At 45.2% G+C, this 63731-nt stretch overlaps 6 protein-coding genes across 13 annotated transcripts; 3 read left to right on the top strand and 3 right to left on the bottom strand.

Moving 5' to 3' along the window:
* Positions 1–2501: 2501 nt before the first annotated feature.
* On the top strand, positions 2502–7235 carry LOC306805909 (leucine-rich repeat-containing protein 19). The gene is made up of 4 exons (XM_079314198.1): positions 2502–2903; positions 4706–5213; positions 5859–6005; positions 6448–7235. The coding sequence occupies exons 1-4, from the start codon at positions 2814–2816 to the stop codon at positions 6780–6782; spliced, it is 1080 nt and encodes a 359-aa protein (XP_079170324.1). The 5' UTR covers positions 2502–2813; the 3' UTR covers positions 6783–7235.
* A 2101-nt stretch (positions 7236–9336) lies between these two features.
* On the bottom strand, positions 9337–18481 carry TMEM125 (transmembrane protein 125). Of its 3 annotated transcripts, XM_079313763.1 has the most exons (3): positions 18152–18475; positions 16543–16685; positions 9908–12856 (listed from the first exon to the last, which is right to left on the bottom strand). In XM_079313763.1, exon 3 carries the CDS (start codon positions 12549–12551, stop codon positions 11877–11879), a length of 675 nt encoding a protein of 224 aa, XP_079169889.1. In that variant the 5' UTR covers positions 12552–12856; positions 16543–16685; positions 18152–18475; the 3' UTR covers positions 9908–11876. The 3 variants fall into 3 exon arrangements, with proteins under 3 accessions (XP_079169890.1, XP_079169891.1, XP_079169889.1); XM_079313764.1 differs by lacking the exon at positions 16543–16685 and having other exon boundaries at positions 9337–12856; positions 18152–18481; XM_079313765.1 differs by lacking the exons at positions 16543–16685; positions 18152–18475 and adding an exon at positions 12967–13108 and having other exon boundaries at positions 9337–12856.
* A 2452-nt stretch (positions 18482–20933) lies between these two features.
* Positions 20934–44265, bottom strand: CFAP57 (cilia and flagella associated protein 57). 3 transcript variants are annotated; one of them, XM_079314125.1, is made up of 23 exons: positions 43999–44265; positions 43609–43925; positions 42101–42387; positions 41794–41959; positions 40690–40842; positions 39523–39662; positions 38698–38860; positions 38184–38297; positions 37483–37695; positions 36635–36808; positions 35249–35410; positions 34655–34810; positions 32455–32548; positions 31610–31800; positions 30347–30520; positions 29102–29260; positions 28557–28700; positions 27367–27483; positions 26253–26387; positions 26026–26169; positions 22084–22210; positions 21664–21790; positions 20934–21596 (listed from the first exon to the last, which is right to left on the bottom strand). In XM_079314125.1, the coding sequence occupies exons 1-23, from the start codon at positions 44147–44149 to the stop codon at positions 21572–21574; spliced, it is 3633 nt and encodes a 1210-aa protein (XP_079170251.1). In that variant the 5' UTR covers positions 44150–44265; the 3' UTR covers positions 20934–21571. The 3 variants fall into 3 exon arrangements, with proteins under 3 accessions (XP_079170251.1, XP_079170252.1, XP_079170253.1); XM_079314126.1 differs by having other exon boundaries at positions 21482–21790; positions 42101–42294; XM_079314127.1 differs by having other exon boundaries at positions 21482–21790; positions 42101–42313; positions 43999–44131.
* Positions 44212–49989, top strand: EBNA1BP2 (EBNA1 binding protein 2). Its single transcript, XM_079314135.1, has 9 exons — positions 44212–44346; positions 44421–44504; positions 45481–45638; positions 46999–47122; positions 48170–48259; positions 48460–48535; positions 48798–48888; positions 49201–49381; positions 49711–49989. Exons 1-9 carry the CDS (start codon positions 44254–44256, stop codon positions 49759–49761), a joined length of 948 nt encoding a protein of 315 aa, XP_079170261.1. The 5' UTR covers positions 44212–44253; the 3' UTR covers positions 49762–49989.
* A 239-nt stretch (positions 49990–50228) lies between these two features.
* Positions 50229–53407, bottom strand: CFAP144 (cilia and flagella associated protein 144). Its single transcript, XM_079314136.1, has 4 exons — positions 53236–53407; positions 52492–52551; positions 51472–51575; positions 50229–50468 (listed from the first exon to the last, which is right to left on the bottom strand). Exons 1-4 carry the CDS (start codon positions 53363–53365, stop codon positions 50364–50366), a joined length of 399 nt encoding a protein of 132 aa, XP_079170262.1. The 5' UTR covers positions 53366–53407; the 3' UTR covers positions 50229–50363.
* Positions 53408–53447: 40 nt separating this feature from the next.
* PIF1 (PIF1 5'-to-3' DNA helicase) lies at positions 53448–61641 on the top strand. 4 transcript variants are annotated; one of them, XM_079314129.1, is made up of 12 exons: positions 53448–54026; positions 54098–54209; positions 54285–54410; positions 54506–54659; positions 55208–55322; positions 55398–55504; positions 55914–56053; positions 56684–56790; positions 57602–57689; positions 58224–58369; positions 59290–59481; positions 59760–61641. In XM_079314129.1, exons 1-12 carry the CDS (start codon positions 53544–53546, stop codon positions 59814–59816), a joined length of 1827 nt encoding a protein of 608 aa, XP_079170255.1. In that variant the 5' UTR covers positions 53448–53543; the 3' UTR covers positions 59817–61641. The 4 variants fall into 4 exon arrangements, with proteins under 4 accessions (XP_079170255.1, XP_079170254.1, XP_079170256.1 ...); XM_079314128.1 differs by having other exon boundaries at positions 54098–54410; XM_079314130.1 differs by lacking the exon at positions 59760–61641 and having other exon boundaries at positions 59271–59475.
* Positions 61642–63731: the final 2090 nt, after the last annotated feature.

Genomic DNA, 63731 nt, shown 5'->3' with positions numbered 1-63731 from the left:
CCACCCGGGCTTTGGGGCACGGCCCACCCGGGCTTTGGGGCATGGCCCACCCGGGCTTTGGGGCACGGCCCACCCGGGCTTTGGGGCATAGCCCACCCGGGCTTTGGGGCACGGCCCACCCGGGCTTTGGGGCACGGCCCACCCAGGCTCTGGGCTGTGCCCAGCCCTGACTCATCCTGCAGTATGGGGACACTGCCCAGGTTGAAAGGGGCTGAGCGGGAGCACAGGCAGGGTGCCAACAAGCTGCCCAGCTCACACGGGAGGGTGGCCACTGCCAGGGGAGAAAATCCTCTGTGATGTGGTAAACATGTCTGGGGGGACGTGGAAGCAGGAAAAAGCTCCCGGCTTTCCCTGAGCACTTTCCCACACACTGTGCTGGCATGGGCACAGCATGGCATGGCCTTGCTACAACCCGGCCACCAGCAGGCTCCAGGCTCTTTGCCTGGCAAACAAAAAGCGTTCCCCAGGAAATCACCATAAGCTTCATGCACCAAACCTCACACTGCTTCACAAATCTGACTGTTCCCATGTGAAAGCCAGAGCTGCCAGGGAGTGAGTCTCATGTTTTGATGTGTCCTGAGCCCATGCTGTATCCGGCCAAAAATCTAAAGCACACATGGAGAGGAAAGGGAAATCCATTCATCGCTTCCGACTATTTACAGCGTGCTCTGGGGCCGCGCGGTGCCCATGGCATGCAGAGGGAGGGATGGCAGTGAGCAGGGGCACCCACAGTGCAGCTGCCTGGCCATCCCATGGCAGGAGGGCTGGAGGGCATCTGAAAAGGTGGTACAGCTGCCCTCATTTGCCTGGAAAATGAAGCTGGCTGTAGAGGCCAGGGGGACTCTGTGTGCTTATATGTGCAACTCATTCTGTGCTTCCCTGTCAGCTGTGAGGGACTGCATCACACAGAGCCCAAGTTACAGTGCACTCTGAAATGTCCTCTTTCAGGAGGATCCATTTGAGGATGGGATTATTTACACAGAATTTTTGTGGAATGGGAACCATATGGGGTCATTCTCTGGACCGGGCCATACCCAGGAGATCTCAGGGATCCATTGAGGAATCTGACCCAATGTGATTTGTTCGCCTGTGTTTTTTTCTTGGAGCGCCTGGATAAGAGCTATGCTGTCTGTGCATATTCCTTCAGCTGGTGGTAGGCTATGAAACCTTCCTGGGGAGTTTTGTGGTGATGCCCAGCCAGGACCTTACAGCTCCAGTTTATCTATCTCCAGAGAAGGCACCAGAGAGATAGGCACAGCTGATTATAGCGAAAGGACCTCTCCACACTTGCTCTCCTGCAACATGGAAAGCTCCAGTTGCCCAATCCACAGGACACTGCAAGCACCTGCATGTCTGCTGATTTCATGGACCTCAGCTTTTCTGCTGAATCACAACAGACTAAAAAAAAAAAAGACTGACAAAAATACTACTTTTTGTTAGCAATTGCACATTCTAATGCACAGCACCACATTCCAGGAACCACAATGCACAGATACATTTCCTGATAGGAAATGCAACCGCCCTGCTGATCCACCAATGGACAGGGCTACCTCAGCAACATTTTCTAGCCCTGCTTCTCTGGATGCTTGTTTTATTTTACCTGCTCAGTGGGTCCTAGAGAGACTCTACAAAGCTGGGCTAAGGACTGCTCCCACCAGGCATAGGAACATCCTGGAAGCAGGGTATCCTTGAGCATCCCCAGCCTGCCTGGGCAGCAGAAGCTGCCTGCTGTGTTGGCATCCAGCACATGCCCACAGGATGAAGGACAGGCTGCTGGGACACCCTGAGGAAAGGGTGGGACGTGTGGCTGTGGAGGACCCCTTTGGCAGCTGGGGGAAGAGGGGCCGTCCTGTCCACATTGCAGACAGCTCCAAAGTGCCCTTGCTGTCAATCAGCCTCCTGTTGTTTTAGCGGGCATGGGACCAGGGAATGGGGAGCAGGGAATAGAGCTTGGGGCTCCCTCTTGCTGCAGGTGCAGCCAGCACTTTCCCTGCCTGGCCTGTGGCTCTGCCAGCCTTGCCCACTCACCCACCCCATCACCTGCAAGCACAGGAGCAAACACCCGTGAGATGCTGCTTTGACATGATTTCTCAGACTTTCACTGACCCCACGGCAGGACTGGCAGGGAGAACTACTGTTAAGTGGCAGGTCTGACACTTAATGGGGGTGCTGAAGGTGGTGGGGCTCTCCCATCCTCTGGGACTCTCACGGACAAGTGCTGCTCACTGAGCTGCTGGGCCCAGAGAGCTGCTAGTTTGCTGCATGCTTTAAACACCTTTCTGCTGGAATCCCAGCAAGACTTTTATTTTCCTGTAGGACATTTTCGGGGCTCGCTGTGTGCCCCTGTCCCAGGCACCAGGCTCAGGCTGCTCTCCTCCAGCGCAGGGCAGCTGAACACCTTCGGGTGTCTCAGGGCAGATGCCACAGAGGTGCCCCCTCCTCCCTCCCGCAGCCCCTCCCAGTGTCCTGCTGGCCCCGGGGCAGCCCCACGGCACCCGCAGCGCAGCTGGCCGTCCCGGGCAGCGATCACGGGCGGTCACAGCCACACGGGTGGGAGGCGATGGGGCGCGGCTGTTAATGTGTAACTGGCACCGCCACCTTTCACCAGCCCGGGAGCAGCGGGGCCGGGCGGCAGCGGGCCGGGCGGGAGCCAGGCCGGGTCCCGGGCGCTGCTGGCTGCGGGGCCGGCTCTGGGGACTCGGTGCGGCCTGAGCCCTGCGGCCGCGGCCACACCTCGCCCGGCACGGCCGGCTCTGCCGGTTCCCAGCTTTCCCCGAGACTTGTTTTTCTGGCCGGAAGTTTCCTGGAGCCAAATGGCTCCTACCTGCCTGCTCTGCTGGGTCTGCAGCCTGCTCTGCGTCTGGCCGGTGGTGATGGGACACCCCTGCAGCCTTGACCGCCAGGTAGGGGGGCCGTGAGGGCAGGGCTGGGTGGGCAGGGCCCCGCTGCTGTCCTGCCAGCACAGCTGGGGTGCCCAGGGCAGCAGGGCCTGCAGGCAGCCCCTGCTCTGCATTGCTCAAGAGAAGATGAGCAATGAAAACCCATGGGAGTTAACTGGGAGATGTGCTGTGCCGGTGGCCACCAGCCACAAGGGTGGTTCGCCCATGCCCAAATCCTGGCTGTCCTGCTCCCAGCCTTGGGCTGAGCATGTCATGTTGTCCAGCCTGTTCACCAGAGCACGTCCTGGCAAAGCATTATCTGGTCCATTTCTGACTGCGGGGATCTCTTGGCTGCAGGTGTAACACAGCTGCCAATAAGGAGTGCATGGCAAGCAGCCGTGAGACACATCCCTGAGGAGATCCCAACCCCTCACTCCCTTCCCCAGTGCATTGTGATGCAGTGACTGGAGCCAGGGTGATGGCAAGCATGAGGCCAGGATCCCTGAGCACTGGCAGGGAGCAGGAAACACAACTAACCCTCTGGGACAAGCACTGCAGCCAGCAGTTTGGCTGATCAGGCAGGAGCTGAGAGAATGAAGGAAAGTGGCTGTCATGGGCCTCTGACCTTTCCACTCAGCTCTCAGTTATTCCACCCAAAGGTTTGCAGTGTTTTCCAAAGCCTCCCCGAGTCCAGCTGTGTTTGAGCTGAAAACAGGACCTGTGTGGCCCAATTATAATACAGTCCTCAGCACCCCAGATTTTTAAGGGCATATCTGTTCCTCCAAGTAGGAACAGCAGGGCCTGATAGGAGATTTAGGTGGACAGGAGGATGAAAGGAGAGGTGAAAGAAATGGAAAGCCCAAAAACAGAAACCCAGGACTATGGACCAGAGCAAACTTAAAGCATAGCATCTCTGCTTGCAAGGTCTAAGCACAGCACTTAGCAGGAGCTTGTGCCTGCCCAACCAAACTTAAATTGCTGACCTGCTCTCTGGTAGCTTCAGTTTGGACATTTCACCCCTCCCATTAAAGAGCAGCCCATATGGGGGACTGCTCCCCAAAACTATCTGAGTTGAGGCACCCTGTTTACTCGTAGGAAAAAAAATAAAAATCCATGCATGTGGGTTTACTGATCCCTCCATTCTGTTCTGCTGATCTTATGGGACAGTGAATGGTCCTTGATCTGTTCTGCTTCCTGATACTGACATGGCCAGCCTGCAGTAAGCCGCAGCTACTGACCGTGTATCCTCAGGAATGTGGCATAGATTGGTGCATTGGTGCACTGTCCTGCACTGCCCCAGGGAGCTGCTCCTGGCACGGGGGTGACTGGTACAGGTGCCTATAGCTTTGCAGCCTGGTTAGCTTCCTGCCTGCCCTTGTGACAGGCAAGGCCTGCCTGCTTCCCTGTTCCAGCTGGGAGGATGCCCCAGTGTCACACAAGAGCTCCCTGGGGGCTGGAGGTGGGGATCCAGGGGAGGAAAAGGAAGGCCCTCTGCAAACTGACCCTGTATGACAACTGCCTTGTACGGAAGGGCAGGGGGGTGACAACCTGCTGCCTTTACACTCATCCATTTGGGTTTTCCCTCAACCCTGCATGCTTCTCCTTTATTGTTTCAGTCAGCGGCTCTCAGTTCTTGTCTGTCCTGCTCATCTTTCTCCATGTATCCAGGCCCCCTCCAATCTGGCAGCTCATGTGTTTTTCAACGTGTGTGTGTTTTTGCTTTTTAAAAATCTGCAAGGATGAATAAAACATCTGAACCCTTGGGGAGTCTCTCTCATGACTCCCCTTCGTGGATAGTCCATCTCAGACAGTAGCTCTTTTCCCAGGGATGGGCTGACTGCAGTGGGAAGAGCCTTCAGCATGCTCCAAGTTCCCTTCCAAGAAACATCACCAGTTTGGACCTCTCCTTCAACTCCTTGGTCATGCCCCATCACAGGACTCTCTTGAAGCATTTCCCTTCCCTGCACTCTCTCAACCTCTCCAGCAATGCCAAGCTCACACTGAGCCCAGCAATCTTCTCCAACCTCGGGGCGCTGCGTCTGCTGGACCTGAGCAACTGCGGCATCACCTACATCCACATGGACACTTTCAAAGGCCTGGGAAACTTGCACACACTGCTCCTAAGAAACAACAGCTTGCAAGAGCTTGATGTCCCTTTCATTTTGCCACTGAAGGCTCTTTTCCACCTGGACCTGCGGCACAACGCGCTGGTCTCTGTGGACACCTGGAGCCTGCAGCTGATGGAGTCAGTCCCGCGGGTCCGTCTGGAAGGGAACCGCTGGGTGTGCGACTGCAGCGCGCACCCTCTGCAGCAGTGGCTGCAGCGCAGGCGAGGTGAGTGGAGGGGATGGTGCCAGGGCATGTGTCAGGCAGCCGGGACCCTGAGTGCAGGAGTCTTGCTTGATCCGTTTGCTCTGATCCCTGGGCAAGGTCTGAGATGGCTCTCTGTCCTACCCTGTTGAGGGACAGCCAACCAAAAGGTGATGTGTCTGGTCCTTGCTTGCAGTTACACAGGATACCAAGGATTTCTAAGAATGTCAGCAGGATAATTTGGCCACTCCTCTGGGAAATGGGTTGAATGTACATTTGGGCCTCTAAATCCTTCTGTATGTGTCTTTGTGGAGTGACCACATTTTCAAAGTTGAGGGCTTGGCAGCTCCCTCTCTGGAGCCAAGTCAGGCTCCAATCATCTGAGCTCAGCTCCAAGTAAGAGGAGTGGGGTTTCTGTGGGTATCCATGAATTTGTCTGTATCCAGTTTAAAGGAGCTGCTAATCAGAGTGACACATAGTTCCTTCTCAGGGGACTTTCCCTTTGGTTGTTCCCTACAATATGCTGGGGGTCAGCGAGTTTATAAGACAGAGCCAGGAGCACCTTGCAATGCATCCCGTCAACCCAGCAGCAAGTGGGAATCATCTTCTCTAAACTGGAGAGGGGATGGGCACAGACCCCCATCCCACCTTAGCCCATTTGTCTCCCAGCTGTGCAGGTGACCTGTATGTCGCCCCCGGGGCTGAGGGGCCAGGAGATTGCAGTTCTGGATTCTCAGGACCTGGGCTGCCAGATTAAGCAGCGGTTTGCTCGTGAGCTCAACACAACACAGCAGATCACAGTGACTGAGAACAACAGTAAGTTGTGCAGATTCAGAGGTGTCCATAAGGTCTAGCACCTTCCTGTTCTCTGTCATACTGGATGGGGCTGCAGGTGGAGACCCCCTGCTCTGCCCCACAGTCCCAGAGGCTCAGGCTGCTGGGCCATGCTGGTGCAGTGGTTTGATGGGAGGGTGGCCAACACCTGTCGGTGTTTGCTTGCTTTGTGACAGGAAAGCTAACAGATGCCAGGAAGCCACCTGTTAGAGCACAGACTCCACAGTGATGGGCAGCAGTGCCAGCCAGCTGTCAGGCAGTTCTGCCCCCAGTGCTCACACCACCTTGGTAGCTGGGTCTTGGTGAAGAGCATCTGTATTGCTCCTAATGAAAGTGGTCTAGTGCCGGCTTCACACTGCAGACAGACACAGGGCTGGACAATGGGTTTGCCACAGGCTGACCATGTGCCTTCCCTGTGTCACAGGCACTGCACTTCCTGCTGGGAAGGGAGGAAGGAGCTGGCCATACCTGGTGGGATTCATAGTGACAGCAATTGGCATCTCCATCCTGATCGCACTGGCTGCCAAGTGCAAGCTTGCCCACAAGAACTTTGCCAGCTACCGCCACCGGCCACTGCCCGAAATCAGCTCCATTGGAGGCAGCCCCATGGAGGACACCAGCAGCTGGGACAGGGGCTCCATAGCTGATGCTGCTGACCTGCAAGCTGAGGATGATGATGGCTTCATTGAGGACAACTACATCCAGCCCAGTGAGCAGCTGCCAACTAAAGAGGAGCGGGAGTTGCATCGCTCTGTCTGAGCTTACAGCTTGCAACTCAGCCACCACTGCTGTGGCCTCTTGCTGTCTCCCTAGCTCCACCCCTTTCCCACCTGCCCTTGGCTTTGGGCCATACATATTTGGAGCAGGAGGAAAGGAGCTGAGAGGAGGGGAGACAAGGATGGGCTAGAAATGGTGATGGAGGCTGAAGGTAGCCAATCCTAGAGTGTCCCAGCAAGACACCAGTAGGCTGCACTGTCACAGGGACACCAAAACAGCTGCTGCTTTCCCAGCCTTAACTGAATGCTGAGGATGAGGGAGGTGGTTCCTATCGTGCCCAGGAAGCTGGGTGCAGTGGGAAGAGGAGCCTGCCCTGGTGCTGCCACAGGGTTTTGGGCACTGGCCCCACTGCCCCATGGCACCGGACCCAGCCCTGCTCTGTCCCTCAATACGTTGTCACTCTGAGATGTGATTAAAGCATGATTTAGCCCTGCCTCTGCCTGCACTGGTTTGTTGGGACCCTCCCAGTGGCATGAGAGACCCCCAGCCCCACAGCTGGGGTGCAGTTTTTTTCGCATGTGTTTTCAAGGGCCATAAATACATTCCTCTGACTGTGGCAGTGAGAGACCACATCTGTGGCACAATGAGTGCTCTTGTCCAAACAAATATTTCACCCTCTGTGGTGCAGGCAGCCCTGGTGCATCATCACAGGGTTTCTGTGCATGTCTCTCCTGCCATGGCCCTTCTTTCTTTTCTCTCTTTCCTCTCCAGGAGGATAAGCTAGAAGACACTTTTCCCCTGTCAGCTCTACAGAGCTGAGCAAATTCATCAATGCTGCCAGTTGCAGTGCAAGGAATGTGTGCTGGGGCGAGACGACCCTCTCCCCCAGCACCCATTACAGAGTTCCACGTGTCTCTGTAACTGTGGAATTGTATGAATGTGATAATTTTTACATTCCTGTCATCTTTGTGGTACGATGAACAGCACATGAGACACAGGTAACTGCAAGTTATTTCTGCTGGAGTCACTTTTGCCTTCATAGGTTACGCTGGAGTTAAAAGCAGGGAGCAGCTGTGGCATTCACCTTTGGTAAGTGATTCATAAGGCTGGTACCAACTGGTTGGGAAGATTTCCCAGGGCACAGCCCAGTCATTTCCATCCCTGATAGCTCAGGAGTGTCTTTGTCATGCTCCAGAGCGTGAGGTATCAAGACAGGATGGCATTTCTCAAAGCTCTGCCACACAGCTAATTCCCCCACTTCCTTCAAATCTTCATTTCACTGCTAACTGCATTTCTATTTCTCCACTCATTAAAACATTTAGAGTGTATAAAAAACATAAATAATGCACCTCAAAGAATGTCAGCCAAAGGGGACAAATGGGTCAGGCATTGGATGGGTCATACAGGCCAGAGAGCAAATGTGCTGCTTGAAGCCATAAGCAGGAGGAAAACCTGCTGGCTTCTTTCAGTGGTCAGCCTGCTTTTGCTCTTAAATGCCATATTTCTAAAGTGAGCTTTACTTTTTCAGTTACTGTCTCATTGTTTGCCTTCTGGGCTCATCAGTTACCCATGAAAATACCCTATATGCTGTAATTTTGGGAAATTTCTAATACCTGTTGATTAAGCGATTTAAATCTGAGGGCTGGGAAAAAGCATTTCAGTTATCTTTTGGATGGTATTTTTTTGGCTTTTCATCATGCTTTTCAATCACATGAATTCATGATAGATGCAGTCTTTTCTTTTTAGTTTCAGTGATGTCTTAAAAGAAGTTAAAAATACAAGTGCCCTGGCTTATTTGTCCAGGATCTCTCTCACCAGTCCCTCAGCACTTAGTAGTTGGATGGCTTGTCTACTTTGACCTTGCTAATAGACCTATTTATTTTTTATCCAAGCAGCCATGGCAGGCTTTCTTGTGTTTTTGCATGTGTGTGTGTGCATTTTTCTGCCCCCTCCCTCAGGGAGCTGCAGTACAAGTGGGTAGAAACCTGACAACTCATGTTTGAGGGGAAATACATCAGGCATGCAGAGCTGGGAATACAAGGGGTCAAAGCATGAAAAGGAGGATCCTCTCCAGGGGTCCACCCAAGAAGCTGCAGTGAGGCCTGGCTGAGGCTGGCGGGGAGCAGGAGCAGGTATGCAGGCAGACTGGTTCCAGGCTCGTGTCAGGCAGCAGCTGCTGCCTCGAGGCTCAGCCCTGCCACAGGGTGACAGCTTCTCTGGAAACAGACTAGCCAGCACGTATTCATATTCAGACATATTCAGGAGGCTTTGTGTGCTCCATGTGAGCATCTTTCAGGGGCATGGCCATGTCTCAGGTTCACAGAGCAGTGGTAAGGGGATCTGGATATGTCTGAGTTTTAAGTTGAGAGAGATTAACAGGCATCTGGAGGGGGGAATTGTGTATCAGGAAAGAAGTACATGCAGTTTTGGGGCTGTGGTGGCATTGCCACTCTAGCTGGTGATCCAAAACCACAACTACATGAGGGACTCTGGGCTTTTGTGATTACTGCCCTGGGCTGAGGCCAGCCCTGAAAAGCCCTTACACCTCCTGCTCTGCAAAGAAGCCTGCATTCAAGTATCAGCCTTCAACACAGTCAACTTCTCTAACACTTTATTATGTATTTATTCACATACAACACAGGAACCAAGAAACCAGCCCCTGTGCTGCAGACCAGAGTCAGTGATTGGGCAGCACGGGCTGTCCCTCTGGGCAGCTGGACACCCAACCACCATCTTCAGGCACAGCCTGTTCTCAGCCATTATCTCCTTGAGTTGCTGTCATGGCCCACAGTCAATCAGCCTTTTCTGGCAGAATTCACAGGTGCTCGGGGCACATTTTGAAGGGGCTGTGGAGGGGACAGGATTCACTTGGACATGCAGGCAGCACAGAGCTGTGAGCTGGGCAGAGTCATGCCTCTTCACAGAAATGCCCAGATGTGCAAACCAGCTTGTGTGCAGGCAGCTGTGGCCTGTCAGCACGTGCAGGCTGGTGGAGCTGGCAGTCACTGCTGGACCACTGGTGCTGCAGAGGGGGTGCAGCCTGGCACATGCACTGGCACAGATGTGCAGCAATGTGATGGTGCAAAACCATTCAGCTCTGGCCTGACACAGGGGTCCCTGGTGAACCTGGGGCCAAATAGCCCAGAGGGGAAGAACAACTCCAACTCAACTTTGAAGAGATTTAGCACAGGAGGATCTGAACTCACGACCATATTCTGAGCTCTTGGGCAGATTAAGGGAGGAGATGCAGAGAGAAGAGGAAACATCAGTTTAATAAATATCTATAGATGATATGAAAGCGGCAGAGGAAAATGTAGACATAATAGAGATACAGAGAGAAAAGACCAAACGATGTGCTTGTACACTGGGGAAAACAATCCAAGGCTTCAGGCAAAGGAAAGTCATCAGGAGCAGGGCAAGAGTAGGTGAATACAGAAGTGGTCTCATGAGATCTCACTGCATTGGGGATGGTTGGTCTGGAGCTGTGAAGGGGCAAAGCCCTCACTGACCAGCTGATGGTGAACTCTGACACTGCCTCCAGGTGTAACACGGACAGTGACTTGTGCCAATACCAACAGAATCAGCTACCATCCTCTTCCACATGAATTTGGTACCAGGCACCAAAAAACAATAGCTCTGTCTTGTTCCATTGCAGAGGAAACTTGGCAAATAATGAGCAAAACCAACATCTGCATCAGAGCAACTCAGGTGAAGGAAAGATGGGAACAGACAAGAAGATGAAGAATCACAAAACAATCTGAGCTGGAAGGGGCCCAGAAGGATCATTGAGTCCAGCTCTTAAGGGAATGGCCCACATGGGATTCAAACCTGTGACCTTGGTGTTATTAGTGCCATGCTCTGACCAGCTGACTGAGAGGAAGAGAAGGTCATGCAGGAGCATCTTCAGCAGGAGATTGGGATCTAGGTCTGTGGAAAGGGCAGTGAAAGGGTTAGTGGGCCTATGAGGGAAATGAGGATTTTGACTGGTAAATTAGACTTAAGTCACAGGAAAATATCTTGGGATGAATTGTTAGTCTGCCTCTGTGAGAGACACCTTGGTAATACGACACCTTGTAGAGATAGATACAACACCAAAAAAAGCTCCAGGTAAGGCCCAAGTCACAGTAGAAGAACTTTTCTGCCCTGCAGTAACTGCAGCACCTGCTGCACTTGGGAAACAGAAACAGCATGGAAACAAGCAGAGACTGGGATGAGCTGCAGGGCTCCTGGCAGCAGAGGTGCCTCTGCCTGGGAAACTCCTGTGGGAGGGCACAGCACTCTCCCCTCACACAGCCTTTGCAGAGGGCAACCCCAGCCCCAGGATTTGGGCATCTAATCACCATCCCCCAGCAATTGCACCTTGCTGTTTGTGGATCATGTAGCTGGAGCACCCTGGCATGAGAGCAGAGCCCCAACACTTAGTCCAGCACACATAACCCGTCAGGGCTTTGACACCAACACCCCTTGATCACCCCTTTGATAAACCACAGGGGATGGTGGGCTGCAGAAATGTAACATTGGAACAGATCCTGGCATTGCAAACAAACAGCATTTCATGTGAGGTCCAGCTGTGCTGTGGCTCTGGCACACACAATCCTATGCAAATCCCACACTCACTCCCACAGACACTGGATTTCTTGGGAGTAGCTCCTGCAGCCATACCTCCCACCAGGCTCCCTTGTGCTTGCTGACATGCAAAGTATCTCCTGCCATTCACCAGCTGCTAAAGGCTCCACTTCACTCAAGAGCTGGAGGCTCTGCACAGAGTACAGGTTGGTTTTATACCACCCACAATGACAGCCTCTCCGGCCGGGAGAGCATATGACACAGTTCCAGGAACTGCAGGAACCAAGCAAGTACTGGGGTCCCCAGGGGTACAGGACAGGCTCACCTTCACTCTGTAACATGGGTCACAGCCAGGCAGGCAGCAGCTGCCACAGGAGGCTTTGTGGAGATAAAATGCCAGCCAGGTCAGAGCCTGTCCAGGCACCCCGAGTCTGTGCTGTGCCACCAGCCTGGGGCAAAGCAAACGCCAGTCATCTCCAACAGAAACAAGGCACACTGCAGCTCTCCTTCCTCGGGGAAGGCCATTGCTGACAGGCTGTATCCGCTAAGGCTCACACAGAGGTGTCCTGGTCAGATCAGGTTGGCCATGCTGGAGGTGGGAGGAAGCCGCCTGTTGCCAGCGAGGCGGCCGGAGATGGTGAAGATGCGGATCTCGCCGGTCTCCAGGCTCCCAGGAGCTGCCCGGCGGCAGGAGGTGCACAGCAGGTACAGCAGCAGGCAGAGGAGGATGGCACTGCCAGCAGTCAGGAGGATGACCCCGCTGGTGAACATGCTGGCCAGCGGCCGCGCGGGGCTGAGCTGCGTGGTGGTGGTGGTGGTGGTGGTGGAGAGGATGGTGAGCACCACCCCGCACACCAGCAGCACCAGGGCGCTCAGCAGCAGCACCAGGCAGTCCGAGAAGCCTCCGCTCTTCAGGAGCTCGATCTGATCCCGGCTGCGGATGCAATTCATGTCCTGGATTGCAGAGCTCAACAGCTGCTTCAGCAGCACGAGCAGGGCCAGGAGGCAGAGCGTGGTGCCCACGGCGAGGCGCCACTCTCCGGACCGGCTGCTAGTGCTGTACAGCAGGATGATGCCCCCAATCCCGCAGGCCAGGATCAGCACCACAGCCATCCCATAGCACAGGATGGACTTTTTGGGGTCCTGGAACCACCAGAGCTCCACATGCTCTTCCAAGATATTCCTCTGGATGTGGTCCGCATCCGCAGGGGTGCGGGGGCTGCTCAGCTCTGCCAGCTCTGGCATGGTGGGCAGCTGGGTGAGGAGGGCACAGAGGTGGCACAGATGAATTTGCACCTTACAGCAAATGGAGGGTCAATGCTGCAACAGTGTTGAAGGCAGCTGCATTTCTCCAGCAGTGATGTCTTGGTGTCATTCTCTGGATCCTGATGGAATTTCCTTTTGCAGCGGTGCCATCTGGAGAGCTATGGTCCATGTGCTGGGGTTGAGTCCACCACCAAGGCAGGGCTGTGAAACATGATGGAGCATTCCCAGAGCAGCACCATAGGGGAACAGCCAGGGCTGTCTCCTTCCTTTCTTGTGTCTTTCATCTGCAAAAGTCAAGAAGAGAAGATATCATTAAACAGAGACCCTGCTCCCCCATACCAAATAATCCTGTGCTGAATCCTGGGCCTTGGCTGCTCCAGGCTGGCTTGTAGACCTTACTGTGCTTCCCTGGCAGAAGCCCCGTGTGCTGGAGAACAGATCAGCTGCATGTCTTCCCAGGACACCTCCATGTGCTGTGAGGGAACCTCAGCGTGTGCCCTGCTCAGATTGCTGCCCGAAGGACTCTGCCTGCAGCTGGAGCTGGCAGCAGGGCAGGGACGGAGCAGAGGCAGGTCCCTCCTGGGATAAAGCCCCATTCACAGCTCCAGCTTCACATGCTCCCTCATCAGCATCAGCCTCTTGTCACCAACTGGCTCTGCTGCCCAGAACGGGAGGTGGGGGTCAGGACTAGTGTTTAACCCTTCCATTCCAGTGGCTAGAAGAGTGAGAGCTGCATGTTCTCAGCCCTGTCCCCATCCCTTCATTGCCAGCAGTTTCCCCTCAGAAATTCCCTACAGAAATAGGGTAGTTACATCTCCAGTAATCTTAGCATTTCACTGGAAAGAGCTCTTCGCTGTGGCCTGGCACCCTGAGATTTTGCTGTCCTTGCTGCTGGTCTGTGAAGCACTTTGCCACTGGAGGGGAGCAGAGGAAGGGCAGTACTGGCTCTGAGGTGCTGTGCTTAGCTGGGCTCCCCTGGGGACAGCACTTTGTCTCAGCCCACCATGCATGGTTCCCAGGCTTATGTTCCTGCTATCCTGGCCCTCCTCGATACTTCTTTGGGTACAGCTTTAGACCAACAGTGGGAACCACTTGCATTTCTCTAACATAATGTTCCTCCCTGGCATGTGAGTGCTCCAGCTGATCCCACAGCACCAGAGGGACCCTCTGGAACAGCTAGTACCCCAAACCATGGAGAGATGCTGGAGAGGACAGCACAGGAACATGTCAGGAGTGTCTGAGCCTGAGAGACACAGTGCAAACCCTGGAGACCCAAGGACAGCCTCCTTGGTCACCTCCTAGGCAGGATAATGCACCCTTGACCACCACAGACACACACATGAACTGCTCTGAGTCCTGCAGGAGCCCATGGCAGCAACAGGAGCTGACTCAGGTCCCTTGTGTCAGAGCTGTGTCACTTCCCCTGGGTGGGAGGACAGCCACCCAGCCTGCTAGAAATGGCTCTCAGGAGCCCATCAGCCCGTGTCAAACACGCTCTGTTTGTTCCCTGCTCTGCCCAGCTCTGGGCTCAGGGCTCACTGCACACAGGCAGGGACAATTTATCACCTCAACACATGGCAGCTCTGCGCACACCAGGAATGTTTCCTCCTGTCACCCTCCCTGTCTCTGCTCTCCACAGACTGCATCCCCCTCTGTCAAGGCCTTTGCTGCCAGCAAACCCCTCAAACCCCCTCCATCGGGGCCCAGCCAACACGGGCGGGGGGACAGGGAGCACAATTGTGTGGGGAGCGCTCGAACCAGCCACCGCCTGACCGTGTCAGGCCAAGCTCCTCCTGAGTCACTCCCCGGCTGTGATGGAGCATGAGGTCACTTTGGACGTGGCTCAGGGCCCGCTGCCAGCAGCAGCCCGTGCCTGTGAGCAGGAAGTGTGTGAGCACGGCGGGATTGCAGGCCTGGCAGCCAGCTCTGGGAGTCAGGGGTGCTGGCAGCACACAGGGCTCTCGGCACAGGGGAGACCTGCAGCTCCTGGCTGCTGTCAGAACCACCAGAAAGTATTGTTTAGAGAGAGAAAAGAGCTGTGCTTGAGCGTGTTGGTTTGTGCCTGCTGGGGTGCACTTGGATTTTGCATGAGACAGCAGATGCCTTGTGCTGTGGGGCCCGGGACACAAGTCCCCAGGAAGGTGGGGATGTCATGGGCACTGTTAAAGTGGAGAGAGGTGAGGAGACATTGAGTCTGGAGTTGTTTCTTCAGCCTATGCAAAACAGCTTGGTGCTAAACATTGCTCTCTCCTGCCTTTCCTTCTCCAAGCACAGAGGTGCCTTATCTTCTCCTTACCAGTGAATGGGTGAGCCTAGTAGATAGCAAGTTTGTAGATTAGGTTGAGATTTTGGACTAAGAGAGCATAAAGCTTGGAGAAGTGCAAAGTCTGTGTCCTTCTGCTGCTTGACCCAAGTTACGTGAGTCAAACAGTAAACAAAAATACCACAACAGGATAAACCACAATGAGGGGAAAATGTGGTCAAAAATCAAGGTACAGAACTGCATTCTCATGTTAGTTTTTAAAATTTAACCATTTAAGTTTTTTATTTGCTCAGAAGAAGGACAAGGGAGCAAAATAAAACCATAGGAGCATCTGGCTGAGGAACAAAATTAGGTATCACCTCTACAAGCATGTATTTCCCAGTGTTATATTAACCTCTATTAAATGTTTTGGAGAGTTTCCCAGTGCTGCTTTAACCCCTATTAAACAAATTATTTGGAGAGGCAAAGGCTTCCACTGGCTTCATGTTTCCTTATGCCTGTTTGAAAATGTATTGAGAATATAACCTTTTGCTCTAAAACCATCCACACTTGTTTCTCTACACCATGAGGGTTTGTGCTGCTAATAACAGTATTTTTACTCCTAGAATCACAGAATAATTAAGGAGGGATGGGACCTTGTGAAGTCACCTGCTTAAAGCAGAGTTCACCTAAAGTCAGACTGAGCCCCATTCATTTAGGTGCCAAGGATGGAGGATCTATAGCCCCTCAGGGTTCATTCCAGAGTTAAATCACCCTCACCATTAGTACATTCCTCCTTAAATCTCACTATAGTTTCTCATTCCTCAGGCTGAGTGCATTGCCTCCCACCCGGCTGAGAAAAGTCTCTTTAAGTGTTTAACCAAAGCAGCCCTATCCTGCTTGAAGAGGAGATGGACCTAGTTCTCACAGCAACTTTGCTGATCTGCTTTCTTGGCATTGTGCAGCACATCACTACCCAGATCAGACAGAGAGAAAGGAAGGAGTATAGATGCCTGCTCTGCCATGAGAGAGGACAGCCATCCAAAACTGTTGCCCCTTATTTTGGTGTTCTTTGGGCTACTGGGTCTTGCTGGTCTGGGACAGACCATAACAAGCCAGTTGGCCTATTCAGATTGGTGTATTTGATAGTGTGGATCACAGGTCATTTAACTCTACGTTTAGTCACTACTCAAGCCAGCACCTTCTGTACTCCCATCTCTGTATTCAAGAGAAAAAGGAGGAGAGGACCAGCCCAGCCACAAAATGCTGTAAGGCCAAAGAGCACATTTCAGGAAAAAAGTGACATGCTGTCCTTCCCTAGTGCTGGCCAGCAGCTGTGGAGGGAGAACAGGAAAGAACTGGGAATTCAGGAAAACAAAAATATTCATGTTTTTCCTTTTTCATTGTGCTGGTTGTTTTTTTTCTTTTCCTACCCTGACAACGTTTAACTGGAAATTGAGGGTCATCATCAATGTGCTCCTGGGCACTCCTGGCTGCAGGTGTGGGAGATGAACACCTCGGAATGATACATGCATATACTGGCTGTGAGAAGGGAAGCTTAGTTTAAAATTTACTTACAAACTTTTTGTGCCTGACAGACTGATATCTGACAGGCCACGGACTGTATATTAACTAACACTTCAATTTCAGAGCCACATACAATTCAGCTCTTGAAATATTCCTCATTTCTCTCCTGGAACCCCGGGTACCCCTTGAAACAGTGCTTACCCACAGGGTTCAGGAGGGGAAGTCTGGGGATGAGACAGGCTCCTGCAGTACTTCCTTGTACTTCCAGCCTTGGAAGGGTTTTGTGCAGCTTTTATGTGGACTTTGTGAGCATCATGGGGACTGGGAGGGTCCAACAAGATTTGCTATAAAATAACAATGTGTGAAATGATTTACATGGGCAGTGTGGATCAGAGCCAACAGAGCTTCACAATCTCAAGCAAATCCAAGTGATCTCAGCCCTCTGCTTTCCCAGTCCACCACAACTTATTTGCTTCTTTGCCTGGTCTGTCTATAGCTTGTTTGAGGTGGTCTTGCCCCCACTCTGTGTCTCACAAAAATCTTTAGTCAAGAATAGGCATAAACAGTTCCCCATAATTTCATAAATTTTTTTTTTTTTCAATTTCCAATGCTTTAGGAAGAATTTCTTTACCAAGAGAGTCAGACCTGAATTGTTGTATGTTCTTTCCAACTGGAACAGTACATTCTATTCTGTCTATTGTATTCTAGTTGTCTATTCTAGCCTATTGTATTGTCTATTCTATTGTATTTCAGTGGAAAAGGACCTAAAATTATAATCTAGTCCAACTGCCTGACCAATTCAGGGCTGACCAAATTCAAGAATGTTTTTAGGATATTGCCCAGAAGCCTGTTTAATACTGACAGGCTTGAGGTATCAACTAATTCTCTAGGAAGTGTGTTCCAGTGTTTCACCACCTTTTCAGTAAAGAAATGCTTTCTAAACATTTGACTCCCTATAGGCTCAAAGAGAATGAAGCTCACGTATCTTGTTTTAGGACTGAATTACTGCCAATGCACAGAGCAGAAGCTCTGAGTGTCATGGTGCTCAAGGCCTGTCTGTGCACCTGGGAGTATATGAGAATGTTCCCCCTTTGAGAACTCAGGACTAGGGATAGAGGAACCTGCAAGGAACTGGAGTAATAATTGGCATCTATCTATCTGGCCCAAAATTCAAGCAAGAGATCCACACTCATTTGCCTGCCACACCAACCACAAATTCCCAATGTTCCCCCTTTTCTGGGCTGCTTAAAATCCATACAAACCTGTGCAGTTTGATCTGCACCTCTGGGGAGAGCCCACCCTCTCTGCCCTGACAGATGGACAATGCTTTCCCAGCAGTGAGCATCTGTCCCACCAGTGCTCCTGCCATGAGATTGGGAAGCCCCAGGGAAGCCCTAGGTGATGATGGATTGTCCCTTCCTTTCCCCAAGCCTAGGGGCTCTGGGTTTAAGAATGGTGGAGGCCTCGTAACAGGGTCAGTGCATGGCTGCCTTTTACACAGATCTAGACTGTTTGGGCACACTTCATTGTACAATGTCATGTTGCCCTTCCTCTCTGTATGCTCAACAGGGATCCATTATCCTGACCCCGCAGAGCCTGTCCTGATGCTGCTCTGCCAAGGGTGGCCTGGAATTCACAACAAACTCCCAAGCCTTACGTCCTGAGAGGAAACGATGGCACAAGGAAAAAATGGATGGGAGGCAAGAAGCAGGGTCTCTTAAGATGTAAGTCTGAAGCAGCCTCAAGCCTGCCAGCAGCTGCTGCTGAAGCTCCCTCCTGCACAGCTCCCAGCGAGGAAGGGATCACTCACCTGCGGCAGACGCTGCCCACACGCGACAACCCCGCACACTTCCCTGCTCCAGGCTGGCAGCAGTGGTTTTTCCTGGTTTTCCTTCTACTGGATCCAGCTAACCAGGGAGCCCACGGGGAAAATCTCTTCGCTTCCTCTTGCAAGTGCCTGCCAAGAGCCGGGTGAGGCTCGGCTCCTGGTGCGGCGGCACGGCCAGGTCCGGCTGCAGCCCTCACCTCCCGCCCGGGCAGGTGCATTCCCCAGCTGGGTGGCGTCTGAGCAAACCTGCTGCTGCTCCTGGAGACGCTCCAGAGCCGCGCCGATGTGCAGGTGCTACCCCTCCCTCCCTCCTCGGGCAGGATCTGGCCTCTGGCCACACACCGATCCTGGAAGGTGGCTCATTTCCTCCCAGATGGAGGTGAAGGGGTGCCAGAGCCAGGGAACAGCTCTCAGGCAGCAAGGTGAGAAGAAGCCTGCAGCCAGGCTGGAAGTGCTGGGGGACATTTGACACATTCAGCAAGTATTTGGTATTAAATAAAGTAGATCCTGCTCTACTGTATAGGTTAGGGGCATCTAGTCTTATCAGGGCAGGATCTTTCTCTGGCAGAAGTTCAGGCAAGCACTCAAGTCAGGCAAGATGTCATTGTGGTGCCATCTTCCCACCAAAAGGCAGCTGCAGAACTCCCTCCCTGGAAGACAGCAGCAGTAGAAGAGTTTATACCGTGCTGCAGAAGAGCTGATTTCCTGCTAATCCAGTGGGGAAAAAAAAAGGGTAGCTATTTTGAGAGGCATCAGGAAAAAAAAAATGGGATTCATTTAAGAGCTGAATAATAAAAATAGGAGTAGTAGGAATGTTGAAGTCAGTAGGGGAATGGGATTGCTAGACTGATCGATGTTCCCTCCTTCCTGGCCAGGTTTCATGGCAGCAGAAGGGATCATTACCGTTAGTCTGAGCAGCTGGAAAATCTCCAGGGAAATGCATGAAGAAGAGAACAGGACTGAACAACAGCTCTTGCCTGGCTAATGGAAAGGGAGGCTCAGTAAGTCACATGCTAATTTTTTTATCAGGCTATGAGAAGGGAAGCTTAGGATATGCTAATCAAATAGAAACCAAGTATTTGGTATCTATTTTCAGGTTCCTGAACCTGTCAGGTTCAGAAATTTGTCTGAGAAAAATCTGCTAGGTCTTTGGAGACTTGTGGAATATTATCAGCCCAGAGGATGTTGCCCTACACATAAAAAACCCAAATGATATGTGATAGGTTTTCCTACACAACCACCTTTGAACAATGAGCTTGACACTATCCAGAAAAACCTGGATTTTTAGTTGGCCCAGTTAGCAAAGAAGTCATCTAAGTGGAAACCTTATTCAGATAGCCATATAGCCATTTTAAAAAGGGGGCTGTAGTTTTATTAGAGCATGAAATGCTTACCAGCTCCTTTAGGGAGGTACCAAAAGGAGAAACAGAACAATGCAGGTCAAGAGAGGATGAAAGCAGAAAATGTTTTTGCACCTTGAGAGAATTCAGATGACCATTAGCACACAAAACCATAATACAGTTACAATTTATTTCTAAAACATTTATAGAATGTATGTGTGAGAGTTTGACCTTGGTCTGCTTTTCCCAGTATAGAAGGAGCTTGTACATCTATTTTGCTTCCAGCAGGTCTGCTGAGATTTAGTTGTAACACTCAGCTGTGCCTGATGTTTAATGTTCCCCTATACAAGCAATGTTTTAGCTCCGCTTTAGCCACTAAGATCAAGTTCAATATCCTCTTCAGTCTAGTCTGGCTGAAGAGACTACCTAGGCTTCATCTGACAGGCTGTGTATTGCCTTTAAATTTTCCTAACAGGGTGACATAGGGGCATATCAGTCACCATTCAGAAATAATTTGATATCTATATAGGCATATTAGGAAAAGATTCTTCTTTTTCAGTTTATTCCATTTCTCCAAACCACAACTATTAAAGCAGTGTGTTGTATGATTCTAGCACTCAATTTGTCCTGACAGAGAGAGGGGAAAATTATACCACACAAGAGCCTAGCAAATTAAATGGGTGTGTCCTGAAAATTTTAGAGGGGACTGGTTTCTAAAATATTTACTAATTACATTAATTACATCCTCTTTCTGTGCAGGAAGCATCAAGATGATTATATGGGGAGGGTAGGAGGAAGAAAGGATGTTAAGATAGCCTATTAATAGACCATTAACTTCTTCCTTTTGCTCCTGTGAAACCTATGCTCCATACAGATTAAAGATGCAAAATGGGAAAAAAATAGACTAAAGAAACTTAATTCCACATGCATGGACAAAACACTCAGCTGAAGCCTCTGGAATCATTAAAGCTCATGGCACCATCTATTTTCCCATGGTTTTGCCCTGGAAATGAGTCTAGTATTCCTGATGGTAATGCAGCTTACCTGTTACCCAGCCCTGACACCACCTTCTTCTGTATAATATTATTAGGAGTATATAAAAGCACTCATCACTTTTCCAAAACTCAGGATAGGAAATGAAAGAGTAACATATTGGCTGTTGTAATAACAAATAGTTCCATGCTCAACCAGTAGCTCAATCTTCTGAAATACTCCTCAGTTGGACAGCTTGTCACACACTGACAACAAAAGATGAGAAATTTAGGGTTTTCCCCCCCTCATTATTAAAGAAATTGCTCCCTGCCTTTTTCTGTGTATGAGTACTTTCAGAGTGACTTATTAGGAGAATATAAAAAACTGAACTAACAGAATTGTGAATGTTGAAAAAAAGACAAACAAAAATCAATCTATCAAAGTAATCGGAGTTATGACTTAAGGTTTGAACTTTATTCCAGATTTTGGGAGTTTGAAACTGGGCTGCCTTTTTTGTCCTGCTGAAATTATTGTAGCAGATGAGCCAACACATCTCTAGACAGGAGGCAGAAGCTTTACCAAGGGCTCTAGTTTGGGTGTGCTTGAGTCAAAGGTTGCCCTCACAAGATAATTGATTGTTAATCTGTGACTAGGTACCTACTTGGAATAACAATGACATTGGTTTTATGAGCAGCAATCCTTTGTATGGACATAGGCAATTTAATACTGGAAAATAAAAAGTTGATGTTGAATTTTGCAGCACATTGACACTAAATTATAAATCTAGAAAAGGCTTACAGTTTGACCAGCTCTTCTGAAATATGATACATTCTTTTTCAAGAGAAAGATGACTATCTAGCATGAAGGCACAAAGATTAGTCTTACATTAACACAAATTTATTTTTGTTTCTTTTGGCTCCTAAGTCTCATGAAAATGGCAGATTTCAGGAAAGTAGAAGTGTTCAGAGCACTGATTGTTTCATAAATGCTTCTAAGTGAAAGAGTATAGGATCATATAAGTCTACTCTATGCTGTGGCATTTCTGATCTTGCCAGGAGGATCTAATAACATAAGGCATCCTTGAACCACGTCAGTGTTGCTTTGTCTTGTGGCTTCTTTCCAGATTCGGTTCAGGAAGATTTCTGACCAAAACAGACTGAACCTGGACATTTCAGGACTTGCCCCTTCTCCTGGATTTGGTCTCTCAGGTATTGAATTTCTAGCTGCTGCATTTCTATGATTTTTTCACTTTCCATCTCTGGATTCAACCTCAGGACATCTGGGCCAGACAGAAGTTCACTGGAGGGAGCTGGAAGATAAAATAGAGAGGACATAATACAATAACAAAGGTCCAGCTCATACAGTTCTTTGGCATGAACAAGGGAAAGTGTCTTTCAGGGCTGAAGGAGTAGATCTAAATAGTAAGAATCTGCAAGATTTAGCAGCTTCTACAATTAACATTAAAATGTAACAGGTATCACCAGGCAGACAACCTAGTATGAAACAGACAGTAATAGAATTGTTCACCAAGGACAAAAAGGGCTTCTGCCCTGAGTACTAACAATATGGAAAATTAATATGGAAAAAAAAAGAGCTATTCACCTGTGTCTTGAATTGGCTGTTTGTTCTTGTTCAGCCTCAGTGCTGACTGCAGGCTGTGCACCTGTGTGTTGGCCACCCTCAGTTCTTGCCGTAAGTCATTAATTTCCTTAATCAGACTCACATTTTCCTGCAAAAACAACATGCTTTGTAAGGAAAAGCACAGGTACTATCTGGCTGGGCAATATGTATCTTCATGTCTTTGAGAGAGACACTGGACAGTACAGAACCAGTATCCCAAGCAGAAGGTGCCAGGCAATCAGGAGAGTACACAACATTTCAGGTAAGACCACAGTAGATGTGACACAGAACATGACAGTGTTCAAACCATGTTAGCTCAAGAAACTAATATTTGTTTTGCTGTTCTGACTGCAGCTGCACTCCAAGGTATCATCTTCCTTGCCAATTCCAAAGGGAAGCTCAGGGCCTTCTAAATTGATCCAATTAATTCAGAATTAATGTGAAGAACTCCCATCTCTCCTGCCAGTGTGAATTATTTTGTTTTTCGTTTGTCACTATGTATTTGTTCACTTACATTATCTTTATCTCCTTGAAATTATTCAAAGCCCTCTTCATTAATTATGACAGACATCACTTTTCCACATTCCTTCCAAATTATTAGAAAGTATATAAAGCATGTGGAGACTTGAGATATCTGCTGTTAACATGCTGTTATAAGGAAAAGTTATCAATGTATTCATCTTTTGTTCTTGTTCTTTTTTTTTTTGTTTTAGTCAGTTTTCAGCCCATAAAAATTCAATTCTCTAGTTTTTAAGTAGCCTGCCATGAAGCATCTTGCTGAAGGAGTTGTATAAGTGCCAGTAAATGTAATTTATCAATTGTTGCAACAGGTTCAAGGACTTCAGCAAAACCAGTATGGGCTAATACTAGTGAAGGGTGATAACACTGCTGCTCATGATTTAGAAACAGGAGCACCACTAACTAAATATTTCTTTTCTGTATTCAAGGGAGTGAAGTGGAATTGTATATTTGTCTCTTACAAGGACAATGAAATACCTTACCATATCAATAACTGGGGCAATTGTTAAACAGCTGCCAGCATACTTGAACCAAGAATAGCAACTATTTCAGCTACCTGTGGTGTTTTTGCAGAACTTTTGGAACACGGTGGCAATATTTAAAAAAGATAGATGGCAAAAAGGCATGTTTAGGGTACCTCACAATACCAGACTCAAGCAGCAGGAAACCCACTAAAACAGCAGGAGATAAGAACAAGGACGTCTGAATTTTTCCCATGAAAATGGCGTCTCCAAATCTTGTTTTTTACTTTTGTTTTAATGATAATTTTGGTTGATAGAGATAATTATGTTGCCACAAAATATTGTGCAAGCATACAACTCAGTTCCTTTGAGTATACTTATAAAAGTGTTGGCACCACACAGCTACAGGCTGGTCAGTAGTGGAGTACAAAGCTCACTGCACCTCTCAGTATGTGGCTGACTCGAGGAGTTCAGGTTGGCAGCAATAGCTCAGGGCACGTGTGTGGCAAGATTATCAAGACTTCACACTAAGGCAAGTGCAGCAGCTGTGCTTTAGTTTCTACTCAGCTGAAAATCACTGACTGGAGGAAGAGTGTGGGATTCATTAAGATCTGAACTTGTTGGGCAAGAAGAGTCACTCTTGCAGTGGTTATGTTGGACTATAAGTGCAGTAGGATTTAGCGTGTTCAGGCAGCTCTGGAACTGTAATATTTGGTGAGTCTGACTTGTCTAATTCAAGCCTTTAAATATGATTAAATTTGACACTATGCATTTATTCCAGAGCTTGATCCTGAAAGAACCCATGAAGAGGGTAACTTCCAATAATCAGTCAAAGTAATTTTCTTTTGACCAGCTTTCATCAGGGTTGGGTCACAGCATTTCCCTTTAGGTGTACTTTAGTCATGAGCACCTTCATAGGTTCAGTCCAAACGATTACTGGCTGCTGTCAAATGAAGATCTTGCTTTTGGTCTATCAGAAAATATAATATAGTGTATTTTGTATGAAGCTATCAGGGCTATATAGAAATGTCTTGTTTGGTTTTCTTGGGGCTAAAAGGCTGTTGGTTGACACTGATAATATTTTCCTGAAGAAGCCTTCTCTCCAGAGAGATTAGCCTTTAATTCAATATTTGCATTCTGACAGAATGTTTGCACTGCAATGCAGCGTCACAGAATGGATTAAAAGAAATGTTCATGGGAAAACTCACTGTCACATGATGCTGTGGCAAAGAACCAAATGTTTCAGAAAAGGGACTGATCAATGCATGGATTGATGAGGCCATCAGGTATAATGACACATCATATGGATGCAATTTACAGTCTAGTAAGTCCCTACAGTGCTGACAGTCAGAGACAGGTAGGACACATAGAAAATTTCATCCTATATGGGCTTGGTTTAAGCAGCACTACTTCAAGGTTATTCAGTGTCTTTGTTTTAATGTGTCCAAAGAAGCCATTACAAATACAGAAGGCTGGTGGAAAAACTAATAGTTGAATATCAGGCAACTTGTCAACTGGTAAGAATAATTAAATTATCTTGACAGTTCTAATCATCTGTTGCAGCAGTCACTAGTGGAGTGTACCTATGAATAATCTCTCAAAGAGGAGTAAAGGCGACTGAGGAATAACAGAAATACAGAGCTAGAAGATTGTTAAGATGTCATTTGCTTTTTCAAAGCAAATCCTCACAGAAGTTTGTCTAAACTAGTCTTAAAAGCCCCTGTGAAAGACTGGAAGGCCATGATAATTCCTGCTGGCTGTAAAATCTCATTAATCTACTGGACTTCAGAGAATTGCTTTTTCTTTGAAGAAACCAGGCTGGTTAGAATCTTTGATATCTTCATCTTCCAGATGTTTTATTAATTTGGTTTTAATCATCATTTCATGTTAGGCTTACTGATCCAAGACATCAAGTATTATCATTATGAACACCATCTGTCACCCTATTCCAGCAAGGAAATTCTTCAGGTTATTTTCTGAACCCATCTCCTTTTGTGCCAAAGGAAACATCTAACTCACAGAAAGAGTAAAAAAAAAAAAAAAAAAAAAAAAAAAATAAAATAGCGGCAGGGAAGAAGATTGTTGCTGTCTAGCCCTGAAGAAGCAAATTATGAATAAATAGCAAACAACAGATGACTTAGGAGGGAACTGAGATTTAATGATCCTGAGGAAGCATAATAAAGTAACAATGCAGAAAGGGATACTGAGGGGAAAAGGAAATGCTGACTGAGCAGAAGGAGATCATGTTAAGGAGACACTAGGAAAGCTGTCCTCCTAGGATGTCTGGTGTGGGGCTCTAGGTCCTCCCACTCCAGATGAAAACAAATTGGATCTTTGACCCCAGCAGTCACGAGTTTACTTTGCTTTGTAAGAGACAAGGATTCTGAGCAAGAGATCTTGGTACAAATAGATATATTCCCCACATATTTCTGAAACGTCCTTGAAAATTTTGGATGTGAAAAACAGAAAATTTTTCTAAATTCACATCAGTAGGCATGGGACTATGTGGACAAAGAAAGGGTTTTATTTCTTTTCTTTCTCCAAAATTACTTCCTAAGACGTACTGCTTAGCAGATACAGTTTGACACCCAAACAAGGGCAAATTGACTATGATGGCAATTATAAATACCGCTTGAAACAAAAAATAAGTACATTAATTTCCTTAAAAACATCCATGCAACAGAAGTTCCCTATCTCCTTTCAGGGAGTGAGAGATAAACAAAAGTATCCACAAAACAGCAGCCATTCCTGACTTCAGAGATCTTGCTCTTTTTGTTCAGAAAAGTTAAGAGAAGAGCTTGAAAATTTTAGGAATTTCTGGCAAGAAAGCCAACCAAAACTATTTCAAAGTCCTAAGAAAACATAGCAGTAAGGTTACTTCAGTGTCTTTTGTGCAGCCACTTCCTTTGCTCCCCCTCCATAGCACAAGGAAAAGGTTTATTACCTGTATGATGCGCATGTAAGCAGCCTGCTGCATTTCCTTATCCTTTGTCACCTTCTTCCTTAAAATTGTCAAATTCCTCTCGTTATACTCTTGCTGTTTCTTTAACTGCTGCTGCAAATCTTCATCTTCTGCTTGAGCCCCCACCTGAGAAGGCACAGCATGTTGCCTCAGTAATTACACTACCAGACAAGGTCATAGGCAAAGAGAAGGCAGAAGACCCGACTCACCATGTCTGGTTGACGCACATACTTGGTGTAGAGTTCACAGATACTCTCTTTCATTTTTCTAGGATGGTGAATGTAGCTCACACAATTATGAAGATCTGCCTTAAATCGTTTGATGAGGGTTTCCATATCTTGCTTCTGCAAGAATGATGTAGTCACATTCTTATTTGGTTCATCAGAACTCCATCATGCAATTTTCTACAAAGTCTAGTAGAATGGGTGAAAACTCTCATACACTTTCTTCCACTTAATTAAAAAAAATTAATTAAAATCTCACTGGGAATGTGAGCACTATGTGTTGAACAGCAGTGATAGATTTTAGGACTAGTAATAAGTCAAGATACTTTTATTAGGTAATATCAGTGTTAGCCTCCAAAGATGTCATCTGAAAAACAGACTTGGAGGAGACCCACCAGGATAATGAAGTCCAAGCCCTGCACAGGATTTTCCCAGAAGCCACATAATGTGTCTGAGAGCATTGTCCAAATGCTGTCCTGCCTTCTTATTTAGAAACACTACAGCAACAGCCAAGAAGACAAGGCAAGGGACAAAATGTATCAGACACATGCACAGCTTGCTGATTTCACATCAGGATTGCCTTCTCACTCTCTTGGCTTTTGCCAGGCCTCTCTACCTGCTTCCTCACTCATGCACTGCCTGCTAAGCTCCCCCACCTTCACCTGCAGTCCCTTTTCCTCCCTCATGTCTGATATATTGTCAAACAAGGGGTCCTTGACCCTATATTAATGAGACCTTCCTTTATGTCATCCTACTAGTGCCTGAGTGGTGTCCTTCATGCTGCTCCTGTTTAGGCCAAGTGTCCCCAGATTTCAGGCTTGGGCAGGAACAAGTAGTTCAGCATTTGCCTCACTGTCCTGTCAAACTCAGGATAGTATGTGTTGATGCATAAATAACTGGATTTTTATTTTTAATATGAATGCTCTAAGCTGGTTGCAGGCTTGGAAGTTTTGTGTCTTTGTCCCCACTGACCAGAGACTCTCTTGGTCTTTGGACACAGCACCCTTGAAGTAACTGTTTGCTCAGATTAATGCTTCACCAGTTTTCTGTCCCCACCAACATCATTCTGTGTGAGCTGCTTGGTGGGGGTACCCCATACCTTTTCCATCTCTCTGTGCACCTCACGAGCAGTTGCCTTCTGTTTCTGTTGCAGCTGTGTGATGTTCAGCTTCAGCTCCATGCTCTCCTTGCGGAATTGTTCCAGCTCCTCCTCCATCTGAAAGGAAGCAGGAGGAGGAAATCAGGGCTAAAAGGAGACTGAAAAAACAACACATAACAGGAAAACCAGAGACTGGAAATACAGACTTGAGGGAATAGGTCCCCCTCCAGGTTGAATGACAAAATGAGAAATGTCAATTTTGTAACAACACTGCCCTCTGTCAGAATATACAGAAATCACAGAAATGAATGTCCAACTGTTGAGTCACATTAATTTAAATTATGTGATACCCCTTAAATTTCTTGAGCTGAAAGGGAGCTCTGCCATTCCATCTGAATAAAATTGGATGAGGTGGATATGGACAGTCAATACTGGAAAGAGTAAGGGCAACAATAACTAGAACCTGATACTGAAAAGAAACAAATTAATTGAAAAATGTGGGTACATATGCAGAACACACAGGAAAAACCAATAAGGATACTACAACATTTACTTACAGCATGAGATGGTGACCAGCAAAGACCACAGGGATCTTGCTAGTCTGAAGTACATACAAATTGCTCATTGGTTTGCATTTTATTTAAAAGACTATGCCACCATGGTCCTAGTTTGGCTGAGCTAAGGATACATCTATGCAGAAAGTTTCTATCATAAATAAGTTCCTCAATGAATTTGCTACATACTAAGTATGAATACCTTCAAATTTACCATCAACTGATGAATATAATTTGTCCACATACCTAATCCCTAGCAGATTTATATTTGCATAAATCTGCAACATTTCTGAGAGAAGAATTTACTCTCTTCCTCCAGACCAGTAAAAGGAGTGTATTGCAAATGCTATAGGGTACCTGGAGGGCAACCACATAAGGATAAAATCTACTTTGAAGCATAATCTAGAATTACATACAGAAACTTAAATAACTATGTTGATCACTGGTAGCCTGTGATAGAAAATTAAATAGCTGTTGTGTACAGATATTTTTATTAGCTGCATGGATATTGAATAAGTGCTGTGTATCCTTGAAAGAAGTCAAGGAACAACCAGAGTGGAATCTTTCCTGGACTTGTTGGGTCATCCTTATATTGTATAGGCTTAGTAGCAGAGGCCAAATGAGAGTGTTACTCACCTCACTAATCTGTTTCTTCATTGTCTCAATATCATTTTCACGTGACTCTATTTGCTTCTTAAACTCCTCTATTCTGTAACTTAGTACAAACTTGAAATTTTGCAGTTCCTGATTTTTAATTTTTAGATCATTTATATGCTTCTCCTGGAAGAAATGGGCACAAAAATCTGAATCAGATGCAACACTCTCAAACAGATCCCTAGGACTAGGAACAAAGAGAGGCAAAACCAGCAGACATAGATCTTGTGGAACATTAAAGTCCAGTTGCAAATCTACAGGTTAGACCAGAGGGGCCAAATAATGCTGACCCATGTACAGATCCTAGAACAGGGGATGAAAAAGTCAACATCCTGAGCTTGAGCTCCCCTAGAAAAGCTTAGAATGCCAACTAAAAACCAAAATCCCAAACTGAAGATCAGAAATTCCTAAAGTTGAAACCAAGTTTCCAGTCATGTGATACTATCACAAAAAATACTATTAAAATACATATCTCTACTAAATTAATGGAGGTGATTTTGACCTCATCCACTTATCCACTTTCTCACCTTCTCTAGGATAGTTTCAGTTCTCTCTTTAATATCTGTCTTTAGTGCCAAGATGTCCTTTTGTAGTGATTTAATGATGTCTTGCAGCTTCTGCTGTTCCAGTCTCATTTCCTCAATATCCCTGTTTCGGTCCTTGAGTTCTTTCTGTAGGCTGTTCAACTAGAGAGGCAAACTAGTAAGAACTTAACAGTCTCCAAAAGCTGTGCACAACTTGGTTCTCCTATTCTGTAGGATACCTTGTAGACAGCGTGGGATAAAGGATATCAAATTAAGATATGATGGAGGAGCAGCACATCACTTAAATGCCTGTAACTCAAAAGGGGGTTGAGTATCCTTTTTGGGTTTTTTTTTAAATGTATATTCTGACAAGAATACCTACTGCACAAGAAGAAAGGAAGGAAATTGCATCTAGCAGCAAGAAGGGTATGGATATTATACCTAAGCATCAGCTACAGATAACATTCAATCCATGGAATATTCTTATAAGGTGAAGGCAATACATCTCTAAAGATGAAAGACTGGAAGGGTGCCCAGTTCATAGCTCTTGGGTGCCCTCAAAATCCCTGCCTCAGAACTAAGATCTGTAAAGCCAAGAAAGAACCAATGAATGGTGCTGAACAAACTGTGAGGACACATGAAGAAATCCCTGAGCTTTAAAAGACAAAGAAACTAAAGGCAGTACCATGATAGCAGAGGGTATGAAAAGAACCTCTCTGTCTCCAGATAGATACTGGAGAAAATGAAAAAGAAAAAATGTCCCTCTAACATCCCTAGGCCAATGTAATACCTAGACAACAAAAGAGGTAAAATATTTTATGCCTCCTTTAAAATCCTGGTAAACCAAATAAAAATTGATGATGCAAACAAAACAGAGAGATTATTGCATTGAATGAAGCAGAAGTATTTTACTAATAAAGTAAAATGCTAGAAAAATTAAAAGTTCATTTCTTTCCTGTCATATTATTTATAGTTTGAAATTGTGTAGATTAGAGAAAGTGTACTAATAAAAACATACCTCCTTTATGATCTTAATTATATCAGCAATACAGTCAGCAGAGAACCTCTCCTTCTGCCCAAATACTCTAAACATTCAACTAACCTAAGAACAGGCTACTGTTCTTGTATGAAATGCCACATATTTACAGACTAGATTAATGGACTAAATTGACATGCCATTAATCACATTCAATCCTCAGTTGTAGGTTTTCTTGTGCAGGTCTGATACTAGCACAGAATAAAAAATACCCTTTTATTCATGACTCCCATTTCTCCTTTCAGTTGCACGTTGGACTCCTTTTCTTCCACAAGCTGTCTCTCATACTTGTCTTTGAGTTCCAAGATTTCTTTGTCTCCCTCTTCATAAATTAGTTTCTCCATTTCTTCATGTACTTCAATCTGTTTCCTCATATTCTCCTTTGCCTGCAGTTAAGGAAAACAAACATTAGAGAAGGCAAGAGTTAAGAGACCAATAAAGGAGAGATATTTGTAACTGTTATTTGTAACTGTGTTTCTCCTGGGAGAATCTATGTTTAGTGGAATATTCAATTGCAGCAATATCATGTAAGATAACTTTTTAGAGGATTAAGTAACTTTAGAAACTGATAATATACACATTGAGCTTCTTTTCTCTTTTCTTTTCTTTTCTTTTCTTTTCTTTTCTTTTCTTTTCTTTTCTTTTCTTTTCTTTTCTTTTCTTTTCTTTTCTTTTCTTTTCTTTTCTTTTCTTTTCTTTTCTTTTCTTTTCTTTTCTTTTCTTTTCTTTTCTTTTCTTTTCTTTTCTTTTCCTTGACTTGACTTCTTCAAGTTAGGAATCTGGCCCAAATACTAATATCAGCAAACTTGTTCTGGCTGCAGAAATCATAAACCAGTATCACTTAGGATCTTTTAAAATTGATGTATTAGGCCCAATGAGTACTCAAGTTTGCCTCAGTTTCTGTATGCCTCTCGTCCTACATTCTTTTGAAATTGGTTTGCAACACATTTGCAAATGGTAATGGTGATTGGATTTTATGACTCCAAATATATAAGTATCAGTTACTGGCTGCCTTTTGTCAAGCCAAGTCTTTGACCTCAATGTGCAGGTGTTTTTTAAATATGCAGGATGTTTATCAAATTATACAGGTAAGAACCACAAGGACTCAGGAATGTAATTCACCATTTTCAAAATGTTATCTCTTCACTAAACAACATGATTGAATCTTTCTTTCTTCAGTTAATCTAAACGTATCATCTAAGTCACATTAATGAACAGGAATTCTAGGAGAAATGGGGATGAAACTGGAATGCCCAAGGATATTAATCCTAGCAAGCTACTCAAGGTACCCTGAAAAATTGGTAACTCAGCTGGGTCTTCCTTATCACTATTCTACCTGTCAAAATATTTTCCCATGGTTACAGGCAGATTAGGATTTGCATGGAAGATGCCAACCTCTCCTGTCCTAGGGAACATTTTATCACAGTTGAAGATAAACTTGGTCAAAAAATCAAACTGCAAATGGATCTTCCTACCTCTTCCAGCAGAACAGATTTTTCTTTAAGTTTTCTCTCATAATGTTCTTTTAGCTCTGCCACAGCCGTGGTTTTGCTTTCCTCCAAACTGTGCAATTGTTTCTCGTATTCCTCCTCCATCTTCTGGGATTTCACCTGAAGCTCCTGGTATTTCTCATTTTCCGTTGAGAGTTTCTGACTACTCTCAGATTCTTTTAACAGAAAACATATGGAATGGATAAAACTAATAGAAAAGAGGAGTGAATCCTATCCCTCTACAGCTATCACTTCCTTATTATTTGCTGTCTTTTTGGCAGCTGGTTGCCAAAAAGTAGAAGTATATCATCATGCTGTTCATCAGGTATACAGGGCTTTAGACTCTGTAGCCATGCAAAACTGACAACTAATTTAGGCATTTCCTTGGGATGACAACCATGGCAGAGCTGTATAAGCTCAACTACTACAAAGTATGAATAAGCAATGCACTCATTTATGGGGGGACTATTTGGTACTAATTTGCAGTATTTTAATCTTGATTACAAATCTGGAGTCCAGGTATTTCCAGACTGTGTGCACCTCCTTGCTGAATTGAATGACTGCACTGTTCTTGCACAGTAAGCTGTGCATAAATAACTACTAATCTCAAGAACCAGACCTCTAAGATACAGGGCACATGTGCATGTTCTCATCATGGGTACATGTATGGTGCAGTTTAGACAAACATTTGGTCTGCACCAAATACCTACATGATGTACATCCATTTTTTCTTTATACCTCTACTCTAGTAATCCCACCCTGTCACATCATTTGCTATCAATAAAGCATTTCCCTCAGTTTCTAGTTACAAACACTTGTTATAGTCTCACCTAGCTGTTGCACCTCTCTGGCCTGTTTATCCATCAGCTCAGACAGTTGAACCTGATGTTGCAGCTCCTGTTTTTCTTTCTCTTCCAGTAAAATCTGGGATCAAAAATAAGAAAAAAAATTAATTTGAAACTAGCAAACAATATCCAGATTGTTTGTGCTCTTGCCTCTGGTGAGGAATATAAACACAACAGAAATATGTCTGAAATCTCTCACCAAAATTGAGATGCCATGTGTCACTAAAACAAGTTTTCCCACATATTAGTTTGTTTTTACAAGTTAAGCTAAGGAAAGCTAAGGAAAAGCAGCAAACAGGGTTCATATAATACAAAGTACTGATCCTAATCTAAAAAGAAAAATTTGTGAGCTACAAAAAGTCTCCACTCCTTTATGTATGCCTGCCTGAGAGAATTTGCAGTTCCATAAATCATTGTCCAGATCTTAAAGTTCAAGCTGCTTCCTGTCTCACTTGAAGCAACTTTGAGGTGCTAAAATGCTGACATTTGCATAGTATGACATAAACATAAGCAAGAGTGAATTTTAGATGCCATTTGCTTGGAATGTCAGCCTGCCACTACAAATTACTTAATCTTCTGAAAAAGCACAAAGAACTGAAGCAAGAAAACAGCTGAGAAATTTCCCAGAGATGCTGGGAATTGTACCATAGTTACAATATTTTCATTTTCTTCTTGCAACAACTGCATAGGTCTTGCATAAGCAGAAATACTCCATCTCTGATGGATACAACTAGAAAGGTTAGTCCCAAGTCTAAGGCTGTAATTCAGTTTAATCTTAACATGTACTGATGCTTGAACAGAAGTACAACTTGACTGTGTAGGAAACTTTTGGTCACCTTCAAAGGCATTTCTTTGCAAGCCTATAATCAACAAGTCTAAAGAATTTTCAGTGTAGCTGAGATTGCTATAACTTTATAGCCAAGCACTACTTATCAAAAGATCTGAAGAACCACAGAAAAAAACCCTGCAGAGATAAAAAAGAGGCAAAGGAATCCACAAGAATTTAAATGGCTTTCTTGTACAAGGTTAGATTCTAGAAAAGCGAGGAAAAATAGAAAGGTTAAAACTCAGATTATTTGGACAAAAAATAAATAAAAACAAACAACCACAATGAGACAAGCCAAAGAGTCTGAAAAAAACAATTGAAGAAAACATTAAAATGAATAATTAAAACTCCTCAAAAATTAATATCAAAAACCTACTAGAACAACTATAGGGCCAAAAGACAAAAGAACTATAAAAAGAGCACTTGAAAATTACAAACCTGTAAAATACTACAACTAATAAGTAACTTGTCAAGCTTTCATATTGAACTCCTTTATGTGGAGTCAAACAGAAGTACTGCTTGAAGGGACTATGCACAACTCAACAAAACAAGCAGTCAGAAATCACTAGAACAGGACAATATTCACCCAAAAGCTCAAAAAGAACATGAAGTTGATCGGATTGAATCATGTGATATATAATCCCTTACTTTGAGTTGTTTTACTTGGAGTAAGAAGTTAAGAAGAGAAATTACTACTGGATCCCTTGCCTTCTATATCTAAAAGAAGTACAGAAATACAACAAGTTACAGGTCAGAAATCCAGTGTGTGCACCAGACAGATGGACAGAATAGTGTTATCAGACACAGATAAATAAGACACAGGGAAGAACTATTATAGCTTTTGCTTTGCAGGGGAGTCCTGCTTCATGACCACAAAGAAATCAATAACCACATGAACATAAGAACCTCTAGGGAATATATCTTACTTTTAATTTCAAAAAATATACAAGAAACCTCAGCAGATGTACTTAAAATCTAAGCAGATTTTTAAGGACATAAAGAAGGCTGCATTAAGGATAATAATTGGTAGATCCTGCAGCAACTGCAGCCTTATATGGAGAGGAACTTTGAAAGCACAGTGCCATTTCTACTACTGATCCTCAGTCTCAGGCAGTATTTATTGTGCTGCTTTTATGTGAAGATACTTACAGAGTACCTAGGAGAACTCTTGCATTCCCTTGCACCTGTAAGATACTTGACTCAAAGGTAGTTTATTGTTTTATAAATACCAAGAACATCTTAAACTGGAAAGGAATTATTTGAGATGCTATATCGCATTTCTACATATGTAATGGAAGCTTGAATTCAATTCTTCAGTGAAAGATTTCTTAGTATTTGGTTCTACAACATGAATCATACCTGGTATTTAGTTTTAAGGGAGTCAATTTCCAGAGTGAAATTCTCTTCCAATGCTTTTATTTTTCCTTCACAGTACAAGTCCTTGAGACGTAGCTCGTAATCACTTTCTGTCTGTAGATCTTTCACACAAATCTGCAGGTCCAGTATTGCCTGATTCTGTCAGGACATGGATGAGAAAACAGTTTTAAGAGAGAGAATATCTGCCATTAGCAGCAGCTCATTAAGGATGTTTTATTTACATGCATATGCTTATGAACAACAGCCTTTACAGAGAATCTTCAAACAGACAATCAAGAAGTTCTAGAGGTAAAGTTTCTTTGCTGTCTTACAGGATGGTTTATAGAAATGCATCTTTTGACTTCTCTACTCCATTAAAAGGGTTTTCAAGAGACTAGGGAAAGTATTAGAGAAAAATCTAATCCACACTTGCTTTTCGTACAATGCTGTTTTCACATTGACAAGCCACTGCAGCAACTGGCTGCAACCTCTTTGACCAAAGCCATGCAAGTCATATAGGACTGGCTGGTAGCATGCATTATGCAAATGCAATTCACAGAAATCCTATGATTTATGTTTACAAGTTGCTCCTCCTACCTTCTCATCTATGTCTGATCTCATGATCAACACTTCCTCAGCATACTTAAGTTCCTGCTCTCCTTTCACTCTCCCACCTTCTTTATCATGAACTTTCCAGATAAATACACAGCCATCCTCTGAGGCAGTTAGTAGAAACTGGTCATCACTTGTTACTGTCATCTTAGAAGGAAGGGCCAACAAAATAATAGATGAGACATGGAAGAATGGAGACAGTTTTATTTTGCACCACATATTTCTCCCCACACACATACTCTCTTCATTTCTACCCCAGAAAATCAACTGTGAAAATAATAACACAGTCCCACTACCAACATTTTGATTATGTCTCCTATTCCTGTTCCACCCCAGTTGAAACAACAAAGGGAAGGGAAAGAATATGTGTAGATACTGGATCTGCTTCTGGTCTCAAAGCCATAGGAAGATTTTTTAAAACCTGAAACAGAAAAGACCACCTAGACAATTATAGCACAGACAGGCAATTTATATGACAATTCCAAAGGTCTCCAGTGTTTTTCTTTGAGAAGTTGTGTGAGTGACAGATGGCTAAATGTTTGCTTTTGAAACTACAACTAAGCTCACCAAGAACTATGTAGTAACTGCTGTCACCTCCTGCAGACCTCCTGCGGCTGTCTAATGTGGCATGGAGTATGTGGGAGCTGATACAGCTTGCAACTGAGATGAAAGTAGAGTTACAGTAACTGAAGTTCATATTCTAATGTTGGACTGTGCAAGGACAAGTCAAGGTGCTGTAGTTGACAGTGATACTTAAAATACAAAAATTATGACTAATTTTAATAACACAGACCATGTGGCTTCCTGGAGAGTGGGGACATACCAAAGCACACTGAGGGAGCTGGCAGAAGTGCTCATTGAGACCTTTCAGTCATGTGGCAGCAGTACTGGCTCACTAGAGAAGTCTCAGCTGTGTGGAAATGGGCAAATGTGATGCCCCTCTACAAGTGAAAGTGGTGCAGTCACCGTCCCTGGAGATATTTAAGAGATGTGTAGATGTGGTGCTTGAGGACATGGTTTACTGTGGACTTGGCAGTGCTGGATTAACAGTTGCACTTGATGACCTAAAAGCTCTTTTCCAAGCTAAACAATTCTATGACAAAATTACCTTCCTCTTTCCAGAAGGAGGTGTATCAAAGTTCTCCATTCAATATGCTGTGTTTTGTAATCTGACACAAGCCACTTTTTAGCCAACAGCTTATTCCCTGACATATCTAGAGACAGGACTCCTATGAATGCTGCAATATTCATTCGCCATGTGAAGACTCAGCCTTAATTTTAACATATTACACCATGAATTGGGAAGGATAATCAGCCTTAAAGGAGCTGTGTACAGCTGGCACTCAGAGAGAAGAAAGAACTCTGTGCTACCTTTGTAACAGCACCTGCATGGGCCTGGTACTCGCTGAAGTCCTTCTTCAGAGTCAGTGGGTACTTCATGGCTCGAATTGTCCCCAGGGATGTACCAACAAATATCGTGCGGCCGGAACGAGAGACCGCGACCGTCGTGTAAACAGCGTCAAAGGCAGGCACTTCGTGCTGGATCTAACTCAGAAACCAACAGCACAAACCACCACACAAAGCATGAATATCACACTAAGTATTTGATTACCTATTGCATGGGCAATTGCTATGCCTCTGCCTGGGGTAGCACACAATGCAGTCAAAAGAATCTATATGTCTACAGAAGTATAGCTTGAATAGTAATTAGTATTAAGTTTTATACATTAAAAAAAATATATATTTAAAAGAAATATTTGCATATAAAATCTATATTTGTTATAGTTAACAGTATTAAAATTTCAAGCCAAGCTGATGTGTGATCTAAAAGATGTAATGGTTATCACATACAATTTACTACATTTTTCGAAAAAATAAGTAAATGTAGCATGTATCTACAGCACCATGCACCATGTAGATACAGTGGTAGATGTGATACACCTGTATTTCAGCAGAACACTTGATACAATATTGCCTAGGTAGTTTGCTAGCTGGATTAGAAGATTTCTAGGTAAATCCAAGTAAAATTACAAAAATATAAAACTACAACAAAATCTCAGGTTTCATTGCAAAGGACATAAGAACACAAAAGTGTCAGTAAATATCAGAGCTTTCAAAACCAGATCAATTCCTATTTACCAAATGGATGCTAAGAAAAGCAAAGCACTAGTACCCTCGCCAGAGAAAGTAGCAAGATTCTGGAGTGTTTGTTAGCTCACCGAAGATTCTGAAATTTCTTTGAGAGTTTGGTCAGATCCAACAGCAAAGATAATTTTGGCATCATAAGTCAGGGAAATGCTGGTGTAAATGCAGGTCTTGAGCACACACTCTGACTCCTTTTTACCTGTCAACAAATTCCACTCATACACAGCACCATGTGTGTCACAGGAGACGAATTTAGTGTCATCTGCACTCCATTTAATTGCATGTACCTGGCAGAAGCAAAACCAAGGAGCTTGATGTGTAGATTATAGACATACAGCATGGAGTCATTGTACTGGTAAAGCCACAACTTCAGAATCATACTTCAGAGCCTTACTGAAAGACCTCTGGGTTTCTCAACCAATTCTACTTTAGCATAAGAAAAAACCAAAAGCAGTAAGAAATATTTTATGAACACACTATTAGGAAAAAGTTCATTTCAATATGGAGTAGTAGATTTTATTTTTATAATGTATTACTGATATATTTTATTTTGTTCAGCCAGCTGCCAATGGCTCACCTCAAATTTAAGGGCAGACTTTTCAAATATATCTAGTGCATGAACATTTTGCCTTCTGACCAATGAAAACTGAGTTTTCTATTTCTGTTTTTACATTTTGAGGCCATCTCAAGATCCAAAATGGTACTTTACCTCTTCAAAATGCATCAACTAGTTAATACATTAATAAGTTGCACTGTATAAGATTTGTTTACTAACCTTCCCAGTATGTCCTTTCAGATTAGTAATATTCTCAAAGGTGATGCTGGAATAAATTTGAATCACATTTCCATTAACTGCAGCAAAAAGATGACCTCCGTTACTGAATGAGCACTACAAAAAGAGCATAACCACCCATTACTGTAGATGCAATGGATAAAAACATTCATGCATTGAAATTCAATTACATCCTTTAATATGAAGTTGTTGCATGAAAAGAAAATTCCATGACATAATTAGTGACTTTAGAGTTTTCTTAATCAACGCTTTCCCTTGTAAAATTCAGTTCTGAAGTATTTTTGAGCAAATTATCCCCTCTACTGCTTCCCAGGTCCACATTTACACAGCAGCCTCTGGATCTGTTCTCCAATAGTCAGAATCAATTTCTCCAAGCTTTGATATAGGACATCCTATATCCTACTAGGACATATTGAAGAAGTTTTTATTTTCTGTCATGTTCTTCACCACTCTGCTCCCTATAACTCCCCAATTTCATTTTTGCACCACTCCTTACCTCTCTACACTTTACAGCAAACTCCTTGAAAACATGCATGTCCTCATACAGCAGACTTATAAATCGTAGTTTGTCAGAAAACCCAACCAAACAGAAAAGGCCAGTGGGATGAAGTGATACTGTGTATGCTTCCTCCTGATATTCCTTACACAGCTCCAAAGTGCTGAAAGAGAAAACAATTGAGCAGTATGGAATAGGACAAACTCCCCACTGTACATTTGACAGGATATTATCTGGCCCAGCAAGGACACCTGCAGCTAAAAACTGACTCTGCCTTGTCCTTTCAAGAAGTGTTGTGTTATTTAGTTAAGTAATCATCACTGAGATGTTACAGGAAACAAAAGCAAATTTGACTTTCTGGTTCACAGAGAAGGTGTGGAAGGTGCAAGAGCAAATCCTTGTGTACTGTAATATAATGAAGAGGGTAAATGAATTGCTGATTGCAATCCTACACAAGCATCTCTTGAGATTTTTTTTCCCTCCAGGGAACCTCAAGAGCTGGAGTCATTTTGCTTAAGAACTGTGCCTAAGAAGCAAGATATGGGACAACAGTATCTTAAACAAAGCTGAATGAAAAAGTTTTTTCCAAAACACAAGAAGGCTGACACAAAAAAAGCTTAATAGAAAAGGCTTTGCATTCTTTTGGCACCAGTTTTAAAGTCACTGCATATTCATATTCTCCACATTATGTCAGTAATACCATTCACATCCCACACTACACAACAATTTTACCAGAGCAACACTCATTCATATGTGTTTGCTGCTGCTCCTAAATACAATATACAAAAAAGCAAGAGGTAAAAACAAACACAAGCAACTCTTTACTTTGTCTTGTAATTCCAGATGCGGACAGATCTATCCAGGGAGCATGTAGCAAGAATGGGTTTCCAAGCACACATGTCCAGACCAGTGATTGAATTAGAATGCAATGGGAAATTCATATATGCAAAATAAGATGTCTTCTCCTGAGAAGAAATGAGAACATTAAGAAATCACAAATATTTAATTACAGACTGTAAGTCAGATAAAAAAAATCTATCATGGGTACTTGAATACAGTTGTAGAATAGACTTGAGGGAGCTACTTAATCCTTTCATTGCACTGGTCTGAACATAATGTTAAAAACCTAACAATGTTCATTTTAAGTGTATAATTAATAATCAAGAAAAGTGATGCAGGGCAGAGCAGTGACAGCAGAACATAATTGTAGGTATGTTAGAAAAGGGCAAGTTTAGATAAATAAATAATCTGGACCTGTGAGAATGCAGTTAATACCTTCTGGTCATGCAGATATTTAAAAAACAGTCAAGTGCTGAGTGATAGAAATGTTCAGTTACCACATGCTGGAAGTGAAGCACCAGCAGAATTTTAGGCTGCATGTGGAAATAGGACCCCTAACTACAACCCCACTTCCTCTAAAGATTTTTCCATGTGCCTAACACAGGTTAGGTACTCAATTCCATATAAGTCTATTTCATGATAATACATTTTTCACTTGTCTTTGTATTAATAATTCCTCCAGAATTAAATAATTATATTTAATTATATTTTTATTTCACAAAGAGGTTTCACTTCTAGCTAGAACTGCAACTATCATTGTAGAACCAAATGAGATTCCTGTGGCTGTTCCAACTTTATCATTGCAATTAAGTTTCTGCATATTACAGTGGAGCAAGGACCACACAGTTACATTGAGGATATTCAATTAAAGCCTTAGTAAAGTGGTTCAGCAGTAATAGGCATCCTTAAATAGTCTTAAGTGTTCTCTATCACTCTGCTGAATAAAATCAGATATTTACAGGGAGGGATGCTTGAGCAAGGTGCTACAGAAACAGTGCCCTCAGAGCAGCACACCCAGCACTTCATATCTTGAGCTTTAAGGGTTCATTTGAAGGATTTAATGAGAATTCATCACCGAAAACATCACTGACTAGCCTGTATCAGTATAATATTGGACATGGAAGCTGTGGAATGTGACTGAAGTGCACTTACCCTTATAAGTTTGGTGGAGAACATAGTAAACATGTAGAGCTGATTTTTATTTGTGCTAACTACCATCGTTTCCTCAGAGGGGCTGAAGCATATACATGTAATGTCCTGTCTGCTTGACTTTTTTGGCTCAGTGCTGAACTGGTCCTGAGGAAGCTGCATAAGAAACCACATCCTGTGGGTTGTACCAGGTTTCCATGTTTTGATAGCAGGCATATAAACTTTTGTTGCAATGCTCCTCTAATAAGCACATACATAGTATCAGCAAGGCAACTTTGATATTTAATAGCACATAACCATTAGCTAGCACATAACTAGCACTGCAAGGCAGGGAGCAGAGGTCAAGAGGGCAACCTAAAGGCATCTATAACATTACAGTCGAAATAAAGTATCAAGGGACATTTCAGCAGCAATCTGAAGTAGTGCCTAAACAAGAATTAAAATGGTAGTGGAAAAATATAAAGAAAAAAACCCCAAGTGTCAGAATGAGAACTGCCTAAAAATTGTGATTTCAGAAAAACAGTTATTTGTAATGTATCATTAAGGTAGATAAGTCTCATTATAGCATCTCATGCATAGGGAAAATCTGACCTTTTAGAATGAGAGTATGAAGTCTTGACCAGCTCATTAAATGTTCTTATCCAGATATTTCAGTAGGTCAATGCATATAGTTTGCTATAGAACATTTAGAAGGATTATTTAAGAGTGCACAGGTCTCATTACAACTCTAATAAATACCTGAGGGGAGAAAAGCTTCTTGGAAAAAAGCAAGCAGACAAGTTCTTCAAAACTGATGTAAACTATCTCTTAGTCCCAAAAGTCTCCACAAGTTTTTAAAAGGTTTCCTGAATTTTAGCATCCTCAAATCACATTTTATATGTGGGAAGAGAACATACAGAACTACCTTGCAAAAGGTCATAAGGCACTGACTTTCAATGTGATCTTTGGCAACTCCTTTCATCATCACCAGGACAGTTAATTAATCTTTACAATGCAATTTAGCAGTGTGCTAAAGTTATTATTAATAACTGAATCAGAAACACTCACCATTCTCTAAACTGCAAGGCTCACTGCATAATTGCTTATAAAAGTTTTTTTCCTCCTTACCCAGACTTCTTGACTCTCCTTGTAGACCTCCTTTTCATTGGTCTTCTCAAACAGAAGAACAACTCCTGGGCTAGGTGAACATGCAAAGCCTTTGGAATATGCTGCAACTGCAGATATTTTAGGCAAAGGATGCTGTTGTAAACCATTATCTTCAGAGGCCAGTCCACTAGAAACACCAGAAATGCAATTAGGAAATGCATAAACACTTGAAGATAAAGCAGCACAAATAAAAAAACTGGACAATGAGGAATAACTAATCTGCAGGCAAAAGCATGGAACTATTACTAACCTTATTTAACAGATTTACCTTTCATATTCTTCTGTTGTTGTATCTTCTTTTAATTCCCTGGGTGGTTTTCTGTACTCCAAACTTGTCTCCCAGTGCAGCTGTCCAGTTTCAAACAAGCTAAGTTTGCCTGTGTCAGTGCCACATATAACTTCCTCCTCAGACAGCCAGGCATGGCACAAGTAGTTTTCTGGTTCTCCCCTTTGCAAATTCATCTGCTTTAAATATCCTTCACTGTACTTGAAAAGTTTAAAAAAACCATTTCCAGTGATACAAACCTGCGTATTGTCTTGAGGATTAAAGCTCACCTATGGAATAAAAGAAAGAGGACATATTTTTTCAACTATGTTCACAAACAAGGAAGTATTATACCTGTTCTGAAGACTTTCAATACCAGATCCAGGAAAACAAACAAGGGAGGATGTTTCATAGAAACATACAGGAATACCAGAGAGAATAAGAATTAGCCACCATAACTACAAACTGAAGTTTTCCCCCTTTCAATAGTGTGTCTATCAAAACTAAATTACAAAAGTAAAGCAAAAATGGGACCATTTGTTCGCAAAAGGCCAGGAACAAGTTCTGTATTTCTATATTTCAGGCTAACAGTATGAACATGAATTCATATAATTAGGTGTTTATTTGTGAAAATGATGGAATAGCCATCTCAATACTCAACATGAAGGATAGGAGGGGTAGTTTGAAGTATTTTTTGTGTTTAATGGGACTTTAGACAGCCAGTCTTTACACTTCCCTCTCTTTAGGAACTGAGCTCATGAATTCAGTAGTTCAGCCAATCTCTGCTTGTAGCTGTACCCCAGAAAAAATGGTGGCTGGAGTTTAACCAACACAAGTACTGAAAGTATCTGACTTCTCTACATGAGGGAATCTAAAAAGGGGCACCCATAGCTGGATGAAGAAATCACTTGTGTATCATCAGTCTGCTCCTAGGCACTCTCCTCCTCTGACCTGAACACAGAAGACTGCAGGGAGGAAAAGGTGCACTGAGAGCTTCCAAGAAGTGTGTTACAACTACTGAGCACAGCCAATACACTTAGCGTGTGCTTTTGCAGGGACACAAGGGACACATTGCACACTCACTGGCCTGTTGCACTGGTCCTGTAACATAGATTTCATGTGATACAACAGATATGTGAGAATGTCCATTACAGGTCAATGCAAGACTTTATTTAGCCTAGTGTCCTGACTGAGGGAGGCCTAAAGCAGGTGTCAAGAAAGGTCAGAGAAACTGTATGAAATCTACAATGTGAAGCCCTCTCCTCCTCTTGCCCTGGATGAAGGCCATGGGAAAACGCACTGTGCACATGTCCTGCAGGATGAACGTGTGCCCAACCTGTGCCTGCTACTTGTTGAACTGAAGTTTGATCGTTTTATCCACCTTTTCGAAAAGTGAAGTACGCTCCCGAAGAAGCAGTCAGCAGCCAAGGGGAGTGTTAGTGAAGAGCCGCGGGGATGCTGGCCCAGCTCGGGCTCCGCAGTTTCGGAAGCAGGCGGAGCTGCAGCGTTACCTGGCAGGGGCCGTCGCCCAGGGCCGGGACACGGACGGACGCCACCGGCTGCTGCTTCTCCCAGAGCCAGCAGCTGAGGTGCCCCTCGGGGGGGGCCGTGGCGGCCGCCAGGAGCCGGCTGTCGGGGGAGAAGGCGAGGGACACCGTCTGCCGCGCCGGCAGCTCGCCGGCGGCCGGCACCTTCCGCCGCCGCGCCCGCTCGGCCGCCAGCTCATAGACCGCCAGCACCGGCTTCTCCCCCGCCGCCTCCGACACCGCCAGGAAGCGCCGGTCGGGGCTGACGGCCAGCGCCTGCACGCCCCGGCTCTTCTCCGTGCCTGCGGGGAGCACAGGGTCAGGGTGGGCGGGAGTCGGGACCGGGGTTAGGGTCGGGACCGGGGTCGGTGCCACCTGGGATGAAGTTGTGCCACTTGTGCTCGAGGTGCAGCCGCAGGCAGCCCGCCCCCGCGGCGTGCAGCACCACCTGCTCCTCCAGGAAGCACACACCGCCGGCCACCCCCGGCCGGCAGCCGAACACGGCCACCGGCAGCACGGCCGCCATGCTGCCGCTAACGCTGCCGCTGTCGCCGCGGTAACCGCGGCCCGGCGGCCCCGGCGGCCCCGGAAGCGGCGCGCACGCGGCCGGAAGCGGCGGTGGCGGCGGCGATGGCGGCGATGGCGGCGATGGCGGCGGCGCGGCGCGGGTCCTTCTCGGACTCCGGCTCGGACTCGGAGGATTCCTCGCTCTCGGACTCGGAGGTGAGCCCGTGGCCGCGGTGGCCTGGCCGCTGGGGAAGGGCCGCCCGGCGCGGACTGACCGAACTCTCTCACAGCTCCAGGAGGCCTTCGCGAAGGGCGCGCTGAAGCCGGGGCTCAACGTGGTGCTGGAGGAGCGGCCGAAGCGGCGCAATGACACGGTGAGCCGGGGTGCGGGGGCAGGAAAACCCGCCCGGGCGGGCTCCGGTGCTCTGCACAGCGCGGGGGTTCGGGTGTGTCCCGGCGGCCCCGAGGAGCAGCCCGCGTGTGACTCGGACCCTGAGCGGGCCAGCCTGCGGCTCGGGCCGGGCGGTGCTGAGCTGAGCTGAGCTGAGCTGAGCTGTGCTGTGCTGTGCTGTGCTGTGCTGTGCTGAGCTGAGCTGTGCTGTGCTGAGCTGAGCTGAGCTGTGCTGAGCTGTGCTGAGCTGGGCTGTGCTGAGCTGGGCTGTGCTGGGCTGTGCTGGGCTGTGCTGAGCTGAGCTGAGCTGTGCTGGGCTGTGCTGGGCTGTGCTGAGCTGGGCTGTGCTGAGCTGTGCTGTGCTGGGCTGTGCTGAGCTGAGCTGAGCTGTGCTGGGCTGTGCTGTGCTGTGCTGAGCTGTGCTGAGCTGTGCTGAGCTGAGCTGAGCTGAGCTGAGCTGAGCTGTGCTGGGCTGTGCTGAGCTGGGCTGTGCTGTGCTGAGCTGGGCTGTGCTGAGCTGGGCTGTGCTGGGCTGTGCTGAGCTGTGCTGAGCTGAGCTGGGCTGTGCTGGGCTGTGCTGGGCTGTGCTGAGCTGAGCTGAGCTGTGCTGAGCTGTGCTGAGCTGTGCTGAGCTGTGCTGGGCTGTGCTGAGCTGGGCTGTGCTGTGCTGAGCTGGGCTGTGCTGAGCTGGGCTGTGCTGGGCTGTGCTGAGCTGGGCTGTGCTGGGCTGTGCTGAGCTGAGCTGAGCTGTGCTGTGCTGTGCTGTGCTGTGCTGTGCTGAGCTGTGCTGAGCTGTGCTGGGCTGTGCTGAGCTGTGCTGAGCTGAGCTGGGCTGTGCTGAGCTGGGCTGTGCTGTGCTGAGCTGGGCTGTGCTGAGCTGGGCTGTGCTGGGCTGTGCTGAGCTGTGCTGAGCTGTGCTGAGCTGAGCTGGGCTGTGCTGAGCTGTGATTTTTCCACAGGACGGCCTGAAGCAGTGCCTGGCCGAATTCAGGCAGCAGCTCACGTGGGTGGAAAGGCTGGACGTGACTCTGGGCCCGGTTGCGGATCCCGTTTCTCAGAGTGCTTCTACGTCTGATGCTGTTGACCCTGAGAATGATTTCCAGAGAGAGATGAGTTTGTAAGTGTCAAAATGCGTGTTGCTGCGTTTTTGGAGTTGATGTTTCACCAGTATGCACTGTCTGTCACTGTGGTACTCTTACATTACTGTACATTTGATGGCTCTGAATATGTTCCAAAATAACTACAAATTAGTGCTAGTATATTTAACTGCTGTGTGATTGAAAATAGTTTCTCTCTTGGTGGTAGACTTCATTTTTTGCTAAGGAGTTTACTTTAAAAATGCTTTGAGAGCAGGACTTTTTAACAAAGATAGGAATTTGTGTGTTTGTTTTGGTGCTCTTACAGTTCTGTTGTTTTGCTTTGCCTTTTGTATTCCAACATAAAAAAACTATAACTGGCAATAGGATAAATGTGTATGTGCAAGATATAAATATGTTAATATTGTACTGGCTCTTAAACTGCTTTCAGCAGCAGTGGATGTGCACAGAATGTTGATATAAATCCAGAGTAATGCTTGCTAGATCCCAGTGTCAGCCTTGTGTGAGCAGATTGTGTCAGCACTGTGAGGTGCCTGACATGCAGTGACAAGGCCAGTGCCGTGACAGGGGAGTTGTGGTGACAACTTTGGTGTGGTGTGCAGTGACAGTTTTGGTGTGGTGTGTGGTGACAGGAGAGGTGCAGTGACAGTTTTGGTGCAGTGACAGTGGTGCAGTGGCAGTTTTGGTGTGGTGTGTGATGACAGCTGGTGCAGTGGCAGTTTTGGTGTGGTGTGCAGTGGCAGTTTTGGTGTGGTGTGCAGTGACAGTGGTGCAGTGGCAGTTTTGGTGCAGTGACAGTGGTGCAGTGGCAGTTTTGGTGTGGTGTGCAGTGACAGTTTTGGTGCAGTGGCAGTTTTGGTGCAGTGACAGTGGTGCAGTGGCAGTTTTGGTGTGGTGTGCAGTGGCAGTTTTGGTGTGGTGTGCAGTGACAGTTTTGGTGCAGTGGCAGTTTTGGTGCAGTGACAGTGGTGCAGTGGCAGTTTTGGTGTGGTGTGTGATGACAGCTGGTGCAGTGGCAGTTTTGGTGTGGTGTGCAGTGGCAGTTTTGGTGTGGTGTGCAGTGACAGTTTTGGTGCAGTGGCAGTTTTGGTGCAGTGACAGTTTTGGTGCAGTGGCAGTTTTGGTGTGGTGTGCAGTGACAGTTTTGGTGCAGTGGCAGTTTTGATGCAGTGACAGTTTTGGTGCAGTGGCAGTTTTGGTGCAGTGACAGTGGTGCAGTGGCAGTTTTGGTGTGGTGTGCAGTGACAGTTTTGGTGCAGTGGCAGTTTTGGTGCAGTGACAGTTTTGGTGCAGTGGCAGTTTTGGTGCAGTGACAGTTTTGGTGCAGTGGCAGTTTTGGTGTGGTGTGCAGTGACAGTTTTGCTGCTGTGCTCTCTCCAGCTACCGGCAGGCGCAGGCGGCTGTGCTGGAAGCCCTCCCGAGGCTGCGCAAGCTCCAGGTTCCCACCAGGCGCCCGGACGATTACTTTGCAGAGATGGCCAAGTCAGACCAGCAGATGCAGAAGGTATGTGCAATGAATGTCTTTCTTTCCTGTGCAATGTGTGTGTTTTGGCCTGAGGCAGGGATTAAATTTAAGGTGTGATGTGTGGGTGCTGACCGTCATCTCTTTTCCGATCCTGTGGCGATGGTTGGGTTTGAAACTTTGTGACAGGAGATTTCTTTTTGTTTAGGTATTGCGGTGCAATGTGGGGATTTTTATAACAGGTTGGGATGCTAAAGCAGAAAAGCATAGTTTATATTTTGTTCTGAATGTGTTTAATATTAAAAAGGTAGAATTTTTCTTATATATATAACAGTGGATATAAAATTGCCTATATTTTTACTCTTTATCATAAAACTTGCAGCTGACTGTGGCTTTAATGCAATCCTTTTTTTCCTATTTAAGTATCACCTTTTGTTTATTGTCAGTGTGTTCTGGTTTTCTGTGATTTTAAACTGTATGTATTGAATGAATCTGTTTTACATAGAAAATTAGATTAGTGTAAGAAATAAGACTCACACATTTCCCTCTTGGCTGTAGTCTTTGTTCAAAATGGGACTCTCTTTTTTGGTTTAGATTTGGAAAAAAGACTACAAATTAAATAAATATGAGCTGGAGTCTAGTTTAAAGTTCTGTGTTGAAATCTTTGTAATTCTTCATTAGGCAGCATCCTTATAAAAATGTTTATGAACAAGTAGGGAACAGAAAAGATGCTTTGTTCAGGATGGTTGACTTTTTTTTCAGTGCTTTACTTTTGATAATGACACCCAAATAGACTGATAAAATACTTTCAGTTCCATTAGAGCCCATTATAAGGCTTTGTCTTCTCCATTTTCTGAGTTTTGTCTTAGCCAGATTTTGGCTATAGATAACTTCAGGAATTTTTGTAATAACTGTTCCTTGAGCTGAAAGGATGGTATGCCTTATAGGATTATCTGATTGGGAGATGGTTTTTTTTTACACTCGTGGGTAGTTCACAAATACTGACTTCAGGACTGTACAGAAATTAGAAAATTCTCTTTTTTTCTTTTGTATTACTGATAAATTTTATTTTTTCTATTCCCCAATTAGATTCGACAGAAACTTAAGAGTAAACAGGAAGCAATGGAAAGGTCTGAGAAAGCAAAACAACTCCGTGCAATGAGAAAATATGGCAAGAAGGTGAGGAGCTGCAAAAGGACCTGTGACAAGAATTTAGAGCCTCAGTTGGGAGCTGGAAATGTGGGACCACGAGTCTGGCTGAAACACACAAAATCTGTCTAGTCTTCTGTCTACCCTGCTCTGAAGGAAAATAGAACACAAGATAGGATACCTTAAAAAAAAGTATGCAAGGAACACTAACATTCTGCTTCTGATCTCAGGTGCAAGTTGAGATTCTGCAGAGGAGACAAAAAGAGAAGAAAAATATGTTGAATGCAGTCAAGAAATACCAGAAAGGTAAAGAGAACTTGTCTGAGAGAGCAAATGTGTAAGAGCAGTAGTGGTGTGTAAGCAGTGTAGGGCAGTGTGATGTGGTCACTGTGTCTGTAGTTCTGGGCCTTGAGGTTGGAAAGCTGCTGCTGTGGAGAATTGTGTGCCAGTGGCAGTAAAAAACCTCCCAAGCAGCTGTCCTTCAGTGAAGGTGACCTGTTGCTATTACTTGCTTAGCCTGAAAATTTCTATTTTCTGAGGTGTAGCTGTGATGTCTTCACTCTTGCAGGTCTCTCTGACAAGCTGGATTTTCTAGATGAAGATCAGACATCATCTCAAGGGAATAAAAAAGGCAATGCAAGTCAACGGACAAAGAAGGGGTGAGACCAGAAATGAAAGAAAGTTAAACACAATGTCTGATTTTTTCCAGTCTTTTTAGAGGGTAGTTTTGGGAAACAAGAAAACTGTTCTGTTTAGTGTTAAAATAAGTCCAAGGTGGCTTTCTGTCCCTAAAGAAAACTGTGACCGAAATGGAACAGAGATTGAAATGGGCTAATTTCTGCATCTTTGTTAAGAGGGGAAAGGTTTGTGATGGTTGATGGGAGACCATGAGTATATATATATATATGTGTGTCTTAAGAGCTTTCTGAAACAAGGAATGTAGGCAGTGATGCTGGTTCATTGTTTTTCAGACCAAATGCCAAAAGACGATATAAAAATCAGAAGTTTGGTTTTGGTGGGAAGAAGAAGGGCTCAAAGTGGAACACAAAAGAGAGTTTTAATGACGTATCCAGCTTCCAGTCAAAAGTGGCTCACAACAAAGGCCCAGGAAAAGGAGGAAGAGGAGGAAAAGGAGGGAAAAAAGCCCTTAATGTAAGTAAAATTCTGCATGAAAATGATCCTGGTTGGCTAGGAAGTCAGGCCATGTCTGGCAGGGAGAGATGAGTGCATCATGGGTGCCTCCAGCATTTGGCTGTCTTTGGGGCTAAGCATAATTCAGTTACTAACAGAGTCGGGGACAGTAGTTTGCTATCAGCAGGAAAATAAGAAGGGGAGTGCTGTTTGCTACCTGTGTGCCAACACCTCCCTTTCCAGATGTTCTGCCAAATACCCTCTCCTTAGTATGCTCCCCAAGGTGTAGAGCTAGAACCAAGATGGAGAACGTGAAAATAAAGATCTGTATATGTTCTTTTTCTTTACAGAAGAGACCTGGCAAGAGAGCAAGGCAGAAAATGAAGAACCGAGCCCGCTAAGAGAACTGTGCTCCCCAGTGGGGTTCCTGTGTTTGTGTTGCAAGATGTGTTTCTTCTGGCATCAAGCAGCTAACTGTGGAGCAGGCTGGATGCTTTGCAGTGGCAAGGAAAACAAGTCAGTGAAAACCAGTGCCTTATCACTAATTTCATCTTGCTGTCTGTTTTGTTGAAGGATTGTTTTCTACTTAAACTTTTGGTGTGTGAATGCATTAAATGGTTTGCACAGAAGTATGTGTAACTCGTTCAGTGAATGGTGGCTGGAGCCTGCCCTTTGTTCCCTTCGTTCTGACAGCTTTTTCCACCACTACTGTTAAGATGAAGTTGGTGACCTTGAGTTCTGGGTCATGTTGCTGATGTCAAAATAAGAAGTTTGAAGCTTTTTGAGATGTTAGAGTGGTTTTTTTAGACTATTTGTATAGATGGGTATAGAAACAGCAGTGAAACAAATACAGAGCCTTACAGATAGGTTTGTTTGTGCCACTGTTGTCAAGTTTTCTTTTTTCTATTGTCTCTCACTAGAAATCTGCCAGACTTGCTAGATAACAAGCGAGGCCTAACACATTAGATGTCTTTAACATTCTGTCTGTGCTTTTCTCCCTGTACTATTCTTTAGACTTCTCTCCCCGTGGTGCAGGGTAGCCATATGCAGTAATCTCAGTTTTCCAGCGTGGGAAGTAGAATCTGATATCACTGTGGTCAAAAGGAACCTGGAAAATAAAAATTACTGTCATTTGCTTATACTAAAATTAGTAGTAGTAGTAGTCCCTCCTGGGGAGAGTGATGCATGGTGTTCTGTTGCTGAGAAATGTCCAAATGACAGGAAGAGCAGGGTACCACTGTACTGTTCACTGCTGTGTCATGGTCAAACCTGCCGAATGAGGAAAACGTAACAAATTGAACAACATCATGAGTTCTGACTCTAAAAATTGAACTTGTTTCCCTACACACAAGTTTAGTTGCCTCTACCCTGCCAGACTAATCCTACCAGTAGTTCCTTAATACCATAGAGCCCAGCTGGATGTCTGTCTCTACCCTTGTCATGAGTAACTGGTTTATTTGATGTATAATATGAAAAGTCAATGAAGACTGTCTTATTTTCTTATTTATCTTGGTTTTCTTCATAACAGGCCAAAATTTGCCTTTCCCAAAACACTAATCTGCAGAGTCAGTCATCATTTGTCAGATATGATTGATGTCTCAGCTTGTTAACCATATTTCTTTTCCTTCTGTTTATTTACATTTCCCCAGATAAATCCTCACTGGTGTATCTGCTTTGGGTATACTTACATGATTATTAGTTTTATGGTTCTGCTTGCAATTTGTTTGAAAGATGCTGTTCAGCAGCACATTTCTTTGCACAGTACTTCTGTATGTCACTTCACATTGCTCACTACACCATTTCTCATGGCTGAATGCTTTAATAAACAGCCCTGAGTACACCTGTGGCATTTGGCAGTGTACTGTCACTGTAGATGTTTTGTAGTCAGGTTTCTCAAGGGAATTGTACTGCTTCTCTGTTCACAAGTCTGTGCCAGTGTGAAGAGTCCTCTTAGGTGTAAATTTTAAAAACTTTAAAAACTGTTCTGTGAACAGCTGTGGTCATTCCCTGTAATTCTTGTTTTCCTTGTTTGTCACAAAATGTTTCAAGTGTGGCAGGCTTAACACCTCTGAAGAGCTATAAAGAGCTGAGTCTTTAAGCATCCTACTCACCAAAGGTGTTGTATGCCAGCCAATTTCTTGGCTTTCAGTTTGTGGCATTGAGTATTTCCTTCTTGGCACATCTGCTGCACGGTGAAGAAAATTCAGGAATTCATCTGTTGTTTTAAGAGACACAAATACAAATGAAAGTGTGTTTAAAAATGAGTCACCTGTGGATGTGTGTTAGAATGAGACATCTTAACACTATCCAAGTAATAATAAGAGCACCAAGGGTACAGGCAGCCTCTGTACTTCTGTGAATATTGTCAGAATGCACAGTGACATTTCTACTCAAATATTTCCTGAGAAAGTTTCAAGATTTGCCTGACAATACTGCCCTGGTAATTCTGGTATCCTTATGTACTGTACTGCAGCATCTTACTTTTCCTACACCGTATCGAGTCCAAACCAGTGCTCTATGACAGCTTTTTTCAGTTGCCTGAGACCTGAGTCTTTCCCTGGTTTGGTTTTCTACCCTCCCCAGTCCTTGAATAGAGCAGGCCAACATTATCTGACCATTAAGGTTTTTAGACAAAATTAGCATTTTAGACATAAGGGAACAACTGCCATAAGGGCTCTTGTTACCAATGCTGTAAAGTAAGACTTGACAGTCATTTCAGCAGTTTAACCTGTGTGGTGCTTAGATAGAATCTGCAATGGCAGGCAACATGCACATGTAGAACATGCTTCAGATGTTTTTGTTTTCCCCTGAGAGGTTTAGATTCTCAATGAAAATTTTATAGCATGAATATAAGAAATTTTATATATTTTATAGTTTATACATATTTTAATTAAAAACAAAAATAAGAACATAATTGCATGGATGCAAAGTTGCTGAAAATGGAAAGTAATGGGAAAGGGCCTTAAACTGGAAAAAAAAACTCCTCTACAAACAAAAATCATAAGTGAGTTTAACTTACATGGTCACAGAGGTGTTTCCACATACATACCTTAAAATGATTACAGTTATTAAATCTTATGTGTTAATAATTTTCTTATGTAGTTATCACAAACTTTTCAAAAACTTCTTACCATCTACTGGCACATGTATGTTCTCATGCCAAGACATTGGCTTCCTGGCAATCATGGAAACTGGAAAAAATTAGACAGGTGAACGACTTTAATCACAGCCAGGTATAGAATATGTAGTATTTAACAGCATGTGCACAGAAGAAAATGAGTTAGAAGTACTGGCTAATGGCAAGTTCTAGGAAGGGAAGGGCATTAAGTGTGCTAAAGGCCTTTCAAGAGGATGCTGCCTGTGCTCACCATCAGAGTCCCACCCCACCCAAGGGTTAGCCTGCAGAATGCCAAGTCTCAGGAAATTATTTTCCTTTGTTGTTTTATTGCAAAACCTAGACCTGAAAGAATCTATTCACATCACCTGCCTGTGCTAGCACAGAGTGTGAATTGGCAGGTGGAAGGCAGATCAGGACCTGAAGGAACATGGTAGAGTGTTGTGGCCCGGTATCCCATCTTGACTCTGTATTTACACAGAACTTGTAAGTTCCACATCCTAAATAGTTGCCTCACTTATACGTGGTTACTAAAAGCAAAGAATTGCCCACTATCTGGGCAAGTGGGTCACTGTGCAGGCCGGTTCCTCAGGCAGAAGGAAAGCGCACCAGTTGCCGTTTCCAGCTTTAGCCCTCTCACTGGCCACCGCTGCCGCTGCTTGTCCCTGAGCGCTGCGCGGCTGCCGCCAGCCACCCTCCCCTCACGGCTTGTCTCGCCCCCGGGGCTTTACGCCAATTCCCTGTGGCCACAAGAGCTCACTGGGGTGGTACGGGTTGACGGTGTACTTCGTGAAGAGCAGCTGCCACTGGCGCTCCTTCTTGGCCCGCTCGGCGTGGATGCGGTTCTGCAGCGCGTCCGGCGGGTCTCTCTCGCTGCGCTCCGCGCTCATGGCGGCGCCGGCTCCGCGCGTCCCGCGGCCCTGGCAACGCCCGCCCGCGGCCGCTGATTGGCCCGCCCGGCGCCGCGCCCCGCGCCCCTCCCTTCCCGCCTCCTATTGGCCGCCGAGTTAAAGCCCCGGCGCTGATTGGCGGCGGCGCACGCGGCGCGTTTGAACGGCCGGCGGGGCGATGGAGGCGGCGGAGCTGCGCTGCACGGCGGCCGTGGAGCAACCGCTACCGGGGGGACTCGCCCCGCTCCGCCGCGTGATGCGGGACGCGACCGTGCTGCTGGGCCGCAACGAGCTGCGGCAGCCCGTGCTGCGGGTGGCCGGCGGCAGCGGCGCGGCGGCGACGGTGCTGAGCTTCGTGCTGGCCGGTGACGCCGTGAGGCTCTTCACGCGGTTCGCGGGCGAGGGGCGGGCGGCGGTGCGCGTGGGACCGGACGGCGCCCAGGTGCTGCTGTCCGACTGCCCCCCGGACGCGCTGCGCCGCTTCCTCCGCCTCCTGCGGCTCAAGGTGGCGGCCGGGCCGCGGGACGCGCCGCGCCGCCCGCGCCTGCTGGAGCGGCCGCCGCCGTCCTTCTCGGTCATCAGCCCGCTGCAGGAGCGGGACGTGCTGTGCGGCCCCGGCCGCCGCAGCGCCGGCTCAGAGCGCCCGGAGCGCCCGGCCCAGGTGAGTCCCGGGGCGGGTCGGCGGCCCCGGGAGCGGCCCCGCTCTGACGGCGCGGCCCCGCTGTCCCGCAGGTGCCCCGCGCGGAGAGGGAGAGGCGGCCCCCGGCGAGGCTCTCGGCGGAGCAGGAGGCGGTGCTGGCCGCCGTGCGGAGCGGGAAGAGCATCTTCTTCACCGGCTCTGCAGGTGAGGGACCCCGGCCACTCTCATCGGCTCCCCGCGGAAAGCCCTGGCCATTAACCTGTTGCTCCTCCCTCGAAGGGACTGGGAAGTCGTTCCTGCTGAAGAGGATCGTGGGCTCCCTCCCTCCGAACATCACCTACGCTACAGCCAGCACGGGCGTGGCGGCTTGTCACATCGGTGGCACTACTCTCCACGCCTTTGCAGGTGACCGCCTGTCCGTCAGCGAGGGTCTCTGAGCTCTTACTCCTTCCCAAAGAATCAGGAGCATCCTAAAGCAGCGCTGTTTTTGTCCTGTGCAGGGATCGGCTCTGGGAAGGCACCGCTGGAACAGTGCATTCAGCTGGCAGAGCGGCCAGGGGTGCGCCAGCATTGGCTGGCCTGCCAGCACTTAATTATTGATGAGATCTCAATGGTGGATGGCAAGTTCTTTGACAAGCTGGAGGCAGTGGCAAGGTGAGCGGTTGTCAGGTCAAATTAGCAGAAATTAACTTCCCTAAACTTCCAGTCTGCTTCCTTTCCTTAGTTTTGTGAATAGATACAAGGCAGCTGCTGGTACAGTACTATAAAAAAGTATGAAATCATAGAATCTGGGACAATCTTTACCATGAGACAGGTTTTGATCATGTCTGCTCCTCAGTCACAGCTATGGCTGTTTGAGTTGTTCTCTCTCTGTACTAGGCTAAGTGCTGTCTGTAGAGATGAGTCCAGATTATACAGCTGAGTCCAAAAGGTCACTCTTGGCAGAGAGAAGTAGCTGTAGTATAACAGCCTCTAAAGAACCAAGACTGGTAATGACCTCTGGGGTAGTTAAGCAAAGCAAATTTAATGTCTTGTATTAGCCTTGCTTAATTATTGGAGCTCTTCTGAGGCAGCTGGGGATAAACGTCTTTCACTGCAGGTTGTCTAGATTTGAATATACTGACAGATTAAAAAGCAACTTCTGGGACCTGACTATGTCCAGATTCTGGAGGACATTCAAACTTCTTTTCCACCCCTTTCAGGGCAGTCAGAAAACGGGATGAGCCTTTTGGAGGAATTCAGCTAATTATCTGTGGGGATTTCTTACAGCTACCCCCAGTCTGCAAGGCTAATGAAGAAACCAAGTTCTGCTTCCAGGTACAAAACTGTTCCTAAACTCATTCTCATACTTCCAAGTCTGCCTCTTTCTTAACAAGAGAATGATTTTTCCAGGCAAAAAGCTGGAGAAAATGCATCCACATAAACATGGAGCTGACTGAAGTGCGGAGACAAACTGACAAGACCTTTGTCTCACTCCTCAGTGCAATCCGTTTAGGCAGGTGAGGAAACTCATCTCTCTTTCTAGTCCCTGTTCCCTATTGATGGAGCAGAGGAAAGAGCTGTTTGTCACTTTTCTGTCCTTTGTTAGGAATGTGTAGCTGTGGGCAAAAGCTATAAACACCTTAGTTAATGTAGACAGGTTTCATATATGCCACTCTGGTAAAGAAGGACAGTTCCTAGGGTGCCTCTGCAATTCCTGTGAATTAATTCAAAGGATCCTGAGCTGGCAGTGGCCAGGGCAGGGCTGGGGCACACACTGGCTCTGCTCTCTGACTTCATCAGGTATCTTGCTCTGTCTTCTCTGGAGGCCTGTACCTTGCACAGACTGATCTAGCTGTGTGAAGGTTACTGCTGCTCATACCTTCTCCTGATCACTTTAAAGAAGAATTTCCTTCTCCTGGCTACCAGGTGCACAGAGGAGGTTACCAGACTGCTGATGCAGACGGCTGCTCACAGGTCTGAGCGTGATGGGATCCTGGCTACAAGGCTCTGCACCCATAAAGATGATGTAGAAATAACCAATGAGAGACGCTTGCAACAGCTGCCAGGTGAACTTGGTGGAGGAAACTGCTGGCTTTGGGGCTGTCAGGTGGAACTAGTGTTCTGTCATACACAGCAGCATCAGTTCAAGCTCTGTGTGTTGGAGTTGAAGCATCTAGGAAAAAAATTCACAGGTTTTTTTGTTTAAAAATCTACAATGTCACTACTTGCTTTGTAAGAGGCAGCAAGCTCATTGCTTTCTGTGAGGTAGGGTGGGTAATATATTGCCTCCACACCACTGTTTTTTCTTTCTATAGCATCTTAGGCCATCCTCTACCCAGTTGTGACTTGAATTAAAGGCTGTTTTATTTTTTGGCTCCCTTGCTGGCCCTTGGATTCTTTCTTAGTCTCTTTTGGAGATTTGGTGTTGGTGAAACTACTCAAAATACTGTCTGCTTAGTTCTTATTTACTGCTGACCTTTCATTTCTGTGCCTTTTCGTGCTCTGGACATTATATAGGGAAGAGAGGCAATAGTGAGCTCTCTGCTGTTAGATGTGACTAGGTTTGTGTGAGGATATCTTAGCAGCAGAGCAGAATGGACATTAAAAGAGGAATTGCTATTAGAAATAAATGTAGAATCTCTGTAATGCTGTGTAGAATGTGTTCAACTGTTGTAAGTTCTGTCTTTCCTTAACAGGAAAAGTGCACGTGTTTGAGGCTTTGGACAGTGACCCAGTGCTAGTGAAGTTAATTGATGCTCAGTGTCCTGTGGGTGGTAGAGTTGAGCTAAAGCTTGGAGCTCAGGTAAGTGTGTACATACACGTGTGATAGACCAGATCAAATGGCATAAGAAAAATGCAGGAGTATCAGAGAAATGCATAGAGTAGATTAATATATAGAATGCAAATTCAGTCTAGAATGGCTATACCAGGGCAACAGAAAACTCTATCCCAATCTTTTTATTTTTTCTGCTTAGAATTTTACCCAGACAGAGGATGAGTTCAGGCCCATGTCTTGTGGACAGTGATTGCTTGATTTTGACAGACATGTCCAATCAAATTTAGAAGCTTTCCAGTAGCAGAGAGCACAAGCAGTCCTTGCCTGCAGTCTCAGCTCCAGGTACAGCAGCCCTCCCCACCTGTAAAATATAGCACAGCTTGCCATGTTTGCTGGACTGGGCATCTAGCTCTGAGCTAGGGCTATCAGAGTGGGAGGGATGTAGGATTGTACTTAGTAGTAGAAATACTTGCTTTGAAAACTTTGTTCCTTAGCTGCTCCCAGAATCTGTATGTGCATAGGCTGGTGATGCCTGGCCAAGGGAAAACTGTTCCCTGGATTTGAACTCACAGCTGTGGACAGAAGTAGCTCAAGTAAAGTGTTGAGTGCTGTAAAATGATGTAGTTAGGAATCCTAGGAAAGAAAGGCTGTGTAATAATTCCAATCAAATGGGAGATTGTGCTGTAATAGGCAGGATAGGATGATCTGGCCAAATCAGCCTGATGTGCTTATGCATCCTGGCAAGTTTAGCTGCAGGTAGCTGAACGGGCTATAGGAGCAGTTTAAAGATTTACAATGAATTTTTAAACTTTTTTTTTTTTTTTTTTTTCCTCTGTAGGTGATGTTAGCAAAGAATCTGGATGTGTCTCAAGGGCTGGTGAATGGGGCACGAGGTGTTGTTGTAGGGTTTGAAAGTGAACAGAAGGGTAAGTAAGGTCTTTGATCTTTTGTTGAAGGAAGTGGGGAAAATAACAAAACTGTTGGTGGGTGATGACTTGTTAATTTTGTTTACAGCTTGGTAATAATTTGAGGGAAAACAGAGAGATCTCTGCAAGCTTGGGGCTCTCATGAGCTGTGATGTCATGCACTGCATCAGCTATAGCTATCTGTAGGCCTCTTGTGTTCTGTATTCTGTATGCAAATGTATTCTGTATGCTCATTTGAATTTCTTGTTTGTTCTGTTGAAGCAAGTTTTGATGGATTTTTTGTTTGTTTTTCTCAAAGAATAATGTTCTGCTACCTGCAAAATGTATTTCTTTTTCTGCATCTCAACTGGTGAAATACCTGCCTTTTATTCTCCTGCTTAAGTAGGTGTCAAACATAATTTCAGGACATGCTATTAACTGTCTGTGGATTTAGGTTTGGTTTAGGCAGAAAAAAGATGCTCTTAAGCTGCTGACATCCTGGCTGTCAAGTGTCAGGAATACATCCCTGTTTTTTTCCTGCTCCCATTCCTACAGGGCTGCCTAAGGTGAGGTTTCTCTGTGGGGTCACACAGCTCATAAAAATGGAAAAATGGGTCATCAAAGGACCATCAGGAGTTCATCTGAGTCGTCAGCAATTACCTTTGAAATTGGCATGGGCCATTTCCATTCACAAGAGTCAGGTGGGTGCTCTTGTAGAGGGGTCTATAGACTTTTACACCATTATAAACCTTATTTCCTGGGTGAGCTTGCATTGCTGGTGAAACAGGAGGAACATACCCTTGTTGGGGGGAGGGGAGAGCTCCAGGATGTGTCTAGCTGCAGAGAGATAACATTTCTTTTGCTTGTGAGGCTGCCAGTACTACTGGGGTTTCCTTAAGGGCACTGCCATCTGCAGAGTTGGCACTGGACTATAAAGCAGCTTTATTTACCACTGTGGGCTGATGAGGGCAGTGCTCCCCTGAGAGCATTAGGAGCCCTGAGCTCTGCAGTGTAAATGAGAAAGCTGCTGCAGCCACAGCTGTGCTCTTTGGGCTGGACTTGTCCTTTCATGCTGTGCAATGGGCATTTTTTAAACATAACTTTCAATGTAACAGTGTAATGTTTAAAAGGTTCTTTCCTTTCCAGTAGACTTCATACTTGGTAAGTACTGGTCTTGGAGACCTGTGGATTTGTTCCCATGCTACAGTTTAAACTAGGCCATGCTGTAAATTTTGCTGTACCTGGAACAGCCCATGAGACAGGGCTGGCCAGGCCTTACCCAAATTCTCTCTCAGGTCTGCCAGAGTCTGCTTGAGAATGGTGCCTGCTCCAGTTAGCTACTAGGAGTGAAACCAGCAGGATTTCTTTCCCTGCTGTGTTGATTAGATGGGATTTATGGAGTTTTGCACAACAAGAGCCTCACTGGAGTTAGCTAGTGGATCCTACTATCTGCTGGAGGTTTCCTGGCAGTGGAAAAATGCCTTTGCTTTCCAGTGATTCCTTTTATTCAAATCAAAACCTTTTAGCAAAGATGGTACCTGGGGTAGACTCACATGGCAGGTTAGTGTTGATCCATCACAATGTTTGTTTGCCCTGTAACAGTTCCCTGTGCCTCTGGCAGGGCATGTCTCTGGACTGTGTGGAGATCTCCCTGTCCCGTGGCTTTGAGAGCGGGCAGGCTTACGTGGCGCTCTCCCGAGCCCGCAGCCTGGCGGGGCTCCGCGTGCTGGATTTTGACCCAAAAGCTGTGAGAGCTGATCCTGCTGTGCAGCACTTCTACAGACAGCTGAGGCGACATCAGCTCCCAACCCAGGTAAAGAAAAACCTCCTGCCAGCAAAACATGCCTTGTGCAACCAGCATGAGAGACAGGGGCTCCGAGATGTTTCTTTGTCTTCCTAAGCGGCAGGAGAGATGAAACTGCAGAGAGGGCATGTAGCAGGGCAGCTCTTGGGGACAGCATATCCACTGCAGTGTTGGGCTTGTGGGTGAAAGGATGGGTTGGGATTTTTTGATCCTCCTCTTGCAGTAAGGAATGAAGAAGTGGGCACAAAATAAATTTCTGGTATTCTTATTTTTCTTTCTCCTCAAAGGAATCACTATACACCCATTCAGATGCTGATGAGAAGGAGAACTGGAAATGCAGCTGAGAATGCTCTTCTGGTTTCTGTGAGGTGTCAGCACAGACTGCTGAGATGCAGCTATCTTGTTGTTGTGTATATTTGATAACATAGACAAAGTCATAGGAGATTTTTTAGATCTTTGCTTTATTCAGGTGACTGTGGCTATGTAGAACTGTCCTCACCTCACATTTCTGGAAGGCTTCTGCAGACCCCTTCTGAGCCCCCAGCCTTGTGTCCTAAAAGCAACTCTAGCAAACAAAATGACTGAGCAAGGATGTGCCTGAGGGATGTTTCTACAGTTTTATCTTGTCTGAGGGACCTTCCTACAGTTCTGTCCTGCCTGCTGCTTCTATTTTATTCTCTGCACATACAGACTGAAACCTGTGTGCCTTTCTTCAAGTATACCACTGCTGAGAGATGGAAAGTGTGTGTCCTCTTTCCTTGGATGGATTGTTCACAGGAGCTGCTGACACAAGGGAAAGCAGTGCTGAATATCTGAAATACTTGATTCACCTGCAAGAGCAGAGCTGTTCTTGCTGCCTGACACCAGGAGGCTTTGCCTAACTTCTTCCACAAGCAGAATTGTCAGAGTTGCACACTGCCTGTTATGCTGATACAAACATTTTTTATTAGTCTGTTGCATACAATGAGGTGATTCTTTCTCAACTTTTTGAGATGAGCTGGCACTATTTAAAAATAGGAGAAAGTCCTACATCTTATACCCATAATTATGGAACTATAAGAACTGTGAAGTTTCATTACCCCATGAGCAAGAAGGGAGGTGAGGAGATGGGTGCTGGTGGGACCCCTTCTTGTTTAAATACGAGGCTCCCATTCAGATGGGAGTTTCTCCAGAAAAAAGTATTTTTGAATCAGAAAGTGGAAGTTGAGTGTGCAATAGACTAATGGCTAAGGACATGTGAAGTGAGCTGTAACATCACTTTTTTTTGGCAAAAGCAGAGACAAGCATGACTAATGTCCTGTCTTAATAAAGGAGAAGTTTTGGTCTTTGTATTTTAGCACTTTGCTTAAAGCTAAACTAATTTTAAAAAATGTTTTACATATGGGAATAATATGAAATAACATCCATCTGGAACTTGTCTCTTGCAGGGCAATTCTCTAAAAAAGCCTTTGCTGTGTAAGCAAGTTGAAGGCCATTTCTTGGCAGCTGCTTTCCTTAAAGCCAGGAAAGGATGTTGGCAAGCCAGTGGTTAGCATAACAGAAAACAGACTTTGATAGGATTTAAAAATGTATTTTAAAGTGTATTTTTAGTGGGTTTTTTTTGTTTGTTTTGGGTTTCTTTGTTTGGGTTTTTTTTTTCCTGGGCTTGAGAAGGTAGAGTCTTGGAGGAAGCAATAGTATGAGACAGAAGTGGGACTATTATTCAGAGAGTTCTTAATGTATCAGCTCATTGTTTCTTCAGAGGAGTTTGAAGGGGAGTGGATGGAAGTACCTGGAGGTGGAGCTGGAGCCTATGGAAGGCAAATCCCAAACCCTGTGCTTGGCCATTGGGCTGGTTTCAGTTAGCACTCCTGTGGGTTTTTAAAGGTGGGATGCTGCAATATAACAAGGACTTTGTGTTACATTGGAATTTAAACTGTGGGATCTGAAATGCCCAGAATGTTAAAGTGAATTTCACTGTTGGGGTAGACAGCTGTGAAGAATATGCCAGGCAAGTCCAGTCATTGGCAATGAATTGATTTATTGACTGATTATGCAAGAGTGATGAGATAATGCAGGTTCAAATCCTTTAATACCTTTAAAAAGTTCTTGTACCCCTGTAAGTGCAACATAATTTACAGTGTAAGAGTGGTGATCGTGTACACTGCAAATAAAATTCTAATTGCATGATCTTGTGTAGTAACTTATTTAACTGTAGCTTTCATGAATTTAGGGACTGAAGTCTTTCCAGTTGTATAGGGGGAGGTGGGTTGATGCCAATTTGACATAAAATGCTAAACAAAACCTAAAGATGAAAAGGTTAATATTTCATTTAGTATTAAATCTATGTGAAATACTGTGGGAGGTATTCTCAGTGATGGAATGTGGAAGCAGAATCACTGTGGCTTTTCAAGGTGTGGCAGCTGTTCTGAGGCCAAAAGGTGTCCATCTGAGTAAATTTGCATGTTGTCTCTTCCAGCTAAAGCAGACATAGGAATGGATGCTGAGTTTGAAGGCTGCTATTTAAATCCTAAAAGAAGCAGTCAGGGAAAATCTGAGTTGTCAGGCTCTGTCATGGCTCCCCTTTGGTCAGGATTATAATGAGACCTTTTTAAAATGGAATAATGCTTCCCTATATATGAGCTAAAAAATCTTGTATTACAATTAATGTCCCTTTTTCCACGTGCTAATTTTTCTTACAGAGGTACTATCTAGAGTTAGAACTCAATACATCACCATGGGATTAAAAAAAAAAAAAACAACACAACTTTTTATTGTGGTGATTGTACTGGAAGAACAGAGATATGACAAGAGGAGGAGGACTTAGTCAAATGGGAAAAGATCTGAAGACTGAGCAGCTTTTTAGGGGAGGGTGTCCCAGGCCAGCCTCAGCATCTCTGGTGCTGCTCTTGCTTTCAGCTGCTGAGTGAGGTGGGTTCAGTGGGCTGGAATGGGAAGGTAGGTTCTAAGGACAGTGCAGAAGGCAATCTTTATCAGAGAATTCCAGCTGTACTGGCTGCTGAGGAGTGGAAGCAGCCTTGCAGTGCTGCAGGGTGTCTGGAGCTGGCCCCAGTGGCAGCACAGGCTCCACGAGGACACTCAGCTGTGCAGTGATGGTTCATCCTGTCCCTGTGGAAAAGCTTCCATGACTGCACTCCCATAAATACAGGGAATGAATACTGTCTCTTTGCAAACTGAAGAGATAGCATTTAAGCATTTAAACATCTGCCTTAACTGCAGCTATTGTTAAGTGAATTAAACTAAGAGTTTGATTCATAATTGGTATTTCTATTACTACAAAGTACAGCCATTCTCATTCCAAATACATTAAACCATAAGAAGCTGCCTTATACCAGCTAAAGCTCCATAATACATTTATGTGTTATTGGAAGCATAATTCACAAAAAGAGTGTTATTAAAACCTTACCAGCTTCCAGTTTAAATCTTTGTATGGTGATTTAACATCCTTCTCATTCTTTATGTGGCATTTTCATTATAATTAAACTTGAATGTGCCCTCACAGTCTGTGCCCACAGGTCCTGTGAGCACAGGAAAGCAGCAATATTCCTGTTGATCCTGGATGCTGTAATAAGATTGCGTCCAGGAATTAAACCTTCCTATCCAGAATTGCTCTGAATGGAGAAAAAAATGCTACTCTTAAGTAATGGAAATACAGTACATTATTGGTTGTGCTATGAATGCTAATAATGCCATTTTTCTTGTAGATATTACAAGTTTCTCATTTTATATTAGGCCACCCCATGACATGCAATTGTCTTCTGCTGTTAAATCTAAGCAGTTCTATTACTAGTATGAGAAAAGACCTGAATTGCTAGAGATTGCATTTAGATGTGTAAAATTTCCATTTTACTGTTTCCTATATGACTATTTTATGCTTGTTTCTATTACAAATCATAAAATGTTGTATGGAATATTTTAGCTGAGCTACTGACTAGTATATAACTTACGAAATCTGGTTATAGAGGCAAAATAAGTTGATAATAAGTATAAGAGTAGTTTTTCACTTATTGAATACTGCACTATTTGATTTTTTTTTTTTTTAAATTTTAAATGTGTTATGGAGTTGGTACAGGTTTGATATGGTGTTGATATGTCAGATGTGACAAAAATTGATGAGAACCCTCCTGGGGTGGCAGCTGCATAGATACCAACAGCTTCCAAACTGGTACCAGTTGTGGGAAACTGGCTTCTGAGGTAACACATGTTTTTACTAAATTACTTATTACAATATTTCTGCAATGAGAGCTATGATAAAAATG

The sequence above is a fragment of the Erithacus rubecula genome, assembly GCF_903797595.1.
Source record: "Erithacus rubecula genome assembly, chromosome: 10".
Lineage (NCBI taxonomy): Eukaryota > Metazoa > Chordata > Aves > Passeriformes > Muscicapidae > Erithacus > Erithacus rubecula.
The sequence above is the reverse complement of the archived record's forward strand: the minus strand, read 5'-3'. Positions and strand labels throughout refer to the sequence as shown.

What these genes read in the sequence shown, in the direction of transcription:
- LOC306805909 (XM_079314198.1), top strand. Translation starts at nt 2,814, where the DNA reads ATGGCTCCTACCTGCCTGCTCTGCTGGGTCTGCAGCCTGCTCTGCGTC. An exon ending in CCTGCAGCCTTGACCGCCAG is followed by an intron (nt 2,904 to 4,705) that starts GTAGGGGGGCCG and finishes CTCTTTTCCCAG; the next exon opens with GGATGGGCTGACTGCAGTGG. An exon ending in GTGGCTGCAGCGCAGGCGAG is followed by an intron (nt 5,214 to 5,858) that starts GTGAGTGGAGGG and finishes TTTGTCTCCCAG; the next exon opens with CTGTGCAGGTGACCTGTATG.
- TMEM125 (XM_079313764.1), bottom strand. Translation starts at nt 12,551, where the DNA reads ATGCCAGAGCTGGCAGAGCTGAGCAGCCCCCGCACCCCTGCGGATGCG.
- CFAP57 (XM_079314125.1), bottom strand. Translation starts at nt 44,149, where the DNA reads ATGGCGGCCGTGCTGCCGGTGGCCGTGTTCGGCTGCCGGCCGGGGGTG. An exon ending in TCTCCACCAAACTTATAAGG is followed by an intron (nt 39,663 to 40,689) that starts GTAAGTGCACTT and finishes ATTTCTTCTCAG; the next exon opens with GAGAAGACATCTTATTTTGC. An exon ending in ATGCAGGTGCTGTTACAAAG is followed by an intron (nt 35,411 to 36,634) that starts GTAGCACAGAGT and finishes CTTCCTTCTAAG; the next exon opens with ATGACAGTAACAAGTGATGA.
- EBNA1BP2 (XM_079314135.1), top strand. Translation starts at nt 44,254, where the DNA reads ATGGCGGCGATGGCGGCGATGGCGGCGGCGCGGCGCGGGTCCTTCTCG. An exon ending in CGAAGCGGCGCAATGACACG is followed by an intron (nt 44,505 to 45,480) that starts GTGAGCCGGGGT and finishes ATTTTTCCACAG; the next exon opens with GACGGCCTGAAGCAGTGCCT. An exon ending in TTCCAGAGAGAGATGAGTTT is followed by an intron (nt 45,639 to 46,998) that starts GTAAGTGTCAAA and finishes TGCTCTCTCCAG; the next exon opens with CTACCGGCAGGCGCAGGCGG.
- CFAP144 (XM_079314136.1), bottom strand. Translation starts at nt 53,365, where the DNA reads ATGAGCGCGGAGCGCAGCGAGAGAGACCCGCCGGACGCGCTGCAGAAC. An exon ending in CGTCAACCCGTACCACCCCA is followed by an intron (nt 52,552 to 53,235) that starts GTGAGCTCTTGT and finishes AATTTTTTCCAG; the next exon opens with TTTCCATGATTGCCAGGAAG. An exon ending in GCTGGCATACAACACCTTTG is followed by an intron (nt 50,469 to 51,471) that starts GTGAGTAGGATG and finishes TTTATTTTCCAG; the next exon opens with GTTCCTTTTGACCACAGTGA.
- PIF1 (XM_079314128.1), top strand. Translation starts at nt 53,544, where the DNA reads ATGGAGGCGGCGGAGCTGCGCTGCACGGCGGCCGTGGAGCAACCGCTA. An exon ending in ACGCTTGCAACAGCTGCCAG is followed by an intron (nt 56,054 to 56,683) that starts GTGAACTTGGTG and finishes TTTCCTTAACAG; the next exon opens with GAAAAGTGCACGTGTTTGAG. An exon ending in TTTCCATTCACAAGAGTCAG is followed by an intron (nt 58,370 to 59,289) that starts GTGGGTGCTCTT and finishes TGCCTCTGGCAG; the next exon opens with GGCATGTCTCTGGACTGTGT.